Source organism: Schistocerca nitens, chromosome 10 (assembly GCF_023898315.1).
Source record: "Schistocerca nitens isolate TAMUIC-IGC-003100 chromosome 10, iqSchNite1.1, whole genome shotgun sequence".
NCBI classification, from domain to species: domain Eukaryota; kingdom Metazoa; phylum Arthropoda; class Insecta; order Orthoptera; family Acrididae; genus Schistocerca; species Schistocerca nitens.
The window spans coordinates 85,936,766-85,997,713 of NC_064623.1; the positions used below are offsets into that span (position 1 = coordinate 85,936,766).

Genomic DNA, 60,948 nt, shown 5'->3' on the forward strand with positions numbered 1-60,948 from the left:
CACTTACAAATATTTTTAACCAAGTGCCGAAAGAATACTTGATATTGAAGACAAAGTGTGACGGTAAATAAAGTGCAGAGCCAAACTTTTTCGAGCACAGTTGTGTACAATGATTTGAAATAATTGTCTTCACATTTCTGTAACACATTAATATCCCATTTTCACAACCAGTTCTGAACACTGAACGTTGGCACACTACAACTGAAACCGTTGCACAAGTGTTTGCATTGTTTAGCAAGACAGCATCGATAAACATAGACAGGCTTTGGCTCATTACGTGAAGTATCACAGTCTAAAATATTAGCTGTGAAATCTCTGGTACTGCCTGAGCTTTCAATCACCCCATGATCTGGCAATTTCTGTTGGTGTTATCTTCACAAAGTGTCTTAGGGCTATAGTTTTATTCTAGATTTAATAATAAAAGTAGTGGGTTATGTGTGAATACCTCTAGGGTTTCAGAACATCACTGTGTAGAACATCTCTCCAAGTTTAAGGTTGTAGTAAGTGTTATAGCATAGTTGGACTACAGGGAAGGCGTCACAGACCACCTAGACAAATTACCCACTCCATAATGTCTCACAGAACTAGTTCTTACTTTTAGACAGAGTATCCTAAGAACAGATGTCCAAATACATCAACTTCAATGAGTTGCATGCAGGTGTGAAATTTTCTGCACCTGAACCAATGCCCATACTGAGATGCTCTATCCACTGATATGTCTTATTTTGTTTCTGTCTTAGTTTCTGTAGTGTTGTCTTCTCAAACACTAGGGGTGTTTGCTGATAACATGATATAGGTAAAAAATATACTGCAGTACCTTCAAAGGTGCAGTTATATGTACAATCAGCAAATAATAAATAAAAAGAAGTGCACAATCACAAATTAGTCTTATTTTCGAGCTTTCGCTCGTTCTGTCCAGAGATGCGTTAGTACTATAGCCACAAAGAATCTTTTCACTGTAATTTCTTCTCAAAATCACAGTGGCAGTCTATGATTTCCTTTGTTTTTGATTCTTCCTTTGTCCTTGTATCTAAATGTTACCAGTTTGTTTTTGAGACGATCATAATATGGTAATTTTATTTACACTGTTCTAGTATATTGAAAGGGATCAACATATTTATTTATGATGCATTTGAGAAATGAAATAATATTTTACTGGGGTCACGGTCAATTAGCATATTCTTGAAAGTAATATGTTCACCTCTGAATGTAAGCTTGACTCAAAAATCAACAAAAATGTTTGATATACCTATATACAGTATGTGAAGTCTTCATGTAAATTTGTTCAAATACAGCAGGAGTTTGTACCACACTGAGCTTGGAGTAGCAGGAAGTCACGAGCTTATTAGAATCTGAATATTGTATGTTTAGCTCTACTAAAACAACATGTATCCGAAAGTAATAACTTTAGGATCCTTAACCATCAGGACATTTCTGGACCAAAAGGTTTGACACAATGTTAGTATCTGTTCTCACTGGTAACTTTATGCTGTGAATGCAGTTGCAGTTCAGCTAGACAGACATCGAAGGTGAGCAGTCCTCCTCTTGCAGGACAAAAGACTGGAGTCTTACCTCAAGTACACTCAACACACATCTTTTAGCAGCATCCAAGGGGAAAGACAGGCGATTTGGGGTACACAGTCAACTTCTTCCACATGCCCATGCATCTGCCAAGTCACTCCTCCAGAGGAATTAACACTGTCACAACACTGTCACCAAGCACACCCTCTTCACCACACTGCCCCAACAAAGCTGATGTATTGTTGGGGCATGTGGCGGTACGAAGTTCCCTTAGGATTACGTGAAGAAGAGACGAACACTGTCAAATTTTAGTGATATTTGCATTCTAGTTTAAAGAAAAGATGTGATCTCCATAAATTAAAACTCATTTGAATCCAGTCCTTACACATTTATTCAGAAATTCCTTTGTGTGGAAGGCAAATATATTGTGCATAAAATTATGTCACCAGGTAAATACATAGAGATTGCATCCTTGCACATGAAAATGTTTAAATTCCACAGACTGAAGAACATCAGGTACCATATTTCACTGGTTAGAGAAGTACTGTTCACATTCACACATTTGTACTTCACTCTAACAGTTAAGCCTACATTTAGCAAACACTGTACCCAGTCTGCAGCAAAATTCGCACCCCTCTGGACTGCAGGTAATGACAATAACTGATCTGACTTCCAGCACATTCAACTCTGAATAGGGGACAATAAATAATCTACATTACTGGGTCTTAAACAGTTGGCAACATACTCCTGCTTCCTGTGTAACTGGGAAGGCTGAACAAATATGTAGGTGAAGCCACGATAAAAGCTGGGAGTCATTGTCAAGAACTACTCTGCTTTCTGTTAATAATAAAATGTTCAAAGAAGATTATGTATTGTGTATCTATCTTATATCACATGTGAAGTCTATCATATGTAAGTAGTAGTTGTCATCGTCTTCAGTCCAGAGTGCTTTGATGCAGTTCTCCATGCTACTCTATCCCGTGCAAGCTGCTTCATCTCCAAGTACCCACTGCAACCTACATCCTTCTGAATCTGCTTAGTGTATTCATCTCTTGCTCTCCCTCTACGATTTTTACCCTCCACGCTGCCCTCCAATGCTAAATTTGTGCGCGCTCGAATCTCTCTAATTTTACATTTGTGATCTCCTCAGGAGGTATAAGTAGGGGGAAGCAATATATTCGATGCCTCATCCAGAAACGCACCCTCTCGACCCTGGACTGCAAGCTACACGGCGATGCAGAGCGCCTCTCTTGCAGAGTCTGCCACTTGAGTTTGCTAAACATCTCCGTAACACTATCACGCTTACCAAATAACCCTGTGACGAAATGCGCCGCTCTTCTTTGGATCTTCTCTATCTCCTCTGTCAACCCGACCTGGTACGGATCCCACACTGATGAGCAATACTGAAGTACAGGTCGAACAAGTGTTTTCTAAGCCACCTCCTTTGCTGATGGGCTACATTTTCTAAGGACTCTCCGAATGAATCTCAACCTGGTACCCGCCTTACCAACAATTAATTTTGTATTATCATTCCACTTCAAATCGTTCTGCACGCATACTCCCAGATATTTTACATAAGTAACTGCTACCAGTGTTTTTTCAGCTATCATATAATCATACAATAAAGGATCCTTCTATGTATTTGCAATACACTACATTTGTCTATGTTAAGGGACAGTTGCCACTCCCTGCACCAAGTGCCCATCCACTGCAGATCTTCCTGCATTTCACTGCAATTTTCTAATGCTGCAACTTCCCTGTATACTACAGCATCATCCGCAAAAAGCTGCATGGAACTTCCAACACTATCTATTAGGTCCTTTATATATATTGTGGAAAGCAATGGTCCCATAACACTCCCCTGATGGCACGCCAGAGGTTACTTTAACGTCTCTCCATTGAGAACAACATGCTGTGTTCTGTTTGCTAAAAACTCTTCAATCCAGCCACACAGATGGTCTTATATTCAGTAGGCTCTTACTTTGTTTATCAGGCGACAGTGCGGAACTGTATCTAACGCCTTCCGGAAGTCAAGGAAAATGGCATCTACCTGGGAGCCTGCATGTAATTTTCTGGGTCTCATGAACAAATAAAGTGAGTTGGGTCTCACGACCGCTGTTTCCGGAATCCATGTTGATTCCTACAGATTAGATTCTGGGTTTCCAGAAACGACATGATACGTGAGCAAAAAACATGTTCTAAAATTCTACAACAGATCGACGTCAGAGATATAGGTCTATCGTTTTTGCACATCTGCTCGACGACCCTTCTTGAAGACTGGGACTATCTGTGCTCTTTTCCAATCATTTGGAACCTTCCGTTCCTCTAGAGACTTGCGGTACACGGCTATTGGAAAAGGGCAAGTTCTTTCGCGTACTATGTGTAGAATCAAATTGGTATCCCGTCAGGTCCAGTGGACTTTCCTCTGTTGAGTGATTCCAGTTGCTTTTCTATTCCTTGGACACTTATTTCGATGTCAGCCATTTTTTCGTTTGTGCGAGGATTTAGAGAAGGAACTGCAGTGTGGTCTTCCTCTGTGAAACAGCTTTGGAAAAAGGTGTTTAGTATTTCAGCTTTACGCGTGTCATCCTCTGTTTCAATGCCATCATCGTCCCGGAGTGTCTTGGATATGCTGTTTCAAGTAACTTACTGATTTAACATAAAACCAGAACTTCCTAGGATTTTCTGTCAAGTCGGTACATAGAATTTTACTTTTAAATTCACTGAACGCTTCACGCATAGCCCTCCTTACGCAACTTACATCGTTTCGTTTCTCTTTGAGAGGTTTTGGCTGCGTTTAAACTTGCAATGAGCTCTCTTTGCTTTCGCAGTAGTTTCCTAACTTTGTTGTTGAACCACGGTGGGTTTTTCCCGTCCCTCACAGTTTTACTCGGCACATACCTGTCTAAAATGCATTTTACGATTGCCTCGAACTTTTTCGATAAACACTCAACACTGTCAGTTTTGGAACAGAAATTTTCATTTTGATCTGTTAGGTAGTCTGAAATCTGTCTCCTATTACTCTTGCTATACAGATAAACCTTCCTCTCTTTTTTATATTCCTATTTACTTCCATATTCAGGGATGCTGCAACGGCCTTATGATCACCGATTCCTGTTCTGCGCTTACGGAGTTGAAAAGTTCGGGTCTGTTTGTTATCAGTAGGTCCAAGATGTTATCTCCACGAGTCGGTTCTCTGTTTAATTGCTCGAGGTAATTTTCGGATAGTGCACTCAGTATAATGTCACTCGATGCTCTGTCCCTACCACCCGTACTAAACATCTGAGTGTCCCAGTCTGTATCTGGCAAATTGAAATCTCCACCTGAGACTATAACATGCTGAGGAAATTTATGTGAAATGTATTCCAGATTTTCTCTCAGTTGTTCTGCCACTAATGCTGTTGAGTCAGGAGGTCAGTAAAAGGAGCCAATTATTAACCTAACTCGGTTGTTGAGTATAACCTCCACCCATAATAATTCACAAGAACTATCCACTTCTATTTCACTACAGGATAAACTACTACTAACAGCGACAAACACTCCACCACCGGTTGCATGCAATCTATCCTTTCTAAACACCGTCTGTGCCTTTGTAAAAATTTCGGCAGAATTTATCTCTGGCTTCAGCCAGCTTTCTGTACCTATAACGATTTCAACTTCGGTGCTTTCTATCAGCGCTTGAAGTTCCGGTACTTTACCAATGCAGCTTCGACAGTTTACAATTACAATACCGATTGCTGCATGGTCCCCGCATGTCCCGACTTTGCCCGCACCCTTTGAAGCTGTTGCCCTTTCTGTACATGCCCATGCCCGAGGCCATCTAACCTAAAAAACCGCTTAGTCCATGCCACACAGCCCCTGCTACACGTGTAGCCACCTACTTGTGTGGTGGACTCCTGACCTATCCAGTGGAACCCGAAACCCCACCACCCTATGGCGCAAGTCAAAGAATCTGCAGCCCACACGGTCGCAGAACCATCTGTCGCTGATTCAGACCCTCCACTCGGCTCTGGACCAAAGGTCTGCAATCAGTCCTGTCGACAATGCTGCAGATGATGAGCTCTGTTTTCATCCCGCTAGCAGGACTGGCAATCTTCACCAAATCAGATAGTCGCCGGAAGACAGAGAGGATTTTCTCAGAGCCATAGCTACACACATCATTGGTGCCGACATGAGCGACCACCTGCAGATGGGCGCACCCTGTACCCTTAATGGCATCCGGAAGGACCCTTTTCACATCTGGAATGACTGCCCCCCCAGTATGCACATTGGTTTTCTTCCCCTCTCTTGCTGCCATATCCCTAAGGGGCCCCATTACGCGCCTTCACACAATGCCTCCTTCAGTGCAGCAAACAAATGGACATCACTAAATGCTAAATCAGGATTATAATGGGCATGAGGCAGTACTTCCTAACCCATTTTGTCGATGGTTTCATAGGTTAGTTGAGCGATATGAGGACGTGCATTATCTTGCTGGAAAATCGCACCTCTCCTCTGAGATCCACGACATCACTCGCTCACTTGGCTGTCTTCACCTTGTTTAAAATCAAATCCGAGTAGTATTGGCTGTTCATTGTACACTGCACTTCGAGATAATCACAAAAATCTGAACCTTTAGCATCCCAAAACACAGTCAATCTGACTTTTCCTGCTGATGCTTGGGTTTTGATTTTTTCTTGACAGGTGACTGTGTGCTTCCACTCCATGCTTTCTTTTTTAATTCTAGCTCATAATAGTGAAGCTAATTGCGAACTGCTAAGCGACGAAGAATCGAACCTGTACCACCCCATGCCAAGTACTTATGCCATAGCTCTGTCCACCCACTGCCAACTATTGCTGAAAATTCTGCCTTGGCCTCCCCATCTGGATACTCTGTGGCACAACTGAGGCTTTCTAGCTACACAACTGCCCTCTGCAGAGAGATACTGGGGCTGTCCAATGTTCTACACGTGTCAATGTTCTGGACCATAGTTTTCTTCTGTAAGCATTTAAATGCACATTCTACACCTGAAAAACAACAGTCTTTACAATATAACTGGAACACAGTGGTAGTGTAGTAAGAGCAGTAACTGTTTTGTACTACTTCCATAGTTCAATTCTTTTATCTTGGCGGCTCGCGCATGCCCGCCCAGACGCGGGAGATTGCTGCGTTGCCAGTTGCACACGACGCACGCGCCAAGAGAAGCAGCGCCATAGTATAGCGTAGTTCGCAAGCTTACGTTTAGGGGGGAGCGTGCAGTTCATGAAGTAAAGCCACCACGGCCGCATTAACCCTTTCGCTGCTACAAAGACGTGCTCCCTGATTCCGCGCTGTGGGCGATTTTGTCACTGCACTGCTCGCCTGTGCAGACACATTGTGTTCCGACTGCTTTGACACTCTGTATCATTCGATTCCACAATAACTATTTGGCTCAAAAATTAGATTCTTGACTGATACCTTCCCCCCATAAATGACTTAATTTTGTTTCGATGTTCAACGCAGTTATTATGCAGCATTAAATATAGTAAACCATTGCACGAAATTTTGAAGAGTTTGCAGAGGTAAAGTCCATAGAGTATACTTTCCGGATGGTCGAATTTAGTTGCCACAATGTTGAGAATGAAATGTGGACAAGATACCTATATATTTCATTTAATTTAAGTACCACATAAGTGTCGTATGTAATATTGAGAAATATTCCACCTTTCGCGACTGTAACAAAAGTTTTACTTACACTGGGCACATTTGGCTTCATTTTAAAGCACTTCAATCAATCAAAAGGAAGTAGACAAAATACATGAAGCAAAACTGTGGACTTACAAAAACATTAGGACTTGAATATACCGTCTGTCAGTAAAGTGCTCAGAGCTATGTCAAATATAATTTTGTGTGTGGCACATACAAACAGCATTTATTTCCTAAAACACTGATGAGCCAACACAAACGTTGAATATTGTGCTACCGCAGCACAAAACTACGAAAGGTGACTTGGCAATGGAGGACACAAAATACAGTCCTCTTATGATGCTTCAAAAGAGAGAAACGCGTCTGGTCTAAATAAGTCGCTTATTACAGTTGCAGAAGAGGGATATATTTCAATACCATTGGTAAAACTGCGACTGTGGAACAAAAACAAGAAATAGAACATGAATACCATTGTGTGTATGCCATACCTCTCACCGATGGAAGTGCTTTAAAATAAAGCCAAACGCGCCCTGTATAAATAAAACTTTTATTACAGTCGCGAAAGACGGAATATTTCTCAATATTACATACGACACCTATATGGTACTTAAATTAAATGAGATATTGTTATACAGTAAATATTATATGAAGTTTAGGTATCTCGTCCACATTTCATTCTCAACATTGTGGCAACTAAAATTGACCGTACGGAAAGTATACGCTATGGACTTTTACCTCTGCAAACTCTTCAAAATTTCGTGCAATGGTTTACTACATTTAATGCTGCACATCAGAACAAAATTAAGTCATTTATGGGGGGAAGGTATCAGTCAAGAAGACGTGTAAAAATCAAATTTTTTGGCCAAATAGTTTTTGTGAAATCGAATGATAAGTGTGTCAAAGCAATGGGAACACCATGTGTCTGCACAGGCGAGAAGTGCAGTGATGACAAAATCGCGCACAGCACGGAATGCGGGGAGCACGTGTCCGCAACAGCGAAAAAGTTAATGAAGAGGAAAAGCACTAGAAATTTCATTCAAACGAATAAAATTCATGAAGTAAGGCACTCCAACATTGTTTTTAAATAAAGAAAATATTAAGCACCGCACAAGGTTTGAACTCATAACCTTTCACTACACAGCCCAACACCTTAACTGTTGACTCTAACACCTCACGCAACTACTTATAAACACTGTTGGTACGACTATGAATTACTCACGCTTCGTCGAAGTACAATAGGAAATAAACAATTACCGCTGTTCTTTATTGCGAAAAAGCAGTTCATGAGATTGAAACAAACACCTTTCCTTGCTATCGCCTGAATTAGAAGTCTTATTGCTTGTTTGGTTTAATTAATTAATAGAATATGAAGCGATTGGTATAAAGAATGCTTTTTCCAAACTTCCTGTAAAAGAAAGTCTGCTATCAAGACATTGCTTTTGTTCTATTACTTTATTTATGACTGAACGTTTCTAAAACTGAAGGCACTCGTCCGTGCTCTGCACTGCAGTCGAGATCTGGCAACGTCGTTCTCCGTTCATTGGCTGACTGTGTTTTGTGACGTCAGATGCGCAGAACGAACCTAAACTCGGCCGCCAAGATATATGACGCGCACTTTAGTACTGCTAAGTACAAATACTACTTCTAGTACTGCTAAGTACAAAAAGTTTTTTTTAAGTGAGTCTCCACTGTTACAGGTGATAGATGTTTTCCACTGGTAAGACTAGTTCAACAATACTTTAATAGTGCAACTCAAAACTGAGCAATTTTCTCCAAAATAATTTCCTCATTGGTAAATAAACAAATACAAACGGGTGATCGTATGAAAGCAGGAAAACATGACTAACAGCTGTCTGCAAATGATCAAAGCATTAAAAAACTGTTAGTAACCTAAATTTCCTGCTAATTAAAATTTTATGCATACACAGACAATGAAACTATCTCAATGGATTTTAGTAATTGTCAGTTCTCCCTTTGTAATACTTCACTTACCACATGGGAGATGAAGCTATTGGTATGTGTGGAATTTGGAAGGCAACGATCAGTAAAAAGTGAAACCACCGTGGCCTGGGTTTTATTTTGTTGGTGGTTCATACTGTTAGTGTGTCCCCATGTACTCGTAGATAAGCTGAGCTAGAGGATGAATCAATGTTCGAGTTGGCTTCAAGTAGTGGCTAAATGAGTCCTAGCGTCTCAGCCAGTAGATAGAACGGCATGCTTATCATAGCTAGTGCATTTTCTGCAGCTCCAGGAATACCCATCTTGGGACCATCTAAAACAAAATGGCCAAGGTGTACCCAAGGATGGGCTCTTCGAAGAGAAGAAAAGGAAATGGCAATGGCCTACAGTGTACGTGCACTGCGATAATATCAAGGCCTCAGGAAATCTAATGGTTGCTTACAAGAGCCTTTTGCTTGGCTATCACTATTTGAGGAAGGTCGATCACGGAAGTACGCAAATAGCCCTACCGTCCATGCAGTCCTGCATATGGATGTGAAACTTTGGCAATTTGGGTTACTGCTCAATATATGCTACACAACACCATGAATGGTGACTTAGGTTCTGGTATTAAATGGATGCATTTCGATCACCATAAGTGGTTGAGAAAACATCAATGAATCAGTATTCATGCGAGATGGTGCACCTTAACATGTTCCACTTCCCATTTGGTGCGACGAGCTATTTCAGACACATTAGCCTACTACAATAATCTCGCCAATATCTAACAGGAGGTTGGGCCTCACTTATGATGTAGGACATTACACAAAACCTCAAAAACACTCTCAAAATACTGTGGATTCATTCTCAGTCATCTGGGAAATCTGACCAACACTACTGGTGCCTATGTCGTGTAACTAAACTATACTGCAGTCGTAAGAGAAGGATATGAGACCGAAGCTGATAAGGGAACGAGACAGGGTTGCATCCTGCCCCCATGTTATTCTATCTGTACAAAGAGCATGCAGAAAAGGCAACAAACATCGATATGAAAATGGAATTAGATTCAGGGAGAAGAAATGAAAAACTCTGTCACTGGAAATGGATAGGTTATTTCAAAGGTCTAGTAACATCAACTGAACTAAATGGATAATGCTTTCTAGCTCAATAACCTTCAAATCCAGAAGATAAAAATTTGCTTTATGGCTTGCTAAGACAGTCACTATTCCTACCAAACTATGAAAGCATAGATCAAATACAACACACAGGTCAAATACTACAGTGGTAATTCCAACCTTCCCTTTAAAAGGATTTCAAATGAATGATCGTGTACTGATGAAAAGAATAAAAGGACTCATTTCCTGCAGGAGCTTGGTATTTAAAGGAAGAAAAGTTATTCCAGTGAGAAGCTAGACAATGATCTATTATGTGCAAATTGGGGGAAATGCAAAATGGTTGCATGTCTAAATTAGGTAAAAATAATTACAGCCAGATAAATAGCCAAAGGTAAAACTGCAGAAAAATATTTCAATAAAATCCTTAGTAGCATTAAATAGCCAAGTGAACAGCCACTAACTAATCTGCTTTCTGTTTAACTATAATTCTTTCATGCTCACGTACACTTATTTCTTTAGTGTGCAATAAAGGATAACTGCCATTTAACAGTTGAACATACTAACCTGTTTGACACTGTGGCTGTGGAACTAATTTTGAAACAGTTACCAAGCTACCACTTCAACTAACATGAACACCTGTTATTTTCATTGTTTGCAAGTCACTGCATTGCAGAAATTATTTCAAATAAAACTTCTAAGTAGACACAAACTTCAAGCATAGAAGACAAACACGTTATCTTAACTGACACATCTAGTTTAATGGTCCCATGACTATAGGATGTGCAGGCCCTGTAGCTGTTGTCTGATCAACTTTCTTCCTGATAAATAACAGTACAAGCCTTTTATGCAAGTACACTATGTAGGCGTTTAATCTGTAATGGCTTAAACTGTTTCTGTAATTACTGTTTTTCTAGGAAATGTTATACTGTGAAATGATTTTAATCATTTTGGAAGTTGGTCACTTCATACAGAAACTACAATTAAATATCTCTTTACTATGCTTTGAACTTTTAACTGTCATATGGAGCACTTTACACAAGGGACTACTTACGACTCGAAAAACTATCACTCCATGAAACTTAATAGTTCTCCCAATTACTGCAGTTCAGTTTGACACTTTCTTTAAAACTCAATATTTTTTCAACAGGAAAAGGATCCTATTATGGTGAGTGACTTAGGATAAATCAAGGTTCGTAACACAGTGTTGAAATTAAGCATTTATAATGTGAAAATTTCAGCAAAACATGGTTCATGCAAGCATATACAAACTTAAAACATTATTTTGCCTGAAGGCAGATATAAAGGCGATAACCTGTGGCTATATGACACTGCTGTACAATGAAACCATGGCTCTTAATGTAATGTGCTCTGACTAATTGTTCTTGGCATCAGAAATGCAAATTTCAGAGCAAGTCAAATAAATGCCATTATACTGTGGCAGATAATTCACTTTGTAGTCTTATTTAATCCATTTTTCCACAAATCCTTATCTCACTGAGCACTGTATCTTTACTCTTCGAAGCCTAACCACACGAACACTTGGCACACTTACTCTCACAAATTCACCTTTTCACTCCCACCTAAACCATTCTGTTATGGAAGGACTTCATGTTTTCTGTCACATAAAACACTACATTCCGTAACCACTAACATGTTACATATGTTACACTTTAGTACGTACACAAAGTCATACAACTTTGACAAAGACATATACAGAAGGATAAAGAAGTATTTACATGCATTTCAGGTTGATGTACTTAAATATTAAAGACATTACAGCATCTAACATTGACATAAGTAAATATTGGACAATTTGAATCAATAACAGCTGCCAACATGAACAACTTCAAAGCAGATGTCATAGTGTACTGAAGCAACTTAAATCTATTAATAAAGGCAATTCTTCCAGTCCAAGTTGTATAGCAATTAGGTCCCTTTAAGAATATGCTAGTATAATAGTTCCACAGTTAGCCACCATACACAACGGCTCGCTGAACAGAAGATCTGTACCTTAAGACTGGAAAGCTGCACAAGTCACATCAATATTCAAGAAAGGGATTAAGATTAATCTCTTACATTAGACACACATATCACTGACATTTATTTGTAGTAGGTTATGGAACATATACTGTGTCTGAGCATTATGGATTACCTCTAAGAAATTTATCTATTCAGACACAGCACAGACTCTGAAAATGTGAAATGCAACTAGTTCTTTTTCATTCAAAGTGATGGAGGCTATCAAGAGGGGAACTCAAATTGATTCTCTATTTCTAGATTTACAGAAAGGTTTGACAATTACAACTATCTTTCAAATTATGTGCCTATACAGTATCATCTCAGTTTTGTGACTGGATTGGCAACTTCCTGTCAGAAAGGTCACAGTTCATAGTAACTGACAGAAAGTCGTTAAGTAACACAATGATATCTGCACTACTCTAAGTTTTTAGGCTCTCTGCTGTTCCTGATCTATATGAACAATTCAGGTAACAATCAGAGCAGGCATCTTTATTTGCAGATGATTGATTCACCACCTATTAAGTTATCAGAAGATCAAAAACAATTCTAAAATGATTTGGACAAGGTATTTACTTGGACCAAAAGGTGGCAATTGACTAAATAATGAAAATATGATTATAAATATAATTTGTTAAGCAGGTCCATGTGGACATTATAGCATCTTCCACCTTCTTCAGTATATTTGAAGTTTATTTAGTAAAAGGTTTTTTTGACACCCCCAAAAGTTTGAATTATCAGCTTTATGTGTTGATCAGTTTTTTCTTCAGTAAAAGGAAATTGAGCTTTCAGCTAGAGTGTGAGCTTTCATATATCTGGCAAATTTTATTTTATTATTTAAACTCTAAACCTCTTCCTGACACCAGAGTCATGAAGCTAATCTAAGGCAGTCATTGCATCCTGTAAACTCTGTGCTAGGTCATTATATATTCTCTGAGGTGGAATTCAAGGAGCTGCCCAGCACTTGCCCAAATGAGCAAGGAAAACTGCGTAAAAACAACAAGCAGGCTAGCTAGTGTACCAGCCGACAGTTGACCTACAGCATGGATCTGATCCAGGTCTGGCTCCTGTGTCTAGTAAGCTGGCATGCTTATGTGCATTACACTGTACAAGCAGGCATTATTAGGGCAGGTTAGTCATTCATTTTTTCAGTAATAGCAATGCAGTAGTATTTTTTGTACAATGGGGAGAGATTCATATGCAGTTCTTCTGATACTTTCAAGTTTAGTTGTAAATAGCACAGGTTTCACCTCCACTAAAGACATTATCTATTTTTAGTGGGACAGCCTGACTGGTTCTGACAGGGATGACCTGATTCTGATGACTTATTGCTGTCTCAAGATTTGTTATGGGGAGAGCACATGCAAAGTACACTGCTGCAGGGCAGTCTAAGTGCTCACATGCTTATTGCATTACTAGTAGCATTCACACATTAGAATACTAGTTATGTGATTGAAATTTTATGTAGTATTGCAGAGTGTGTGCTGTGGCAAATTTAAGATGTGAGATGGGCTGTGTCTCTAACCTGAAACCTTTGCCTTTTGTGGAGAAATGGTATCAGCTGAGTTACCCAGACAACTCACGACACACCCTTAAAGCTACACTTTTCCTCTCTTCTACTTTCCAAACTTCACAGAAATTCTCCTGTATGCTTTTTATCTTGTGGAATTAATACTATTGGGATTAAACTAAGTTTTTCAACAGCACACCCTTCACTGTCAAGCAAAAATTCGTTCCAGAACACTTCATTAGGATGGGGGCAAATGATTTCTCCACAACACCCTTTCTTCCAGTACTAATACAGCAAGGCATGCAAGAGAATTCCAGTAAGGTTTGGAAAGTAGCAGAAAGGTACTGTCTGAAGTAAAGCTGGCAGGGCTGATCATGAATGAAACCTGAATAAGCATAACTGAGTCAGTAAGAGCATTTACCCACAAAAGGCAAATGTGACAGGTTTTAGTTTCAGCTAGCATGCAGTTTTCGTTCACCAGAAAATGTCTCCTCCGCTCCTGTAATCATCTTTGCCTAAATCTAAGGTAACCCAGTGTCCCCACACACTCACCCAACTGTTTACCTTTCAACCCAACCTCTCACCCCATCCCAATTCGTGCCCAACAGAAACAGGTAGCTATTCTTAAAGAATAAGCAGAATAACTAGTTACCCATATCTCATTTGAACTGGGAAAACTGCACAATTGGTTCCAAAAGCTTTGGAAAAATAGAGTTTCTCTATATGTAGGTATACCATTAAAGAGACTAGCCTAGAAAATACTGTTTATGAAATACATTGTTCCAAAATGGGAACAGCCTTTAGACCTACAGAATACATTTACAATAAACCATGCATCTCAAAATACACAGAACTACGACACTAAATCATCAAATGAGAGTATTTTAAAGGGCTGAACACACACTGCTGTATCCAATGCTGATTTCAGTTGTTCTGATGATGGCCACCGATGGCTGATAGCCTCTCTGCTAAGAAGATCCACCAAGTACTGGCTCACGAAACACACATCATGGTGGCTGTGGAGCGGTTCAGAGTGCAGATTTTAGTGAAACGGAATTAAAATATGTTCTGACGATTGCCAATAATGTCCGACTGCGGTTAACCAATAATTTTTTCTGTAATTCCATGGGAGAAAAGTTTAAGTGCATAATTAAAAAAAATAATTATTCTCTTACCACCATACTGTAAAGGGTACACACCATGGGCAAGATAGTTCCCAGGAATGGAGAATCTCATGTCGCAGCACTTTGAACCGCTCCATAGCCATCACGATGTGTGTGTCGTGAGCCTGTGCTCGGTGGATCTTCTTAACAGTGAGAGCCACTGTTTCACTTTCTGGAGGCCTCACCCGTGCCGAGTTTCAGGGCTCCGCATAGCCCCAGATGTCTCTCACGCTGTAGTACTTGAGTCTGGCGGTCAGAATACTTCAGGAAGGAGGTGACCAGGTGCAGCTTGGTGAACATTCCTCTGCACCTGGTCACCTCCTTCCTGACATATTCATCTACTAGTGCCTGCCATTTGCTCCGACCCTGGGACACTGTCCACATCCTGGTGCAGAACACTGTCACTGTGACACGAGTGTCAGCAAGATAAATATAACATGTCCATCTCCAGTAATTTGCTGATTATCTGCAGGAGAGACAAGTCACAGCAGGACAGCCACACGTCACTGTTTAGTATCACGTATTTCCGGGAGGTCTTGTGCTTGACCGGGGCAAGCAGGGTGTGTGCCCCTGGGGCTCCCCCGGGTCAGCACACCAGCACCATGTTGTCGAACTTTCGCGCATCCCACTGTTGGCAGATAACTGGAAGAGTAGCCAACGCCTCAGACAGCGAAGAAACGACAAAGCCAGCATGTTCTCTTCATACCGGTTTTCCTCCCCTGTGGAGAATGCTCCATTGTTGTATTCCATGGCAGCAGACCTGCAACAAGCAAGATGATAAAAAAGATGGTAATAGTTTCAGGGTACTAAATGTCACTGGTACCAGCACCCTTGTGATCAGCAAAACATTTTTCACATTAATTAGAACAACAGTATACAATATATGATGTTGTCATTTCTGAATGTAGACTCCCTGCCTGCCAATGCACAAGGTTTACCAATTACCTAACAAACAAGAATTTCAGTTGAGCAGCCAGCAACATATGAGGTTCATCATTCAAATGAAACCTGGTCAGCGTGTCTACCTTTGCCTTACAAGAAGTTGGCACCACATAACTGTGGGTATGGTGGTGCCATCTATTTGTAGAGAGACCGACATGCACACCATTTGATGTTGCATAGTGCCAGTGTGGTTTCACACTAGAGAGAAGGTGGTCACAAAAGTTATCGTCCACTACCGAACATGCAGGTGAGTAAGCAAAAACAATGAGGAGTGATTCGATTTTTGGTGGCGGGAGGAGTTGGAGGCCCTGAAATGTATTGATGGATGAAGGCTGTCTACAGTGAGTACAGTCAGACCATTCAAGTGTCGAGGAATGGCACAAACGATTCCTTGAGGAACGCAAGTAACCGGAAGACGATGCTTGTCCTGGACAGGCTCATTGTGTTATCAAACCAAAAATGGTTGTGGAAGTGAATGCTTTAGTCTTGGTCGACCGCAGAATCACTGGACGAGATCCATCAAGTTACTGGGTGTTAGCGTGGGCACCGCCCACACCATACAGCATCAATATTTGAACTTTCGAAAAATGTGTGTGCTGTGGGTTCCCACCAACTAACTGGCAAACTTCGCATCTGCAACATTATCTCGAGGAGGAATACGGTTTTTTGCTGGGTATTGACGCAGGTGACTAAACATGGTGTCACCAGTTTGAAGCAGAAAGCAAATGTCAGAGCAAGCAGTGGAAACATGCAACTTCATCACCTCCAAAGAAATCAAAGGCGATGCACACCAGCTCTGGTAAGATCATAATGTCCTTTTGACCACAAGGGCCCACTGCTTGTAGAGTTCCTGGAATGAGAAACCACTATCAATGCCCAGCATTGTCAAGCCACTTTACAGAACCTTAGCCGAGCCATCAATTCGAAATGCCGAGGCATGTTGTCCAATGGCGTTATCCTCCTGCATGGCCCAAACACGGCCAATGTGGTGAAGATGGCATTGCAGCAGTATCGTTGGGAAACTGCTGGAACATCCACTGTACAGCCCTGACATTTCACCATGTGACTCATGTGTTTGGACCCCTAAAACAAGCTATTCACAGACATCTATTCGCAACGGACTACGAAGTGTGAGACTGGTCCAGGCCTGGATCAGACAGCAGCCTACTCGCTGCTTCCAAGGATTGAATCGACCGGCTAGTGTCTCAATGGAATAAATGTGCCAACTGTTTTGACAGCTATTTTTGAGTATGTGTACTGTGTATAACTACATTTTAGAGTTAATAAAATCATTAACGTTACTTTACACTAGGAACCAGGTTTCATTTGAATGCCCCTTATACAGACCTCTTTCTTCAAAGGAGGTGAACCAATAGCTTCTTAAACGTGGGCTACCCCGCAAGGCTACAATCTAGTGCCCAGCACCATAAAAATTTTAAATTATAAAAAAAATCACGTGACTTGGGACCCCTTATAATTTTGTTAAGACAGATGCTTATTCAGTTGAATTTCCCAGTAGAGAGATTATATAAATGAAGTCAACATTCACCTCCCCAAGCTTATGTTGCTGACAAATTCCTAGTGGCACCCAGATAAATGCTGGCACTTCAGTTAGCAAAACCAGAATACTTTTAAAAGAACGGTTAACAGAATTTTGTCTGTTTCATGTTTATTGTTGTGTGTTCAAACTGCCATCATAGTGTGCAGACATCGCTCAAAGGCCACGAATACAGTCAGTGTCAGAACTTTTGGGATGATGGTGAGTGATTCCATGGTAAGCTGACTTTATTGATACATTGTTTCACCATCATTAGGACACACACAAGACATCAAACACTGTTTTCCTAATACTAAGGTCATTAAGAACATACATGTTAGTTATGATCACAAATAGAGGAAAAATTTTGTCAAAACTGAAGTTTGTTTTGAGCATTTATGCTACAAGGAAACAATGTTTTGGCATCACTCATAATTGAAAGTGAGGGTTTGAGACTAAGTTGCAAAGACGATATAAGTAGCTTCATTAGTATGCAGTGTTGGTGTGAACAAATTAGCCAAAAAGATTAAATACTTAAAACTTTCGTTTTAGAGCTCATTATTTGCTAAAGCACTGTATTTAAATGCAATACACATAAAATTTGTTTGGTTGATACATTCCTATAATTATCTAGAAATCACCTAAGAAACATGTTTTCTTCTAATTGCAACATACTTTTTAATTTACTAGATGCTTCACGTGGAAATAAATTACTGGTGAAGCAGTATTCAAAACGGCTAACTTCTTGAACAGGATGATCACGGGTAAGCAACCAATTATTCTTATTGCCTGTTTGAGCAGGAACACTTTTCCTACAGATCAGTTGCCACAGAGCATTATTTCCATACTGTACAACTGAACGTAAATATGCATGGAATATCAACTTACTGATTTGTCCCTCAAGATTTGCACTGGTTCAAAGGGCAAGTTAAATTCTCACCAATATGGACACCTAAAAATTTTGAAATTTCCACCCTAGTCTATTACCTCACCAAGTACTTATTGGTGTATACCTCTAGATGTGCACAACTGAGTATGTTCTGGCTTTTTGAAATTGAGAGTGAGACCAGTAACAGACAATTGCTTAATAATACTTTGAATTCCAATTCCAAAGAAAGCAGGTGTTGACAGATGTGAGAATTACCGGACAATCAGTTTAATAAGCCACAGCTGCAAAATACTAACACGAATTCTTTACAGACGAATGGAAAAACTAGAAGCAGCCGACCTCGGGGAAGATCAGTTTGGATTCCGTAGAAATACTGGAACACGTGAGGCAATACTGACCTTACGACTTATCTTAGAAGAAAGATTAAGGAAAGGCAAACCTACGTTTCTAGCATTTGTAGACTTAGAGAAGGCTTTTGACAATGTTGACTGGAATACTCTCTTTCAAATTCTAAAGGTGGCAGGGGTAAAATACAGGGAGCGAAAGGCTATTTACAATTTGTACAGAAACCAGATGGCAGTTATAAGAGTCGAGGGGCATGAAAGGGAAGCAGTGGTTGGGAAGGGAGTAAGACAGGGTTGTAGCCTCTCCCCGATGTTATTCAATCTGTATATTGAGCAAGCAGTAAAGGAAACAAAAGAAAAATTCGGAGTAGGTATTAAAATCCATGGAGAACAAATAAAAACTTTGAGGTTCGCCGATGACATTGTAATTCTGTCAGAGACAGCAAAGGACTTGGAAGAGCAGTTGAACGGAATGGACAGTGTCTTGAAAGGAGGGTATAAGATGAACATCAACAAAAGCAAAACGAGGATAATGGAATGTAGTTGAATTAAGTCGGGTGATGTTGAAGGTATTAGATTAGGAAATGAGACACTTAAAGTAGTAAAGGAGTTTTGCTATTTGGGGAGCAAAATAACTGATGATGGTCGAAGTAGAGAGGATATAAAATGTAGACTGGCAATGGCAAGGAAAGCGTTTCTGAAGAAGAGAAATTTGTTAACATCGAGTATAGATTTAAGTGTCAGGAAGTCTTTTCTGAAAGTATTTGTATGGAGTGTAGCCATGTATGGAAGTGAAACATGGACGATAAATAGTTTGGACAAGAAGAGAATAGAAGCTTTCGAAATGTGGTGCTACAGAAGAATGCTGAAGATTAGATGGGTAGATCACATAACTAATGAGGAGGTACTGAATAGGATTGGGGAGAAGAGGAGTTTGTGGCACAACTTGACCATAAGAAGGGATCGGTTGGTAGGACATGTTCTGAGGCATCAAGGGATCACCAATTTAGTATTGGAGGGCAGCGTGGAGGGTAAAAATCGTAGGGGGAGACCAAGAGATGCATACACTAAGCAGATTCAGAAGGATGTAGGTTGCAGTAGGTACTGGGAGATGAAGAAGCTTGCACAGGATAGAGTAGCATGGAGAGCTGCATCAAACCAGTCTCAGGACTGAAGACCACAACAACAACAACTTTGAAGAACATTGACCATTTCTGTTTTGTGTGTGTTTGGGATTGATTACAATGCCAGCGCCCTGCACAAAAAGAACTAATTTTGCTTGTTGGCTGCCTGACAGTCATTTACATGCTAACTGTTTCAGCTGCCTCTACCACTGTCATTTTATGCAACCTGCAATGTTATATCTGACCTTCATGAACCATACACAAGATTTTCCCATTCTCTCCCTCACTATGTGCCAACAATTAGTCTTAAGAAAAAATGAGCAAGACCTTTTTCTAGGAAATTTATTGCTGTTAAATTTTGTACTGGCATATGTTTTTGGTGGAGGCCACAGTGAGTTATTCAAAAAACTGTACAAGAGTGGCCTTTAAATGCACTTTCACCCCATACTCCTCTCATCAGCCAGGATATCCAGTATGTTGTTCATGGCACTCCTACCACTGAACAAACTATTCGCAATATTTGACCTATGTTGGTCTCTCGTTGATTGAGCAATTATGCCACCTGAATAGTAAGCTACTCGATCAACATAATTAATATAAACGTACCTGTAAGGGTAACGAATGATAAACCTTATAAATATTACACTACAATTAATTACGTTGACAACCACAGCAGTTTTTTAGTCAGAAGGTCTGACAAACACAGTGATGTAATTGTTCATTTCATGCTGTCAACATTAATATAATTGTTAGGCAAAATTTACACGAACATGAACTGCACAGTTTGTATGTGCTTGACTAGTCAATGAAGACCAAAAGACATTTAATGTGGAAAATAATTTGCTCACTCACAAAAATTTGTACAGTGTGTGTGTGTGTGTGTGTGTGTGTGTGTGTGTGTGTGTGTTTGTTTCAGTTAAAAGAATGAATGAGAACTATGTGCCAGTGTGCACAAACTTGATACTTAGACTAAAGCAAAGAACAAACAATATTATGATAGAATCCACCATTCAGAAGAGTTCTGACTACGAAATAAAGGTTTTTTTATTTGATGAATATGTACACAGAGGAAGATCAAAGACATTAAGACTGTCAATGACAAAGTCCATATATTCTAAAACAAAGTAAAGGACCAAATGTCATAGATTTAAGATGGACAAGTACCTGACAGTGCATGTCAATTGCCTGAAAGTTCTTTTAGTTACAGGATGGTCGCATCGTATCTGGTAGTGGGAATTACTGTACTACCATCCGAGATTACTTTGGTCCACAGTGGCACTTCATCCAGAACTACAACTTACAAAATTCCAGTCATCCCCAGTATTATATAACATGGGGAAAATATGGCTTTACACTATAACATGGAGAGTAAGTAATTTCATTTTAGTAGGCCTGAAGAATAAATTTGAAAACACCAAAGTGTATGCAGAGGAACATCAAAAATTAAGCTGTCTGCTCAGAGCTGTAGAATTCTGCTGGAGAACACTACTTAACACTAGTGCGAAATTGCGAAACAGGCACTACAATGGCACATTGAAAAAATAGACACATCTCAAAGGATAATTGTACAATTAGCTCATCATGAATGAAGAATAACGAAACACCAAGTACTGAATTTAGTTGGTGGTATCAGAAATATATTTTGAACCAAGATAAATATGATAAATATTAAAGCAAAAATTGGTGTGTTGGAGAGAGACCAAAAATAGCTGCTATGGTTAACCAGAGAGCAAGTTACAACAGTAAAAGTCACGTTAAGAAGTTTTAACTCAGTTTTAAGTTTCATGGAGAGAAATGAACAGGTTATTACACAGGGGATGAAAGGCCTCCGTCAGCACACCATACAGAACAAGCATTGCACTGACAGGAAACTACAGAGCTACTTTTTGGATAACCATAGCCAACACCGATCTTTAGTGAGCTCAAATGGGAATATGATATGCTAATTAAAACACTGGTAGATGCACAGAAAAGTATTTTGAAACCACAATCTTTTGACCAAGTAGTGGAATTTCTATAGTTCATAAAAGATTATACTGAACATAAGTGAATCCTGATTGCACTTACAGCAGACAATGGTTATCAGCAGCTAAAAGTAATCTCTCTTGATGTCTTCACTGCAAGAAATATCTTAAGTTACATATTAAACATTCCTCTTGCAGACAGCACCATGTTTGACACAAAAAATTTGGCCACTTCCTGTAGAAGTTAATGCAAGGAAACAGTTATAAACATATTGCTCCAGAGAAAGAGATATTGTCAATAGATGCTAAAACATTATGTAAAGCTGAGCAACAATCAATTATTGTGTAAAAAGGTAAACCAAAGTCAGTGTGAAAACATGTTTGTTCTATTGTTGACATATGATCACGAGATGTGTCAAGCAAGACCTGTTACAAGGATGCCCAAGGATTGTTTTCGAAAGTGTGTAGCATTAAATGAAAGTGCTTTGACACTAATAAGGGACAATGTATGCTTCTCTGCAGCACCAAAAGATGAAGGTCTTATTGTGTTATACAGTGGGAATGAACCAACTGATGTTATTCACAGGACAGGTAAATTGAAATTTCTGGGTAAATGTAGATGATTTGGTGCTCAAATATTGATAGAGTCAGAGCATATTATTATAACAAACAAATATGCTAATGGATATAGAATTGTATTGTTTAAAAAAAGAAAAAGAATTTGACAGAACTTTGAATTTACCTGTTAAGCATATGATTCGACATACGATTTAAATTCAGCACGTCACAAATTATACAAATTGAGAACAAAATTTTGTATTGGCAAATAACTGCTTTTTACTGAGTTTTCATTACGTAGTATAATCATCAGGAGTTACACGGAGTCAATATAGTGATTATAATTCTAAGTTCTGTGTATTTAACAATATAAATGTTGAGATTGTTTTTGGTTCATGTTTACAACAGCCGGTGATAAATGTTGTGAGAAGATGTGTGTCAGAAACAAGATAGTGAACCATCATCCTAGTAGAGAGCTGATCAGATACCCGCCTGCTCGAAGAGCTTTAGGAAAAAAATAAAGAAATTTTAGAGAATATACGACACTAGAAATAGTGGTAATGTGAGAGATGAATGAAGCCTTGTACCAACAACGCACCTGAAAGACGAGAGAATATAGCCATTAATGCTAGTGCCAAGGACAGAAAATTTGAACCTAAAAGTTGAAGTGTAAGAGAATGGAATATTTCAGTTGCATTTTAATTCTATTAAGTGTGTAGTCAAAAAGACACTGTCGTGCAACCTTGAAAAGAAGAGAGATCATAATGTGTTTACAATAAACAGTTGCTTAGTGCAAATGTATAGATTAAGGAAAAAGAAACCATATTGTGTCTATAATAAGAGTTGCTTTGAGCAAAATTATACACACTATGATTGTGTGTATGATAACACTGTAATACAGGTATATGTTGCCCTACGTAAATGAAAGGTTACATTGTGTTTTTGGTAAAGAAGTTGCTTCGTGGAAAATCATGCATCGTAAAGGAAATTCTTAACAAGATAGAGAGTTAGTACCACTGTATGCAGGATTTAATTACTATGACAGAAGATGAGTAATTCAAAGTCAGAAAATATTCTGTGCAACTGATGTAGAAAAAGATGTAAGATTAATGGTGCATATATAAAACAGAAGTGTTTGAAGGTTGGAAACAGTTGAGAAAACAGAAAATGTTTAGTAAAATTATAAGTGTAAATGAAGAAAAACCATTTACTTGCAAAATAAGAAAATTGTAAATACAGTAATGAATTTACGAGGCACATACTAAGACATGTGGCAGAGAATCTTAGCAGTATCTGAGAACAAAGACTTCAAAATTTCTGCCTCAGGGACAGGGGTGTAGTGTACGAGATATTAAGAACTTAAGAATGAGTAGCCAATGTAGTAATACTGCACTGTGTGTGTGTGTGTGTGTGTGTGTGTGTGTGTGTGTGTGTGTGAGGGAGAGGGGGGGGGGAGAGGGAGGGGGGGAGAGAGAGAGAGAGAGAGAGAGAGAGAGAGAGAGAGAGAGAGAGAGAGAGAGAGAGAGAGATTATATATAAATAAAAGAAATAGTTATTTACACGAAACAGTCAAGGCAGATTAAATGTTGATAAAAGCAAAACGTACAAAGCAGGCAACACCAAAGCAAATTAACCACAAAAGCTAATCAAGAGATGTGAACACATATCAAAAACTTTCCAGAACCGAGTCTAATGTCTGTGGAAGAGTGGAAAACCTAATAACAAGAATCTCCTGAAGGAAAAACAGGGCAGGATTCACAGCTAATTATGAGAACCATCCTGTTGAAACAAACCAAACAATGAACACTAGTAGACTTAGTTGATGTATGCACAATTCCCAACAAATGAGAAATAGAAAAGCTATAGATACGGAAGTGTACCTATAGAATTTCTAAAGGCAGCCCCTCAGAATTGTGCAAATTATAGAGGAATCTGTGTTATTTGTACAATAGCCTGACTGAAAATAGGTTATAGAGGAGGAATGATGGTTCACTTGATTGTTTATCTGCAGAAGACAGTCCCATTATGTAAGTTTTGAGCAGCAATGCGAAATTTCGATATCTAAATAAATATGTCCAGGCAGTAAGAAGCTTATATGAGGCTTGCAACAGTAGAGTTAAAAGCAGGTAGTTAACAATTTCCCATGAATTCTCCGTATGTAACACTGTGGTGCTGCAAAGGCTGGGGCCCCGTTGTACCCAAGCATGAACCCGCCAAAGAGTGACAAGCCCCCTGGGAGGATCCATCTGATGTGTTTTCTGCTCCCAGGTGTAACATTTTTTTCCATTCTCATTCTATATCTAACAGATCTACATACACAATAGGTAACCTGCACAGGAGTATGTAAAATAATTATTTATGCAAGCACTCTGTTACAATTATATTTTAATTCTGTATATTTACTTTCTTGATTACAATAATGGAAGTGGTTTCACCAGAAATGAGTAAGTGACAGTATACTTTGTCTGAACTAAAGCTATAAATCCTTTGAACGGCTGGTTTTATGCACCGGTGTAGAATTTCTTGGCACTTTAGAAAACGAAACTTGGGGGAGGGGAAACACATTTTGGAAAGATCTCTGATGTGTAGTAACATGTATGCTGCTTATTTTCGTATTATGAAAGTATAAATGTGAATTCTACCAAACACTGCATGTTACTTTCCGAAGCATTGAAACTGCAATTGCGATGTGCTTTTGTAAGCCAGTCAGCTCGTGTCACATGATCTTGCCATGACGCTGATGACTGCAGATATTCAGAGCATAGGACACACGATTTAGTCAGCCAATAGCAACATCACTTAAGTAGCACGAATACACAAACAGGGAAAGTTAATGGTTTAAATTAATATACACAGTGTTTCTACAAGAAAAGCAAACCTTCACATATAATATTGGTCTTTTAAGATTTGTGGGGATGTAGACCCACTGGCTCACCCCCAATAATATTGCTACCCTACCACAGCAAGAGAACTATCTTTGCCAGATCAGTTCTTTGTAGTACACGCTCTATGCTACACACATTGCATAGTAAGTGACAGGAGTGCAAGTTAGTATTTACTGTTGTAATTACCACACCCGCTCTCCACTGTCTATAGATTAATAACCCGCAAGAGAAGTTAAGCTTTCACTTAAAATGTTGGTCTTTTTTGTACGTGTTACTCTAAGATACATCACATGACTGTACCAGTAAAATGCTTAAGAATGACATGAATGTCTGATCATCTGGGCTCTAAATTCTTCTAAATGGATCATCCTCAAAGAGTTTATTTTTAAATGAAGTCAAACACACTGATCTAAGAAATCCATTGTACATCATTACATGTAATTCACCTTGCTTAAAAAGAAATTAACTTTGAAAGCACTTTTCAAACCACCATTTACAATATTTTCCTGCGACCTGTTACAAATAGGTTCGTTTCAGTAGTTGCCAGAGAGTGCCAAGTAACAAGCATCACCGCACTTGTGCAGCTATGATTACGTAGGAGGCCCGTATGTTCATACATGCAGGACATTTAAAGATCTTAAACAAGACATCAGAGGATACTCCAAGAGTATCGGAATTTCGTGAACCATATTACAATGCATAATTCAGCTTATAGTGCACATTCCCATGTCCAGATTTCTAATGAAGTAGGCCTTGACCTGACAAACTTTTCAGTGTAAATTTTCTTGGAGTACCAGTACTGTATTATCTCATGTTTGGTTCTTATTGTGGCACAATGTCATATGTGCCAGACGACGAAAATGTGCACTTTAAACACAGTGAACAGTTGAAGCTACCCAGTAGCATAGAATTAAACACTTCTTTTCAAATAAACTGACTGCCTCAGCAGAAAGATTAATAAAAGCCAAACCTCCTTAGCAAACACAAAAATAACTTCATTGTTCTGCAAGAATGCTGGACTGTCAGAAAGGCAGGAATAAAGTAAGATCTGAAACTAACAACATTTTAGCCCTCCACAATTATGTGAATGTATTTTAATTCAATTGATAGCTCCCGGGCACATAAATCCATTTTGTTTTCATTTGACATGAAAGCAGTAAACTATGAGTAAACAGCAAAATCACTAATCAACACGTCATGTGGAGACTGCACACCTCCCCCACTACAACTCAGACTGCTCTGCATATCTGCCTCAGATCTACGATATTTCCAATCACCCCCTTCCCAACTGTGAGATAGGATGCAAAAATTTGAAAATCTAATTAAAAAATGTTCATCTTGTAGCACACATCTTTTAGAACAGTCTTTAAGACATGATATTGGGTCTTCAGCATGCCACAGTGCAGTGCCACTCCTTCACACAGCATTCTTCTATCTCACGTCAGTATCTCACTTTGTGAAATTCAAACATGTGTATTTTGCAATGGATGTCTTCAAACTATATTCACGACTGTGTGAATTAAAATCTCCTGTGGTGCCTCTCCCATTCCCAGTCAGCCTGTCCCTCTTACAAAAAAATAAATACTAACAGTACCAAAGACTGGTATGCTTTCTCAATCTGATTACCTCTATTTTGTCACCGTCTGCTAGATGAAACAAAATAGGCCTGTCTAATATTGCAGCAATTTAACACACCCCCAATAAACGAGACTGTTTTACCACAAATGGTCATGACAGAATGTAATTCACGAAGTGCCAGTATCAGATGCCTATTAGGACTAATAAAAAGCTTTATGTTAGGAAATAGTTTCACATTTCATTCGTATGCTCCAGCTTCTTAAGTGCAAGATTGAAACGCAGTAGTACGAAATTTTTTTGTAAATTTCAAACGATCACTCTTCCATAATTTGTGTGATGTCCCCGTTTCTTCTCCTTCCAACAAACAATCTTGTCATTACTAATTTTGTAACTTCCTGCCCATGTTAATATTCATTCTCTGGTTAGCTTCACCAACCCTGCCACAATCACCAGTTTAGTTATCCCACATTTATTCTCCTGTTAGGTGTTATTACGTGTCTGTACAACACTTTTTCCGTGCTACTCCCAGAATTGAACGTAAGCGACTACTAGACGGGGGCTGTACACTAGTAAGTGTAGCGATCTGGCCAAAACTTTCCTGACAAAATTTCACTTTCTTGTATACACTGAGAAGATAATATGTAATCTTTCTTAACTGTTATTCCAGTCTTATTTATTTGCACTCTGGTAGTCAATCTCTGGATTTTGCTTGTAATTATAAGATAGTTGATCATTCACAAACCCAGTCAACCACATAAACAGCAATTGGCATTCACCCGTTTGACTTTATTCGGCTAAGCACTTATAGCCCTGTCCCCTTTTGTCTGCAGCATCCCAGTTTGCCCCTCCACCCCCCACCAAGACCACTAGATCTGGGCCTGCCGCATGTGCTCGCATCTGTGGCAGCTTGGGCGTGCCAGTAAAATTTTTCGGTAGCATCTGGTTGCTTGCTGCTACTGCTTGTACAGCTAACAGCCACACTTCTGTAGCCAGAAGTAGGTGAAGGTACTACTCATACGCGACTAAACTGCAGATGCGTACGAGACCACTCACAACTGCTCAAACGAATCTAATGTAAACAGTTTTGACATCACACTCAGACAATTTGTTGTTATGAAACATTGCATGGTCTTCATAAACCCTTTGACACATTTTGCTGGTGGCAGATGCTTGTATGAGCACTGTATTTTTGCTGAATGTGAAGCATTTCCTTTGTAACTGAAGTTTTATTTTTGTGATTTCTCTCGTCCATGTTTTATTGCTGCAGCATTATTCTGCAGTAATGGGATACAGTAATATCCTTTGTTAGATTATCGGTTCTTACCAGGCAAAATTACAAATCCTAACTAACTAAAACAATGAAAAATTCCCGGAATTCTAAAAATTCCTGGGTTTTTCCAGTTTTCTCCCAGATGAAAAAATTACCAGGTTTTTCCCAGATCTCCCAGGTCATATACACCCTGTTCATACATTTTGCCTGGAACAGCATATGGAAGCATGTGCAACAGAAACAGAATTTCACAATAAATGCTTCATAACAGTACGTGTATATTAAGCACTTGCAGGTAATTTTAATCGTATCGTGGATCACCATGAAGCCCTACTGGATTATAAGAACAGAATGGTTGCTGGTGCCTTCGATGAAGATTTCCTTAAAAATTCTCCTAGCAAGAATCCATTAGAATCAGTAACACTCATTCGACTTAATTTCAATTGGTTAACTTCCCAGCTAGGGTAGCTAATTGCTTACAAGCAGCCATTGATAATATCTGAATAAAAAAGTGTAATGAACAAAATTCTATCACAAAACCAATAGTCAATTGCCTTTCAGACCACGAACATACAGTTTCTTTTGTTAAACATTAATACTGAACACAGTATAGAACTATTAAATCAGGACTGAAGGGGCTGGTCAGTAAGCCAAATATTGGTTATTTTAGGGCACTCCTCGAAGACATGAACTGAAGTGATGCACATATTGTTAACGTGCATGAATGAAAACTACAACACTTTATTAATAAAGCACTTATCTTATTTGAACACCATTTTCCCCAAAGCTAACCCAGATTAGACTGAACTCTAGAAAGACACTATGGATTACTCAAGGAATAGAGCTATCATATAAAACTGAAAGGAAACCTTATCTGTCAATCCAAAACAGTTCTGATGTTGACACTATAGCACATTACAAGACTATTGCAAAATATTGAAGATAGTAATATGGATGCCAAAGCAAATACACTAAAAAAAAATCACATCAGGTAACAAAATAAAGACGGTATCGGATATTGTGAAGGAGGAGACTGGTAAAACCAGATGTGAAGAGGGGCAGTAAGAGTAGATGATACATTGGTAACATAGTTTAGTGTTGCAGAACTTTTTAACAAATATGTCGTATCTGTAACTGAAAGATGGGGGCTGTCCTTCAATAGATACTGCCATGGAGTACTTCAGAACAGGCAAACAGCTTCATGAACATTAACAAGACCCTCACTATTCAAACAGAAGTGCTGTCCCAGAAGTTTTTAAAATAAAAAAAGATTCTAGTGGTTACGATAAAATATCAAGAAAGTTAAGGAGTGTGCTGAGATATTCGTGTAACCAGTAGTTTACCAGTGACATTTCCTCAATGGTTGAAACGTGCTGGAAGTAAGACTAAGAAAGGAGAAAGAAATACTATCAAATTTCCACCAAATTTCACTTTTGTTAACATTCTCCAAATTTTTAGAAAAGGTTATATATAGTCAGCTTCATAACTATGACCACAAATAATACATTGTCCAAGTCGGTTTGTATTTCTGATGGTTTCTGATGTCTAGACTGCTATCTCCACATACAGTGAAAATGTACTTTATATATATTACAGAAATTACAGGCTACTGGTGCATTTTGTGGTCTGTCAAAGGCATTCAGCTATGTGAATCACAAGAGGCAGTTAAGTAAGTAAGAATATTATGGTGTAACAAAATTCTGCAAAATGTTTCCATTCCTATATCTGACAGGAATCAAAAAGGAGTAATTAGAAGGAAGACAAATTAAGCTATCACGAATCATCCAACTGGGAACTAATTACATGTGGCATTCCACAAGGCTCCACCTGAGGGTCTTTGCTTTTTCTTGTGTGTATATATCTTTCATCAGTAACATTATCAGATGCCAAATTTGCTTTGTTTGCCGATTATACAAACATTGCAATAAATAGTAAATCAAGTGTAGCCTTAGAAAGATCCATTAACTAACCGATTTTTTGTCACAAAACTTTGAAAAAATGCACTACATCTACAAGGATGTCTCTGTAAATCACACTTATCAGGTGTACCAGTATGAATAGAGCGTTAATATACAGATGTGTTGATAGGGAACATTTGTTGTTAACGAGCATTAATTTTTTTTGTTTGGTTGGTATGACATCTGTCAAAGATATTTAGTATACATCAAGTCATGGAAAAAACATACGTTTTCACTGTGCTAACAATGTCGAATTTTGTACCAGGAAGTGATTTGCAGAAAGCATTAATTTTTTTGTTTGGATTTGAAACAAAGTGCTGCAGAGTCGCATCGAATGCTTGTCGAGGCATATGGTGATCATGCTCTATGAGAAGCAACATGCAAAAGATTGTTTCAACGGTTCAGAAATAATGATTTTGATGTTAGAAATGAACATGGAAGACCACCAAAAAAGTTCGAAGACACCAAATTGCAAGCAATATTGGATGAAGATGATACTTTGAGTCAGAAGCAAATGGCAGCAATGCTAAATGTTGCACAACAAACAATTTCTGACCATTTGAAAGCTATGGGAAAGATCCAAAACTGTGGAAAATGGGTGCCACATGAATTGAATGAAAGACAGATGGAAAACCGAAAAACCATTTGTCAAATTTTGCTTCAAAGACATGAAAGAAAATCAATTTTGCATCGAATTGTTACTGGCGATGAAAAATTGATTTTAAGAATCCTAAACGGGAAAAATCTTGGGTTAATCCGGGACAACCATCAACATCGACTGCAAAAGATCGATTCAGCAAGACGGCAATGCTCTGTGTTTGGTGGGATCACAAAGGTGTGGTGTATCACAAGCTTCTAAAACACGGTCAGACTGAATACTAATCTCTACAGACAAAAAATGATCAATTTGAACTATGCATTGATTGAACAAAGACCAGAATGGGCCAGAAGACATGGCCAAGTAATTTTTTTTACATGACAATGCACCTGCACACAAAGCAAAACTGGTTCAGGATACAATCAAAACACTTGGCTGGGAGCTCCTACCCCACCCGCAGTATTCACTAGACTTTGCCCCTTTCCGATTACCACTTGTTTTCATCAACGGGACACGCATTGGCTGAGGAACACCAATTCTTACGAAGAAGTCGAAAATTGGATGTCTGGTTTGCTCCAAAAGACTAACATTTCTATTGTTGTGGTGTCCACAAATTGCCAGAAAGGTGGTCAAAATGTATAGAAAGCAATGGTCAGTACTTTGAATACAATGTTTTTACTTTTCAATTCAAAATTGATGTTCCATGTAAAAAAAAAAAAAACTCATACCGGTACACGTGGTAAGCACCTGGCAGTGTGGTCAGCAAACCACCTTCACAATGATTCTCTATTACTTCACTCTAACAGCGTGCAGAAAAAACTAACACCTGTATCTTTCACGTGATCTCATAATTTCCCCGATTTTATTACAGTGATTGTTTCTCCCTATGTAGGTCACTGACAACAGTTTCACATTGCGAGAAGAAAGTTAGTGATTTAAATTGTGAGAGACGATTCTGCTCAAACGAAAAAACCTTGTTTTAGTAATGCCCACCTAAAATCCTGTAACATGTCCCTAAAACACTCTTCCTTTCTCATTGTACTCCATTAATCCTTTCTGGTAAGGATCTCTCAGTACACAACAGTACAGAAGAGGATGGACAAGCATAGTGTAGGCAGTCCCTTTAATAGATCTGTTTCATCTTATAAATGTTCTGCCAATAAAATGCGGTCTTTAGCATGCCTTCACACAACATTTTCTGTGTGTTCATTGGAATTTAAGTGGTTTGTCATTGTAATTTCTAGGTATTTACTTCATTTTTCAGCCTTTAGATTTGATTGATTTATCATGCAACCCAAGTTTAATGGTTTTATTTTAACACCCATGGATGACATCTCACTTTCATTATTTATGGTCAATTGCCAATTTTCGCGTAATTCACCACATGCAATTCAGAACCTTTATGAGTCTTCCCACCACTAAGCCTAAAATATGAAAAACAAAGTTGGCAATAGTAAATTCTTGGGATTGCAGCTTGATGAATTCAACTTTGAGCAGCACACCACAGAACTGCTGAAGCACAAACAAACCCCTATTTGCAATGTGTGTTGTCAGAGTAAATATAAAAATGAAAAAGCTAACATACAATGCTTGCTTTCATTCCGTAATGTCATATGGGATTATTTTTTTGGGGTAATTCACCAAGCCAAGATAAAGTTTCCCAGATACAAAAATGTGTAGTAAGAGTTATTCATGCTATGAACTCTAGGCCTGTTTAGGGAACTAGGGATATCAACCACTGCTTCCCAATATATCTATTCCTTTATGAAATTTGCCATTAGAGAGATCTATTTTAAACCAACAGCTCAGATCATGGAATCAATACTGGAAATAAGAATCTTCACAAAGTTTTTAGGTCACTTTTGTTCAAAAGTGTCCATTATTGAAGAACACTCATTTTCAATAACTTGCCAGCAGCCATAAAGAGTTTAAATATAAAAACGTTCAGTTTAAGGGGCTCCGGAACGCCCTATACTTGCAATGTTAAAATAACGCTTATAAATTACATCTTTCCTCACAAAGTATTTGAGGTAGAAAGTTGAACTTTTTACAGATTATTTATTGGAATATGGGCTACAACTTAACACAGGGATTTTACAAAATTTTAGTTCAGTTATTAAAGATGATTTTTTTTCAATTGTAATGAAAATTCACATTTTTTGCAATTTTTTATTTATATATTCAAAAATATACAGTTTTGTGGAAAAAGGCTGTTAAATTATGCAGAAGGTACTGTGTAACATTTACTGAAAGTTTGAAACAAATATGTTTGGAAGATCCTTAGAAAACATGTAATTAGTACGAGAAAATAAAAGTTTTGGGAATCGAGCGACAAAGATTGGATTAACTTTTTAGTGCATTCCAGGTCCATAGGATGGATTATCTTCATCCTCTGCAAACTCCTCCTCCAGCTTCCTCTTGTTCCTCCTCCTATTTACTCTTGCTTGTATTTCTAGACTCTTTACAGCCCTGTCTGCAGCCCAAAGGCATTCCTTGTCTAAAGCAAGCATCGCTCGTACCATGTTAGAACCTATCTTCATTCCCATATTTCTAAATACCTTGCACCTTACAATGTTGCCATCATTGAAAGTCGCAACAGCATCATACACACCAAAGTGAAGTGTTTCTATTCCAACAAATACAGTCTTGGGGATTCTCGACCATATAACACTATTTACACTTTCATTGGGGTTTTGAGTTTTTCCGTGAATACACTTTTTCAACAGTTCAGGTGCTGCTAAGTCTCTGAAAATAGGTTTTATCACCTCCATTATTGCACGAGGCAGACTATGCTTATGAGTGAAAACTTCACCAGTTAGCAATCCTTTGTTATATTTACACCAACTGTCTTCTTCTTTGGGACACAAGCTATGTTGGGGATTTTCATCGGTTGAAGTAATATGAAAAAAAATAAAATATATATAGAAAAAGAAGAGCCCAAACAGCCTTCTTCAATTCGTCGACACTGTATTTTGCCTAATAACCATTCCATAATAGTTCTGTATTTTGTCAATTACACTGTCAGTTAACCTTCCCTTCCCATCCAACCCTTTACCATCACTGAGTTTTTGTTGTTTGTACGAAGCTTTCAGTCGCCGAAGTCTTGCTCCCATTCGCTTCTGTACGTGTCCAATACACTCAAATTTCTGCACTACAACATCATCACCATAGGGCTTCAGTCCTTGAACATGTTTGAAACTTTTAGAATCACCGTCACCAAGGTAATTAACACATCGCACTTTATCACACGCCTCAGAACGCTGGAATATACTGGCAACACCAGCCACTTCCATTCCTCCACTACTGCCACTATAGTTAGCTTTGCAATTATTTTCATGTGTATCTTTATATTTTTGTGGACATCTACAATACTTTGATATTACTGCTACATCTAAAACTTTCCCTGTATACATACTGGTGGCAGATACTACACCATGAAGAGATGTTTGTCCCCGTTTATGCCAGGTACCATCGAACGCTGCAGTCAAATCTCTTACCATTATTTTCCATTACTGCCTCTTCCACAGCGTTCTTCATAGATTCTATACAGACATCTACTTTAGACCCTATTAATTTATTGTAGGTCGTAAACTTGGTTGGGGGATTTGGAAGATTCATGATGCCACAGAAAATTGCACCTGCAGTAGCACCCTTGCCAACTGAACGCAAGGAATAAACAAATCTAATGTTGTGTTCGTAGATTTTGCTACCATTTTCTTCAGTTGCAGTTACTACAACACTGTTCCAAAAGGTGGTCATATATGAACACTTATCACATTTCAGTTGTATTCCACTAGCAAGTCCTATGTGCTTTATTATGGAGAGTTCCAGACCAACTTCACTACAATAAATACATCTTACACAGTTTGAAAAAATTCCTTTGAGAACCGACATATCAAATATTTCATTCACATCCGATTCGCCCATAAAACATTCATAGTTTTCACTCATTGAACCAAGCTTCTTCTGTGAAGTATTTTCTTTCCCACTTTGACTGCTATGGGCAGGTGTACTTGAGAGGTTGGGTTCACTCACTTGGTTATCGTCTTTATTGTTTACAGTAATAACACATACCTTTGGCTTTCCAACATTTCTCCTTTTCTTAAAAGCCTTCAGAGGATTTCTAATAACTTTACTTTTACTCATTATTATACTTCAACAAAACAGAGACTCAAGAAACAGAATTAATTACGAATATTTTCGAGATAACGACAGAGTAAATAAACATGAAACAATCGACAATCACACCAGCGATATATATTGAACCATCACAGGTTAGCCACAACACATACTTTATCTCACATCACTAAAATGTACCCGATGAACACGGACGTTAATAATAACACCATTTGACAGCAGTTTAACAGCGCCACAGTGGGTCACGCCCATGTAGAACACATTTCAAAAAAAATTTAAAAATAGTTGTCTTCGGAATTGAATAAATTATATATCTATTAAAAGGTAATAGTCTGCAGATTCAGAAATCGCAAAAAGTAAAAATTGAACTTTTCATGATTTTGAGCCTTTCCGGAGCCCCTTAAGGGGAGACTAAATTAGGATTTATTGGTGACCAGCTCCTCCCACTCCATTGACAATTTTTTAGTAGAAGTGGTTGTACCTGTGTAATAATATAAAATAAAGTGAACAATTTTACAATCTTGCTTCTGTAAAAATCCGGTGCAGTGATTTGATCATTATACGTACATGTTGTAAAATGATTCTTCTAGTCATTGTTATATATATGAAATTATGTTTAAATAATTTCATAAATTTATACCACATCTATGACAATCATTCCATTGGGAACTGTGAAATTTACATTAGCATAATGTTTTCATTGTTCATATTTATTGTATATTTTTTTTTTTCCTTCAAGTTCTACATCTTGGAGGATCTCCTCACTATGGATCAATTGGAACAGAAAATACATCAAATCTAACTTAAAACTTATGGCTAACTGAAGTTACAGTAACGATCTAATGGTACAGCATTTTGAGCAAACCAACAGCATAGGAGATATTGTTACACTTTGAGCAAAGCTGGCCACCTTTACTTTCCGAGAAAATATTTGGAATTATCTGAAATTAAGTTACAAAATAATTGACATTAGAAGTTCGAACACTGAAAACTAACTATTTTGATCTAATGCTAGGATGATTCTGAACTTTGGCAAAGTAATTTTATCACTGCATATTTTCTGCATCAGACAGTGTGTCTAATGCAGCCAGTAATTAAGATTTTGAATAATTTAGAATCATAAAACACTAATTTCAAGATGGATGCTACACTTGTAAATAGGGGACTTCAGGTGACTAATAATAATCTTACATATACTTTGGTTTGTGGAAAAAGTTTAGCAATTCACAAAACAGTGAAGTCTGGTGAGTCCATGCAGAATAGAAAAACCCAAGTTAACCAAATTTCAAAGCGTTAAGCAGCTTTGGAGGTCACATCATATTCTTACATCAGTTTATTAATGGCCACCACTCTACAAAATCACTAGTCTGGGATCAGAAAGCACTCTAGCTAACACCTCCACATCAGCTGAAGTGAAAGTTTTTGGCCAGGAAGTAAATGTTAGACATCTAAGCCACTCAAAGTCTGCGACTGCGAAGCACACAGTTAACATAAGTCAGTTCATGCGAAAAATCTGTATTTAGCTAGCCTGATGCTCACATTTCAGTGCTGGCATAGTCAGCAACTGGCTATTAATTGAGCAATATCACAACATCTCTGTTGAGCGGCACTAATGAACACACTATTATATCGGTTGTGGTGAACGTCTGCACCCAGATACTGTTAAGTGCCTTGTCGCAATTCCAGTTCACATTCAAGTTTGCACCTTTTTAATACAATTACAGTATAACCCCATATTTATGTTCCCTGAATTAACATTTTCAAATTTATGGCGTTTTTATTGCACCCATAAAATTTCCCATGTCTGCAAAGGAAATTAGCATCTGATTTTGCATTAATGTATTTATAATTTTCCTGTGATTTATGCTTTATGAAAAAATGTTCTTTGAGAAAAAACTGAAATAATTTATGTAAAACTACACTGGCAAGTTCACAAACTTTCCATGGCTAAGTTCCTTGAAAGCAGGGCCCTCTACACAGCATATCTAAACAGTAAATGTTTAACAGTTCATGCCATACATCCTGCCACTGCCAAATTCTGCTCAGCATGGTGATTGATGGGAGTAACAAAGTCCACTCTAATGAAGGTATCATGACCAATCATTACCATTTCCAAACTGTCAACCACACATGAGCAGCTTCGTGATTGTTGTGATCATCTGGACACCTTCGTTGAACCATTTTTGCATGTTTCGTTGTTTGGCCACTTGTAGTGCTAGATGACACCTTTACTCACTTTACGTTACTCAAAGACTAATGTTTTGCTTTAAACAACACAAGTTATGTATTTTCCATGCTTAGCAAGATGTGTTTTGAGAATTTACTCTCATTGTGAAGTTCAATATTTATGAAAGCATTTGTGATACTTCACAAACAATGTGAGTGATAGTCTGCACGTGTGCTATTTTCTGCTTAACTGAGGATGCACAATACCTGATAACATCAAGAAGGTTATTACAGTGCACGAGACGCAGAACAACACAAGCAAACACCACATAGAATACTTACGTAAATATTTGCAGTTGAGAAGAATAAAGTCTCGAAAAGCATCATACTAAGCAACAGTTACCAGTTCCCATCACATCAGCACTTTATTTGATGATAAAGGTTTATTAGATAATAAACAAGTTCCTGGTGTATTCTGATGGCTTTTTGTGTGTTTGAAATTACACATACAGTGCAAAAATGCAAGGGGGGAGGTCCCTTATGTAACTTTTGCTGCTTAGAATGTTATTTTACATATTTTACATTTTTCTGCATTTTACAATATTTTTTAAAATCCCGTGAAGAGTGTAGAAGTTGGGATTCACTGTATAACATTTACTTGAAAATGTGTGCGTTGATGGCACACACAAAAACTGTCATATCTGCATCATCTACGTCACACGTCAGGCTAGTTAATAAACAACAACCTTTCAAACATGGCTAATTAATAAACAACAACCTTTCAAAGTGCTGATGTTCGGTAATCGAGAGATTCAGCAAGCTCTGTAACTTTGGTTGATAATTGGCAATTTCTCTTCCATATGTGTTTGGAAAGCAAGAGATGGATTTCTGGTGTTCTGTCTCGACTGAATTGTTACACTGGAACTCATGATCAACTGTATTATATGAGAGATACCAATCTCTAAAATTCATCTCTTGTTCAGCCTACATCATTTGGTACTATTCTGCATAGCATCAGTTTCCATAATATGTTCTCAGTACATCACAATCTGAAACCTCAAGATACTTCAAACCGAGAGCATTAAAAGCAATGCATTAGGGAAAAGTGAGCTGAACAGAATGGACAGTGTCTTTAAAGGATATTAGATGAACAACAATGTGATAGAAGGGTAACTGAATATGGTCAAATTAAATCAGGTAATGCCACAGGGATCAGATTAAGAAACGAGCCATGGAGTAGTAGATGAGTTTTGCTATTTGGGCAATAAAGTAATTGCTAATGACCTAAGTAGAAAAGATACAAAATGCAGACTGGCAATGCAATTTGTCAACACTGAATATAGATTTAAGTATTAGGAAGCTCTTTCTGAATTTCTCTGAAGTATAGGCTTGTATGAATGCGAAATGTGGACAATGAACAGCTGAGACAAGAAGAGAATAGAACCTTCGGAAATGTGGTGCTACAGAAGAATGCTGAAGGTTATGAGGAGGTACTGAAGAACTGGGAAGAAAGGGTATTTGTGGCATAACTTTAGCAAATGAAATGGTTGGCTGAAAGGACACTGGTCAAGATATCAAAGGACTGCCAATTTACCACCACCACGTAAACTGGCTGTAAGCCCTTCTCTGTTACATCTACCTCTATCTACATCTACATGGAGAGACTACTAATACCATTTAAGTGCTTGGCAGAGGGTTCCTCAAACCACATTCACAATTCTGTTATTCCAATCTTTTCTAGCATGCAGAAAGAATGAACACCTATACCTTTCCATATGAACTCTAATTTCCCTTATTTTATCATGGTGATCATTCCTCCCTATGTACGTCAACAAAATATTTTCGCATCTGGAGGAGAAAGTAGGTGATTGTTAAAGGGGCAGAAAGGGTGAATGGTAAAGAAGAGGGGATGAAAGGACTGGCAAGATTTAGGCAATTGTGAGAGTTATTAAGAAGTCCTTCTCAATAACTGCAACAGGTTTCCTTCCCGGCCATAATTTACATCAATTTCTTCAACTCAGATTTTTTTTAATCATAACTACTCCCTTTTCACTCAAATTTTCTATTTATTTTCTGAACTATATTTTTTACTCACACCTCCCCCTCCCAATCACATACAATGAACTTAGCTTTTCACTCTTAATAATTTGTGCACAATGTTTTGTCAGTAATCTGTCTTGCGTACTACCCTGTCTTACACCTTTAAGCTCAAGTTTTCTAATCTTGTCCAATGCAATCCCCAATAATCAGTATGTCCTTTTCTTCCCATCTGGTAAGTCTCCCCGAAACCCCAGCTCAGGGCAACTTTTCCAAACTAACCATTTCTCTGAAACTCACCAGTCCTTTTCCTTCACCCTTGTTCCTTACACCTCAATTATTCTGCCTGGAGGAGCCGCTGGCTCTGAAAGCTTGCGAACTTTTAACACCTTTATATGCATATTCTAATTATGTGGTAAGTAGATTTTTTTACCTATCCACTTACATTATATTTTGAAAAATTGGTTATTTCAATTATCTTATACTCTTTAGATGGCTTGGCGGCAACAGTCATAATACATCTAAATGAAAATTGAACGATTTGGCTGTATACGCTGTTTATTCTATTGTACAACAATGACTTCAGCCTTTGGCCATTTTCAATTAAGTTTGGTTAAATTTCTGTAAATTAATAGTCATAATTCTGGGCTTTATATTGATCAGGAGATAAAAAGAGACTTTACGTCTGATCACCTAGGGGTCACATTGGATAGAACACTGTCTTTCAAACACCTCCAAAATGTTGCTGCAAAAAATAAGAACTCGCAACAACATAATTCATGAACTATGTGGAACAACTCTGGGCTCTACAGTCCCAACTCTGCGATGCTCAGCACTATGGTTGGAGTACTCTACCGTTAAATACTGTAGTGCCGTCTGGTTCAATAGTGCCCATACAAATTTCAGATACCCAACTAAATACCACAATGCAGCTTATCACTGGCACATTAAAATCTACTCCCATACGCTGGCTACCAGTGCCAAGTCTTATCCCCCTCCTGCCAGATCTCCGACGTAAAGATGTTCCCTTAGGAAAATTTAACAAAATAATGGACAATCCAGAACTACCGATGCTAATCACCTGTGTTCAAGAAAACCACCAAGAGATGGCATGCACTTTAACAGCAACTACCATTGAGTGGCAGAAGAGACGACAAATGCTGCCCAACAATGCCTCCTGCGAAGAAGATGCCACAACCTGGTTTCAACCTCCCTCGCATACAATAGTCCACACTAAACAGAATCCAAACCAACCATGGAAATTGTGCAGCCTCCCACTTCAAGTGGAACATAACTTCAATGCCCGAGCGTGACTGGTGCTACACAACAGACGATCCAGCAAATCACCGAATGTAGGACAAGAAAATATAATGGCAGTGCTAGTGACTGGTTTCACGACTCCACAAACTATGGACTACATTCGTAATCTAGACATATGCTAAATAAATAAAATCTGTAAATTCAGTCATCAAAATGCATTACCAAGTTTTATACATCCTGACAATGACTGACTATGAAAGCCTGATCATGCTTAACATTGAAGTAGGCCCACTTGAATTCATGATTGTCCACAATTTTACACAAAATTACACACACTATACAGTCAAATGGTGGAACTTTTAATTAAACAACTGTACAACATTTTTAAACAATCTATTGAAATATTATGATCTGTGGATAAGAGTTATCCTGTGCCATATTTTAATGCCCCAATTCAACAAGACATTGTTGCTGAAAGACTAATATGCCACTCAAGCCCATATACAAGCATGGTGATAAAACTCAGCTCAGTAACACTATTCTATTTCATTAACAGTTATCTCTAGAATTTTAGAAAAATTAATGCATGCTACAATTACTGGACACCTCAAGAGGAGCAGAGTTACCAGCAACAGCCAATTTAGTTTTCAAAAGGGCTCTGCAAGAAAGCCAAACTAGTTGGAATGAAGGGCATTGTAGGTAATTGGATACATCATCTCCTGGCGAGAGAAACGGGATCTACAATAACTCAAGTGGGGTATGGCTCACCTCTGCTCAATCTAAATGGACTCCCAAGTTCCTGTCAAGACTCAGTTTTAAAGCCACAGTTGTTTATAGATCTACCACTATGTGCAAGTCCGCCCTGTAAATTTACTTTATTTGCCGGTAAGACCACAATCTTCATGAGTGGATGATCAGATGACAGTTTTGAGGAGTGTATAAACAATGAAAAGGTTAATTGGTTCAATGCAAAATAATTCAACTAAGACCAGTTTTATCCACTAAAACAAAAAATGATATGTGACTTGGAAATCAACTGATAGAAATACAATGTGTCAAATCTTTGGACTGCATACTGGAAGTAAAATTAACTATCTCATATCCAACCAACCCTAAAAAGATTGAGCTCATCTACATGTGCTATCAGAATTATCTCTTCGTTTTGAGACAACAGTATTTGTCCACGTACTTCATGGCTATTATCACCCACGTTTTATGGAATTATCTGCTGGGTAAATTTGGCTTTGGCAACTAAAATTTTTTTACCCCCAAAATAAGCCTGTAAGACTATTCCGTAACCTTCTCACCAAGGGACAAATCATGACCACTGCAGCCCAAAATGTGTTCAGTAATTAGGAAATCCATGGTCTATATGACCATAATATAAACCATGACAACTCTGACGAGAGGGAAATCTGCAGTATCAACTTACAAACCTGATAGTGGTGCAGAACACTGATAAATTGCATGGAAACAAAATTACTGACTGCCTCCCACAACAGAAATTGCCCTAAATGAAGCTAAATTAAAGAAATATCTGTTAGATATATCTACCCATTAAAACAATGTATAGAAAGGTTACTTATTTAGAAAGAACTAACTGACTACCTATGACATTCAACCATAACAGATAGTTCACTTTGTACTTACATATAGTTGTCTCTTATAAATGTGTAATACATTTATTTTGTCATCATCTACTCTGAACACTTCTCGTACGGCTATCTGTTTGTATTTAAGAATCACAGGTAAATAATGTAAATCATTAATGTCTATCTTTGTATCTGACTTGACCTACAAGTCACATGATGTATTCACAACTTGGGTTTAATATAACATGAAATAAAGTAATATGTCAGACTGTAGATGTGTTATATTTTGTGGCAAGCTGCTGCAAGACCCACAGTAAACTAGTCAAAGTTATCTTGAGTGACTATTTCTGGCTTAACTCTCCATCTACATATTTTTATTTTATCAACTAGAAGGCATATGTTTTTGTACCTGTTGCAAAAATATGACATCATTAGGGCATTGATAACAATATCGAAAAGTTACATAACTGGTTTTTGTAAAATTAAATGGTTTCAGCTTCTGGTTGCAGCTACTGTGATGAATAAACCAGTTAAAGTCTCCATTAGTTTTCAGCACTGACTCCCTTTACATAAGATTATAGTTACACTGTAATGAATTAATCCCTTTTAACTATTAATGTGAGTAAATCAGCCACAGTTTTAATTTGTTGTTAGTTTGTGCAACAAACAGTCTGTAATGATTTCTTCTGCAAGTTAACGTACAGTTTAATTCATTCCACATCCCCCACAATGTCCTTCATAATTAGGATTTACAGAATACATGAATGAGAAGACTGATTACACTCTGCTTTAAAACTGAAATTGGCATCAGTAAATTATCTTACAGTGTAGTAGTGTATCAAGAGTACTTACAAACAATCTGAGAAAGGAACTCCGCATAGATTGTAAACTGGTATTCTGCAAAAACTATCTTGTATGGCTCTTGGTAGGCTATGTCCTATTCCAGTGTGGACTTGTGGAATACAGCTTGTTAGCCACACTACTGTTCTCGTTAATACTTAAGTCCCAGTATCATCAGCTGGGTGTTCTGGTTCACACCGAGTAACCTAAACATGACATTTATAGCATACATTAACTATGACACTGGGAAGCCAAAAGCAATTTTAACTAGCACAATGTAACTGGTTTTGTTTCAACTTCTTGTAAAACTGGAGTTCTGTGTCCAAATTTATTTATTACAATGAATTTCACTGAAAGAAAGAAGACCAGAGAATTAAAAACTGTGCAGTATCACTTCAGCATAAGTTCTTCTGCATAGTCAAACACGTAATTGCACATTCCGGGTAACAGCTGATATTTTTGCTGTACGTATCTTGAAGCTAATTGCATCTGATTCGGAAGTTTGTATGCTGGTAATAACTTAGAAAACAGAAATAAAGCAACGTTCTTTTCCTAATATGTCTGTCTTGCAAGCGTTCCCCTTTCCATTGACAGCATATTGTCAAGACATACCACTTTTCCCGTGCAAAGAAATAACGCTTTCATATACTAAAGATGCTCTACAAAAATAAAACAAATTTTTTTAACAGCAATGTTTTTTTTGAAATAACTACAGACAACCGCATTTGTAATGGCGTCACTTTTTAGATACACCATTACTTATCTCTAGTTCCCTAGTAACTCAACTGAAGATAGTACACACTTGTCTACAGCACTGTGTAAGGGCATGTAGCAATGACAAAATTTAAAGACTACCCAAGTAAGCACACAAAGTGCCGCATCAGGAATTGGTTACAACGTAAGAGTGACTTTAAGCGGTTACTTACAGTTATTAACACCCATGGCTTCAATACTGGTTTACGTATTACTCTTAAGTCAATTTATGCTTCAGCCATACGCTGCGTAGTACAAAGTACATATAAACTTTGCCACACGCAACAACTCCCACGATAAACGAGCCACGCAGACCTTTAAACGATAAAGAAATACGTGTCCTCCATTTCACAAGACTACGTGCAAACATGACGTCATTTTGACGTCACCAACTGCTATCGACTTTCGTTACATTCGATGCTGGATGCTTGGGAATGAATTTTGGATTCCGTAATTTTCGTGTTGAAGTATTTAGTTTCAAGGCAACGGCACATTGAAGATTTATAAAAACAAACCATTCTTTGCCCGATTTGTGATAATTACACTTCACGTAATGACGACTGGCGGTTAAGCCCTTCGTGCGATCTACGATTCAACACACGCGCTCTCTCTCTCTCCGTTTGTGTGATTATCATGGTCAATACCTTATAAATTAAGCATGATATACGAACAAAAACATTTGCAAAAGAATTGAAAAGTAACAGTCTTTTTTCCAAACAAATTCTTCCACATTAGCAGACGATGTATTATACATTCTGGCACTGGTATAAGAATACCTGCTCTTGCTTTGTTCTTCGTTTCAGTTTTTTCAAGCCCAAAGGAGTAAGTTCGTTTTTCTCGTAATGCATTGTAATTTTTCGTACAAATCAGAACATAATTCAAACAATCAGGACAGTTTCCCCTTGGGGTAGCTGAAGGGTGTACTTTCCCCAACACCGTATATAATTACGTAAATAACGAGTATCAAATTTGCAGGTTCTTACTTGCCACGAAAGAAACAGAAACAATAATTTCCAAAATTACAATGAATATACAATCTGCTGCTTTAATTCGGGAGCAAGAATGGCTACCGGAATCACGATACTTCGTTTTTACATTCTTTTTACGGTTTCGGATGAGTGCTCTGACAGTACTACGTTTTTTACTCTGCTGTACAAAGCACGTACAATTTTATTAAAAATTACGTTGTGTACTCTAATGGTCCTCAAATGATTACATAGATCCATTAAAAAGAAGTCAGTACACAGATAAAAACGAATAACGTGAGGGAAGATGGCTTACCCACTTGCGCGTAACTAATAAACCCGTCTCAATTTTTTAGTACTAATGAGGCATACGCAATGACTGCGTAGTTGCAAATTATTTCTAAAGAGAACATAACCCTCTCATCCACACATTTCTTTCATGTTTGGAAATAACTGTATATTGAAAAGCATAACCATTCACACTATCTCAAGGCAATAAACTGCTAATACAAGAACAACCAACACAACGATTGCACCAATTTCCTGTCGAAATCTTCCGCTAGTACACTTACCACGATCACACCCCACCTTAATATCAAGATGGATGACTGTTCTAGACTAACTGCGCCAGCGCTGCCAACGTTTCAGCGTTACTGGCTCGCAAAATTGCAGCGAAGTTCATTTTGTCGAGGGATCGTACAGAGCTACAATATAAACGCCGTTTTGTGTGTCTGTAATGAACTTTTTGTTGCAAGTGGCGTATCCAGACAGCTTCCAGTGGAAACAAACAATTTATTTTTAATATTTCGCGTAATTAGTGATCGAATTTAAAAATTTAACATGCTATAATCTACTCATTAAGGGTAAGTTAACACGATTAGATAATTTTCACAATTGGAAAGTAAGCATTTGTCTTGAAGCTCATGGCGCTCCAATATTGCAACTTTGTTCATCTTTTACTCGAAAATGATGACACTTAGCGGCGACTTCCAACAAACTTCACACATAAATTCAAATCTTTACGAAACTTTTCCTCGCTAACAGTCCCCATAAAATGTTGCAAGGAAAAAAGTTTATCGCTCACTACATTTTCGCTTTTCATGTGGTCGAACTTCAGCATCTGTCATGACGTTTTAATCTGTTACTTCTTCACTACTCATCAAACGAACACAAAGGTACTACGAAAAAATAAACACTAAAGTTTTCTCAGACAGTTTCGGAAGAAGGTTAGCTATAAAACTAAAAACAGATGATGCAGAAGGAAGGTTCAAAATTCAGGGACTAGTAATACCTAATGCAAGATTAAGACAAGTTGCTGACAGTGTTGGAAGAAGAATGCAAGAATCTATCATCAAAGGAGTATTAAGTAATTGTAGGAGGTGCTAATGATGTGTGTCACAATGAAACAGTTGCAGCAACAAAAGCATTGAAAGAGTCACTGGGTAAGCTAATATATACCAATGTAATAGTGGCCAAAATACCTCAACGTTATGATCTAATAGAACAATCATGTGTGAACAACGAAATTAAAAATTCAAATAACCTCTATGATTCAGTATGTAAACATTTCAAGAACGTACCAGTGATTGACATGAATTATATTTCAGACTGCTGCCACACCACAATTGTGCCCCTTAGCAAACCTTGTCACTGTAACAGAGCTTACCATACAAGCCATGGTCAGCATCTAAATGGCTTTGGAAAGTCACTTCTAAGCAAAAACAAAAAATTCTTGGGATTGTAAGAGAAAAATTAAGCTCTGCTAATAAAACAATTTATAGGCCTCAGTTCAAAGGTATGGTACAGGGAAACTCGCAGTAGTGACCAAATCTAACACAAGTTGGATTTGGTCACAACAGTTTCCAAAGGACAGTAAAGATAATGCAACAGAAAAAGCAACAAGTATTCCTCCCAGTAACAAAAACAATTTAATATTATTTCATGTTAACTGAGTTACAGTACTTGACAGACAAAATTAACTGTAGCGTACTGTGTATTAATGAGCATTGGTTGCATGACTCAGAAATAGATTTGTGTGTACCTTATGTCTACATATTAGCCACAAAATGTTGTAGAACAAATATTGCACATGGTGACGTTGCAATCTACATCAAAGAAAACTTAAATCTGCAGCATTCAGTGATAGACCTACACAAACATTGCATTGAAGGTGTATTTGAAGTAGCAGCCACAGTATTGCATACCCAAAAAGTTATCATTGCTTCTGTGTAGCGTACACCAGCCTCTGATGAGGAAGTTCTTATAGATAAACCAAATTCACTAATCAAATTATTCACTAAACACAAAAATCACAAAATTTTTATTGCAGGTGACTTCAATATAGATATAAGCGAAAGTACAAAAATGTAAATGACATGGTTAACAGCCTAAAGACACTAAACTGCAACTGTATAAATGAAAAACCTACTAGACTAGATGCATGCCTTGATAATGTAATTAGTAATGTAAATCAGGATCAACTAAAGATTGATGTGATTAAGTTAGAGTCATCTGATCATGATGGGATATGGGTCAGAACAGGCAGTTTGAACCCAGAGAGAACTAAACAGTTAGTCACTTTCAGAATACTAAAAGGGAGCAATATTATACGACTGAAACATGAACTGAAGGTGGTAGATTGGCCAAACACACTACACAATATAAAAAGTATTGATGAATGTTTCTCTATGTCTTTATATATCATTAAAATGCAGTAGATATTCACTGTCCACTTATCACAAAAAGATGAACCCCTAACAACAGAAAAATACCTCAGCACTCTAATAAGTGGTACACTCCAGAGCTCATGCAAATGAGAACAAGCTACTTATACTAAACATAATAGTGATAAAAATGAGGAAGTCAGGAAACACTATGTGACCCATAAGAAGCTGTACAAATATGAAATAAAATCAGCTAAATGTAAAGTAAATGATGAATATATTGCAGGCTCAAAAAATGCCTGTCAAGCAGCTTGGAATATAACAAAAAGGGAAATCAATATGGGCAAACAGGAAGCCACAGTGCCTGTAAATTGCAACATCCTTAACGAATATTTTATAAATTGTGCCAGCTCTCATTCTTCTTCTTCTACTTCTTTTTCTTCTTCTTCTTCTTTTGGTAAACATAATTCTGGTAATATTTCAGGTGCTGTAACCCTTCTTAAACAACAAGCACCAGCAACCAAGAAATTCTCTTGGTCAAAAATCAACTACAACCACATTATCAAATCTATAAAGAAACTTAAAAACTCAAAAACAGAGGACTATTATGGGCTTAGCAACAGTATTGTTAAACACATAGCTACTGCATTCTTAATGCCACTAGCATATCTGACGAACCGGATACTTGAAGAAGGAGTATTCCCTGAATGTCTGAAAATGACAGTTACACTCCCGATCTATAAGAAAGGTGACAAAAAAATGCCAAACAATTATAGACCTATATCAATAGTTCCCACTATATCAAAAGTAATAGAAAACCGTGTACATATCCAAATTTACAATTATTTTGAAAGTAATAAATTATTGAGTAAGAACCAGTTTGGCTTTCGATCTGAACTATCGTCAACCAAAGCAGTTGAATGCCTCCTTAGTAATATATATGAAGGATATGAAAACAAGAAACTCACTTGTGCTACACTGTTAGATTTAACAAAAGCCTTCGACTCAGTCACACATGAAATAATGATAAAAAACTAGAACATTATGGTGTTGTAGATAAACCATTACAATTTTTTCAATCATACTTTAGCAATAGGATACAATTAGTAAAAGCAAACTATCAAAAGTCAACACCCATGAAAGTAAAGAGAGGAATTCCACAAGGCTCAGTGCTTGGCCCTTTCCTGTTCATTGCTTACATCAGTAACTTCTCAAATTATATGCTATGCAACAATGTACTGTATGCTGATGATATGACACTAATAACAGATGGAGAAAATCTGCAAGATGTCATAGAATACAACAAGTTAATAACTGAAGTGAATGGTGGCTGGTGCAGAGCCAACGTTTTATCAATAAAGAAATTGAAAACTGAAGAAATTTACTTCACCCTGAAACCAATTGAACAGAATACAAAAAATATCAACTCACTAGGTTTACATATAGATCAAAAACTTACATGGGACAGACACACAAATTATCTATGTGGCAAACTTGCTCGAACTCTCTTTCTATTACGCAAGCTGAGAGACGTTATCAGTAAAAATCTGCTAATCTCCATATAATTTGCTTTTTTCCAATCACAACTGCAATATGGGGCACTTCTTTGGGGTAATTCAGTGGGTTCAAGTACCATCTTCAAGTAGCAGAAGAAAGCAGTTAGGTGCATTTTTAGGACTAGCAACAAGACAAAGCTGCAAAAATCATTTTAAAGAACTAAAGATAATGACACTACCTAGTATATACATTTATAATTGTTTAATATACGCTAAAGAGACCATAAAGAACTTTAATCTAAGATATGAAGTGCATGTTCATAATACTCGAAATAATAGTAACATAGACCTACCATACACAAGGTTGACATTAACACAAAAGAGACATAAACACCTTAGCTTGAAATTTTATAACAAACTCTCAAAGACTGTGAGCAAACTACCGATGAATAATTTTAAGCAAACAATAGAAGTGTGGTTCAAATGCACACCATATTACTCACTTGATGGGTTTCTAAACAGTGACGCAAAAGAGATATGCTACATGAAACAAATAACTGCCATATAAATTATACCTATATGTTTGTTCCAGTAATGTTCCAACAAAGACTTTTTACATGTATACATAAAATGTACCATAATTATATCTTGATACTATTGTATATTTAACAGTTATGATCTATTATTACTATTGTGAATGAATAAGTGTTGTATTATCAATATTACTTGAGCATACGTATCTGCTCGCCCTGCACAGGCACAATTATGTTCAGTAATAATTATTGTAATTTTAAAACATGCATTGAACACACTGACGGTGCCAATTGTATGGAAAACATACTGAAAGGCAAATAAAGATTCTATTCTATTTTATTCTACTAATGCTATTCACAACACACTTTGCAGACAGGATCTACATATATCACTGAATGCATCTGCAGAATTATAGCACTGTGCGGCACATAGTTCATGGTGTGTGTGAAGTGATAGAAACTTACACGAGTCAAAACTAGCTTCTGCTTACATTGGCGAGCAATAAAACTTCAACCTCAGGTATGGAGTTTTAATTTATCACTTCTTTTGAATAATGCCATTCACTACACATTTTGCATGTAGTATCTGCACATATCACTGAATGCACATGGAACATATATCACTGTGCAGCAAACAGTCCCGGACATATGAACTTAGAAACAATGAGATTCGTCAAAAACGCGCTTCTGCTTAAAATGCGGCGCAAATTACCTATCCTATAATCATCCAGTATTTAATAATGAAAGCACCTAGTGACTTCCAACAAACTTTAATCATAATTTCAATCCTTTCTAAACTTTTTCTCACTTACATAACGGAATTAGAACGCTATTATGATTGTTACAGTGCAGTGGGAAGAGCTCATGTCCGATTATATCACAATAACTTCTTCACATTTTAATGCTATTGATTTTTAAACTTTTAATTAAGAAGCAATTTATAAAAATTAAATATAGTTCATAAAATTATATAAAAATTACTTCGTTATTTGCTTACTTTGGAAGAAGACTTAAAACTGGAATGCAGTGTCATCATCACCATAATCATCGTCACATTCTGGACAGCCAGGAACAGAACAACTGGAGGTGAATGGTCGCAAATGCTGCTGAGCATATTTACAGTAGGAGTAAAAGTTTTGCATGAGCTGCTGCTCCTCACATACTGGCTGGGAAGTGAACGTCCATTCACTCGGGAAATAATGAGCCTATTGCCATTTTTCACTTGTATAACGTTCATCGCTTTTAGTCATCATTGGAATATGGAAGTGATAAAATGAGAGCACAAACTCTGGTAGGGCTGCGAATTTTCTCTCGCCAAATAGAGTTTTTATATTGAGTACGTTGCTCCAAAATACGGCCACTTCTGAGCAGTATTTAATATTTTCATCTATTGTTTACAATAGGAAGTTTCATCTAGCCATCACTAATTTGTTGTAGATGCGTATCATCATCTAGAGAGACTATTCTTGGCAATTTTGACATAAGAAATATAACAGAGGGAGTTTTTACGGTTTCTTTGTTTGAAAGAGCCCTTTTAGACCTCAAAAGTGCAAGCAATAAATCATTATCAAAGTTATATATCTTTTCTGTTTTGAACATCCCCTCTGCGTGAAATTCATTGACCTGCGATAAAAGTCTTTTATGGCATTCTGTTCATTATGTGTTTCTGATTTCTGAATTGCCTTGGGAACTTCAACTCTCAAATACATTTGGCTGTCAGGAAGGAACTTTGACCTGTTGTTGGAGCCAGTGTCAATTAATTTACTTGTTACAACACATGCTGGTCCATGTAGTAAAGCAACATTTCCTTTTTCCCTTCGACCATCTTTTCATGCCAGTCAATGATGACAACCATACCACTCTGTATATATTTATTTAAATTTGAATTTCGGTAAAGTATAGGCAAAAATAAACAAAATAACTTTAAAAAATTGTCATTGAGGGATCAGCGAATTTCAACTGCAGCTAGCCTCTTCTCTAGGTATTTGGAATCAAAATGGGGATGCAAAGCATTCCACTGTTCTAAAATTCTTACTACAAAGGCGCTCAAAGATAGCCATATAGTCTGTGATGGATGCAACAACTAATTAATTTTGATATCTAAAAACTTTTCAAATTTATGTAGTTGTGCCTGTCTCTTAGCACTAGCTTTAAAATGGTTAGAAATGATCCTATCCAGGTGTTCACAACTTCTGGGAAGACATTTACAAGATTCACTGGCACTTATGTGAAGTGAGTGATATATACATTTGAGAACAATTATGGTAATACAGGACGTTTTTTCAGTTAACCAATTAGCGACAGAGTTTCTTGAGCCCATCATAGAATTATAACCATCACAAGAAAATACTATAATCTTGATTTCAGCAACATTGTACTCAGAAAATGAAAGCATTGGATTAGAAGAAATGTTTTTACTTGTTGCACCTTCGTTTGCCTTACCATATTCAGCCTGCTCAAAAATTTCACAAAGATTCCAAAATTTACTTTCAATTTTATTTGTGTCTTTATGAAAGCATCTAACCACGACACACAACGTTTTAACAGATACTGTGTTCACTCATGAATAAGAACACTGAATTTTAAATTTCTGAGATTTTCTGGAAGTTTGTTCTTATGGCTCTCTCCTATCATATTTTTTATGATCTGGGAACTATGTTATTTACGATCTACGAACATTTAGTGCTATGCAGATGAATAGCATTGGAGATTTTAGGACCAGAAAAGCAACTCTTAACTATTCTCTCCAGGTGATCTATAACATTGAAAGGAAAATTGTGTTCTGCCACGAATCATTCCAATTTAATTTCAGCAATGTGAGCCTGACTATTTAAAGACATATCAATTGTAACTGATTTCAAAAATATATTCAAAATTGTCTGGCTTTTAGATGTCACCACCTTAACTTTTCCTGACGTGTTTTTCACTTTTAGAATGCTTTTTAACACATCCCAGTTAAGACACAAAAGTTACATTGCAGATTCTACATCCGCCCTTTCAGGGTTCGATTCATCAGCACACAAAGAACCTTTAAGTTCAGTTTTAGTTTCCCCGACTTTTCTATATTTTTTTCCGACCTTTACATTTAGATTCCTTGCGATTACTAGGACCACTATAGCTGTCTTCTGTTCCCACTGAGTCGCTGACATAATTTTGCAGTACCGAACATCTGTCCTCACCTGCGTCATGAAGTTAACAGTAACGGTTTTCACTTGTGTATGAGCACATGCAGGATGCTAAACAGTCAGTATTGTGAATTTCCCACGGAATTCTTCTCGTGGAATAACCTAAGTTGACTAATGCAGCTGCAACGTAATGAAATTGGGAAGTCCAACAGCTGGACAGACTGGCAAGTAGGCTGCTCAGAATGTCCACAGACTTGATACGACCAGAAAAGTCGACAGATATCCAATACGGTCGAAAGTGGGCATGTACAAGTCATAGCGACATTACAGTGAAGTGTTACTGTGGTGAACGTAGCGTTTTCCAAGATGTACACAAACCAAAGAGTTAAACTAACGTTAGTTTTCTTTGCCCAACACTCACATTTTCGAAAGTTGCACACTGATCACATTTTCGAAAGGTAAACACTGACAACAGTAGATATGTATACTTACTATATTCCATTTGTTATTATCAAAGAAACATATGTTCATCATTGAGAAATTAAAATGTGCTATTTACAATCTATAAAACTAGAGATCAAGATGATATTTCTTCCATAACTTTTGTACTGAAATTACATTTGACATGTCTGTTCTTGTTTTATGCATATTGATTATGGATTAATTATGTTGTGGCTCTATTTCATTGTGTATATATGTTTTCTTGGCATTTAGCTTCAAAGTAATTGCTTAGTTTTTGAAGGTTAAAGAGTCTTTAAAGGTCTGAAAAAATGGGTTGGTTTACTAAATCAGTATGTTCATTGAAGATAGTTTCAGGCGAAACTTGCCCTCTACTTGAAGTCATTTAACTGATAGACACATCTTTGTACTTAAATACAGCATACATTGGTGAAGGAATGCTCACAACCAGACAGTTGGTAACTAATTTGTTGTGCGAAATTTCGTTTGTTCAGCAATGACTACATCAAGGCAAAACAGGCGATCGTTTAAATTTAAGTCGAACTATTAGGTGCAATAGTAAACAGTACAAATAGCAGAAGGGCTTCCTGATCTTTTCACTACGAAAATGTACGATTTTCAGAATGCAAGCACTGAAATGACTCTGTTTGGTCAGAGGTAGATGACGATATTGTACGAAAATTTTTTATTGAACCTATGCGCAGTTAAAATCAAATGCGTACACTTAATGTCAAATAAAACCTATCTTTGTCTCTCTCACACACTTCTGAACTTCTAAGAATGTGTAAGTCATTCTATACATTATTTTCTTCATTTGAAAATTCTGCGCAATTGAGAATACATATTTAATTCATGACTTCAGCTTCCCATTTCCATCACTAGGGGAGGGTAATGCTTGTGTGGACGCTTTTTATATTTCATGTTTTATCTTGAAACTGTTTGAGGCTGACTTTCAGAGTTTAATACATTGGATTATTGAGTTTGCATACTAAGACAAGCATTAAACCACTTATTTGTGTATTCTGTATTCTGACCACCAGCTGAAGAGAAAGGTCCTACAATCCATCCACATTTACCCCATGCAGTTCCAGCCATGAGGAACCCCACAGCTGAAATTATATGGTGTAAAAGTGGACAGTGTGGTTTTGATACACATAAGGCCAATCTTTCCAAAAAGTTTTATTTATTCCTTCATATATTCCTGAAGAAGAGAAATTTGTTAACATCGAGTATAGATTTAAGTGTCAGGAAGTCGTTTCTGAAAGTATTTGTATGGAGTGTAGCCATGTATGGAAGTGAAACATGGGCAATAAATAGTTTGGACAAGAAGAGAATAGAAGCTTTCGAAATGTGGTGCTACAGAAGAATGCTGAAGATAAGGTGGGTGGATCACGTAACTAATGAGGAGGTATTGAATAGGATTGGGGAGAAGAGAAGTTTGTGGCACAACTTGACTAGAAGAAGGGATCGGTTGGTAGGACATGTTTTGAGGCATCAAGGGATCACAAATTTAGCATTGGAGGGCAGCATGGAGGGTAAAAATCGTAGAGGGAGACCAAGAGATGAATACACTAAGCAGATTCAGAAGGATGTAGGTTGCAGTAGGTACTGGGAGATGAAGAAGCTTGCACAGGATAGGGTAGCATGGAGAGCTGCATCAAACCAGTCTCAGGACTGAAGACCACAACAACAACAACAACATATTTCACAATTATCAAAATACAATTTTTAGTGAATAATTGAAACAGTCAATAAGTTGCACAAATTTTATTGCATTGAACTGGTTTTGGAACTGATCAAGGGAATCTCCATCAGAGTTAGATAATAGTTACCTACAAAAGATTTTTAATCAATGTAGGAGAATAAGAAATATTTGCAAAATCTTCAGCAGTACAGAAAAAAATTAAAAACAGAATGCATATTACTTACCTAGGTTCACACTGCATAGACAAATAGTAAAACCATATGAGCTGAAGTGCTCAAGTCAAATAAGTAAACGTTATACTGTAAATCAACATTAAAGCCCCCACATAACATTTACTTACTTGACTTTAGCGTTTCAGCTCATATGGTTTTATTTTCTCACCAAGCAATGTGAACCTGTGTAAGTAATACTTGTTCTGTTTATAATAGTTCTTGTGCTACTTCGGGGTTTTCAGTGTTTATTATTCTTGTACCTTCTTTAAAAAAAATTATAGGCAACTGTAACATATGAGGGTCATTCAATAATTAAAGAGACAAATTGGTCTAGAGAAAAAACTGTTTATTTTTACAAAACAATATTTTTTCTACTTTTCAACATACCCCCTTTAACATTTATGCACTTGTTCCAATGGGCTGCAAGCTTTTTTATTCCAGCTGCAAAGAACTCTTTATCTTGTTGTTTAAACCAATTTCCATAAACTTTTTCACGTCCTCGTTGTCCTGGAACCTCTTCCCACGTAATGCCTCCTTCAGTGCAGCAAACAAATGAAAATAACTAGGGGCTAAATCAGGACTGTGAGGGGGATGAGGCAGTACTTCCCAGGCCATTTTGTCGATGATTTCACGGGTTAGTTGAGCAATATGAGGATGTGCATTGTCTTGCTGAAGAATCACACCTCGGCTCAGATCTACGACGTCTCTCTCTCATGGTGGGCTTCACCTTGTTTAAAAGCAAATCCAAGTAGTATTGGCTGTTCATTATATGCTACTCTTCGACATAACAAAAAACTGGATCTTCAGCATCCCAAAACACCTTCGATGTGACTTTTCCTGCTGGTGATTGGGTTTTGAATTTTTCCTTGACAGGTGAGTTGGTGGGCTTCCACTCCATGCTTTGTCTTTTTGTTTCTGGCTCGTAATAGTGAATCCAAGTTTTATCACAAGTTAAAATTTTGTTGAGGAAGTGCTCACCTTCTCTTTCATAATGTTCCTTTAGCTGTGTGCACGCTCTCAACCTTGTTTCCTTGTGTAGCTGTGTCAACTCCATTGGGACCCATGTTGCACCTACTTTGCAGTACTTCCACTTGTTACAGATAATGTTATGAGCTGTCCAAATACTAACTTGAACCTTATCAACTATAATTTCCACAGTCACAAGCCGATCGGCACGAATAATGTCATCAATTCGTTTTTGAAGTGAGGGAGTTGAAACTGCAACTGGTCGGCAAGAATTGTGTTCGTCAGTCACTGAGCTGCGACCATTTTTGAACTGCTCTACCCACTTGTAAAAATTTGTACGATTCATACAATCTTCACCATAAACTTTAAACATTCTATAGTATATATCCACAGGTTTCTCGCCTTCAACAAGATAAATGAAATGAACAACTGTATGTAGTTCAACTAATGTCGACGTTTCAAGTGGACTCGCCATCTTGAAATGTATTTTTGAGGTTATAAACAAAACAATGTGGATACATCAGGTGAACAGGTCTCATTACAGTGATGCCAAGACATGAAAGTACCAAGGTTGCCCTGCTAACAGTTGTTTCCCCAGACCCATTTCTCACTTTATATATTGAATGACCCTCGTATTTTGATGAAGATACCCTTAGTATCGAAACCAGGTCAATGAAATAAATTTTGTGCAACCAGTTGGCTGTTTTCATCCTTCATTAAAACTCAAATACAGCTGTTGAGTGTTTGCCCTTTTCAAGCTTGTAAAGCAAATATGTTTTATTTCTCTAACAAACATTATACATTTCAAAATTAACATTAAAATGTAGCATCCTCCCTTGCCTTTGTGTCCTAGTTGTTTTTACAGAAGGCAGGAGAGAAGTACTGTCAGACCACTCTGCTACTGACTTATTGGGGATAATAGGGAACATACATCCAGAGCCCTTCTCCACAGATAGCAAACATACATTTCCTCTTTCCACAATGGTATTCCTAACCTGGCCAATATATTACTTAACAGTTTTCTTGGTAGTGGAACGAACAAAAACAAACTTACCAGACCACACTTCATCATCTACAAACTTCTGTAAAGTTTGGGCTTCATCATCTTCTCTTTCACAGCATCCCTCATTTTCAGATTTCGACACACTTGATGAAAGGCTTTCTAACTTACTGTCTGTACCAGTATAAGTTTTATTTTTTGCAGAAATCTTCCATTCCTTCTCCCTCTGATAAAATGTCTTCTTTAAAGCTGGTCTCAGTTTACCCACCGTTGCTGCCCTCAATTAATCTTTGATTAGAGTAATAATGCCTTCTACTTCTACATCTATATCTACTTGACTACACTGCAGTTCACTGTTAAGTGCCTGGCAGAGAGTTCTCCGAACCACCTTCAGACAATTTCTGTACCTTTCCATTCTCTAACAGCATGTAGGAAAAATGAACTGATAAATATTTCTGTATCAGCTCTGATTTCTCTTATTTTATTATTTATTATTTTTTCCTGTGTGGGCTGATGACAAAATATTTTTGCAGTTAGAGAAGAAAGTTAGCGATTGAATTTTTGTGAAAAGATCTCGCCACAACGAAAGACACTTTTGTTTTAATGACTGTGACCCCAACTCAGTTATCATATTCCTGACACTCTTTCCCCTATCTCGAGATGATACAAAATGAGCTGCCTGTCTTTGGACTACTTGGATGTCTTCCATCAATCCTATGTGGTAAGGACCCCATATTGTGCAGCAGTACTCTAGTGGACAAGCTTAGTGTAGGCAGTCCCTTTAGTAGACTTGATGCATCCTGTAAGTGTTCTGCCAATAAAATGCAGTATTTTATTTGCCTTCCTCACAACATTAACTGAGTGACTGTTCCAATTTAAATTCTTCATGATTGTAATTGCTAGGTATTTAGTTGAATAAACACCATTCAGATTTATGCTGTTTATAGTGTAACCAAAATTTAGCCGATTTCTTTTAGAATCTTATATGTGACCTCATGCTTTGCCATATTCAGAGACAGATGCCACTTTTTGGGCCATACAGGTATTGTGATTTTGCAGTTGGTTTTGATCTTCTGATTATTTTTCTAGACAGTAAATGATATCACCTGCAAACAGCCTAAGAGGGCAGCTTAAGTTGTCTGCTTAATCGTTCGCAAAAACTAGGAACAGCAGAGGGAATTTCTTGGGGAATGTCAGAAATAACTTGTGTTTTACTCGATGATTTTCTGTCGATTACTGCATACTGTGAACTTTCTGACAGGAAATCATGAATCCAGTTGTGCAACTTACGCCATACTCCTTGATTTTGTTTTTCGCCTAACAAAATTTAAGAAATGTGTACTATTTCCAGGAGTTGGCATTTCAGCGAAGTCTTCACCTTAAGTGGAAGGTGAAGCATTGCTCAAAGTTGCAATTTCCACATGCTGCTCAGTTGCCCCGTATTTGAACAAAAATTTATTTTATCACATTGGACGTTTTCTTCACTAATATTAGTCCTGTCTGTTTTTCCCATATACATCATCACCTTCTAAAATATAGATAATTCACTTCAAATCATTTATAAAGTAAATTTATGAAACAAACTTGGCATCTGTCCTAAATCAGGATTAGGATAACAGAGGGCACCATCCACACTTCTCTTCAGCTGCCTACACTTGCCCCAAAGTGCTATTTTGGATACAAAACCCTATTTTAGTACATGCAGTTTGTTCAGAGAATATGTTACAGAAGAAAAAGATAGGTCAGTGTTTAGAGGTTCATAAACGACAACTTATAATGTTTTCAGTACTAATCATCTGGACTAATCTTGAAACTTGTTTAACACAATAATCATAAGCCTGAAATCATATTTTAACTTCTGCTACTGGCAACAATTACCCAACTAGCGTCAAATTTTATGTAATTGTTTACTACACCCTAAAGAACTACCAACTGATCATACAAATATTTGAAAGATTATTGCACTGAAACTGCTCTGTGTCCACTCTTACCACGTGTTCACACTATCGCTACTTTCCCTTAGTGTACACACACTGCCGGAAAAAAATTGTTCTAGTGAAAAAGGTGGCGTCTCTTATATGCCTGTAACTACTAAACTGGATCTTTTTTATGGTAGGTTGTCATTGGTTGTCTACAAATCATTAATGCTTACTGGCGTTTGCCAGTAGGGTAGGTGGTTTGCAAACGATGCGTATGGTATGTATTTCTACTTTTAAGTACTTTAGGTTTTCAGAGTATCTTAATGCTACACTTTAGGCTTGTTTTTCATTCGTATACAAAATGACAGTCATTGGAGGTTAACTGATGTACGTCTGTGCAACTTTAAATGAGTACTGTGAAACAGAGTGTTCATGACTTGCTTTTCAAGGTCACCAAGAATTATTTAGAGGATGTAACAGAACGTTTCTCCCCTCATCTAATATATTTATTCGTAAAACTTGATTGGTAATTCCGATAACTGAGGACAGAGTGTACAGTACTCACCACGTTCTTTTCGAGACAGGAAAGCTCATTCGTAGGTATTCAAAATCACTAATAGCCGAAATGAGATGCTTAAAGTAGTAAAGGAGTTTTTCTATTTGGGGAGCAAAATAATTGATGATGGTCAAAGAAGAGAGGATATAAAATGTAGACTGGCGATGGCAAGGAAAGCGTTTCTGAAGAAGAGAAATTTGTTAACATCGAGTATAGATTTAAGTGTCTGGAAGTTGCTTCTAAAAGTAGCCATGTATGGAAGTGAAAGACGGACGATAAATAGGTTAGACAAGAAGAGAATAGAAGCTTTCGTAGCATGGAGAGCTGCATCAAACCAGTCTCAGGACTGAAGACCACAACAACAACAACAAATAGCCGAAGCCGCCATGCAGCACTCGTATCCAAGCACAGAAGCGTCTTGGTATTCACCCCATCCTAAGAGGTTAAAATCTAACCTACTTCATACAAAAATTCTAACCTAATCTAACCTCCTTGACCCTGCGAAAAACTGACGAAGGAGATCGGACACACTATGATCACACCGTCAGTCGATGTTATTGGGCGCCGGCTGCTGTGGCCGAGTGGTTCTAGGTGCTTCAGTCCGGAACCGCGCGACTGGTGCGGTCGCAGGTTCGAATCCTGTCTCGGGCATGGATGTGTATGATGACCTTAGGTTATTTAGGTTTAAGTAGTTCTGAGTTCTAGGGGACTGATGACCTCAGAAGTTAAGTCCCATAGTGCTCAGAGCCATTTGAACCATTTGTTATCGGGCGACCTCTGGCGTTGGTATCTGACGACCGTCGTCGGTGCCTCTGTGAACGAAGCCTTAGTCGACGATTCTGGAGTGTAGTGTTGGGGTTGTGTTGTGGACGAACGAAAGGGAGCGGGTGGAACCACTCTATTCCTTTCGGACAGCACCAAGGTGGCTTCGAAGCTTACTGCCCCCAAAAGGTGTCACATTACCTCACTCTATGAGACACTTCGAAGAGGTTACGAATTTGTCCAGGTCACTGGCGCAAAGACTGGCACCACCGGCCTTTCAAGCGGATTACTTCTGAGCCGAACATCTTTACAGAGGCGTGTGTTAGTGACTTCGGCTATGCGGACAGGTGTTCCTGCTTCCACTGCCTCTTACAAGGAAGGATAATTAATGCTGTCACTGATGTCGACTACGATGTGTTAGGACATGTATGGTAAGTGGCGAGAAATTAACTATCGATTGACGATTGTCGCATCACAAACGGTGCTCATATTTATCACCCGTGATGTGAGTTAAAAACTTGGAGAGATGTGCTGTCCACTGATATGTGTGTATAGTCTGTAGCTCTCACGCAGGTATCTTATGAAATCCTGATGGTATTTAGGAATGACACTGTTGAGAGAGAAGAGAGGGAAGGTCGCAAGGAATAATGAGAGAAACAGGCCGATTATTTGGAGAATACTATCTCGGAAATGGCGACACATGAGCTAATGAAGTGTGTGAGTTGGAAGACGTTTTGATTTCCTTGCTAGATGACTTCACTCGTTACACTCACTGTGAGGTCCTCTTTGAGGAGAAGCTCCCTGATTTAGTGAGAGAATGCACTGAATTTCCAGCTGGAAAAGGGCTGCATGTTGCTATAAACTGCAAGATGAATCGAGGAAACGTAGAAAAATCAGCCGGAGCGAGAACTACCAACCATGACAAAAGTTCCTAGTGAGTATCAGGCCATAGATCTAGCCCTCAAAGAGGTACACTAGCCTCCAATGAAGGGAGTGGGACAATTTAGTTCTTCCAGGTATGTCAAGCAACCTATAAGGTGAAATGAAATGTAAATCCTACTGGAGTGGAACTAGTTCACTCAAAAAGGGGCAAAACCATGTGGGTGCACAACCTCTCCTGCCTGAAACGATTTATGGACAAACGTGAAACCCCCACTAGCGTTCTAGACAAAATATTAAGAACTATTTTCCACTTGGTTATGAATAAGAGGACTATGGATACATTAG

General features: G+C 37.8%; 1 long non-coding RNA gene across 3 annotated transcripts; it reads right to left on the reverse strand.

Annotated features, from left to right (window-relative positions):
* Positions 1-11,443: 11,443 nt before the first annotated feature.
* Positions 11,444-44,942, reverse strand: LOC126210471 (uncharacterized). 3 transcript variants are annotated; one of them, XR_007540681.1, is made up of 3 exons: positions 44,898-44,942; positions 42,620-42,813; positions 11,444-15,688 (listed from the first exon to the last, which is right to left on the reverse strand). It is a non-coding gene; the product is annotated as an uncharacterized LOC126210471 (long non-coding RNA). The 3 variants fall into 3 exon arrangements; XR_007540682.1 differs by lacking the exon at positions 44,898-44,942 and adding an exon at positions 44,642-44,870; XR_007540680.1 differs by lacking the exon at positions 44,898-44,942 and adding an exon at positions 43,534-43,712.
* Between the last annotated feature and the right edge of the window lie 16,006 nt (positions 44,943-60,948).